At 37.4% G+C, this 71,463-nt stretch overlaps 6 protein-coding genes across 7 annotated transcripts; 3 read left to right on the top strand and 3 right to left on the bottom strand.

Annotated features, from left to right (window-relative positions):
- Window positions 1–10,641: 10,641 nt before the first annotated feature.
- On the top strand, window positions 10,642–25,204 carry LOC104600364 (glutamate synthase 1 [NADH], chloroplastic). The gene is made up of 22 exons (XM_010263268.3): window positions 10,642–11,751; window positions 11,843–11,962; window positions 12,107–12,220; window positions 13,570–13,722; window positions 14,008–14,108; window positions 14,226–14,322; window positions 14,774–14,883; window positions 15,473–15,576; window positions 16,043–16,222; window positions 16,301–16,641; window positions 16,736–16,806; window positions 16,896–17,365; window positions 17,516–18,385; window positions 18,807–18,961; window positions 19,252–19,413; window positions 19,590–21,185; window positions 21,879–22,094; window positions 22,214–22,482; window positions 22,735–23,040; window positions 23,201–23,468; window positions 24,132–24,389; window positions 24,530–25,204. The coding sequence occupies exons 1-22, from the start codon at window positions 11,365–11,367 to the stop codon at window positions 24,803–24,805; spliced, it is 6,624 nt and encodes a 2,207-aa protein (XP_010261570.1). The 5' UTR covers window positions 10,642–11,364; the 3' UTR covers window positions 24,806–25,204.
- A 1,258-nt stretch (window positions 25,205–26,462) lies between these two features.
- Window positions 26,463–30,617, bottom strand: LOC104600365 (uncharacterized). 2 transcript variants are annotated; one of them, XR_002022813.2, is made up of 5 exons: window positions 30,347–30,617; window positions 29,290–29,478; window positions 28,171–28,337; window positions 27,395–27,447; window positions 26,463–26,766 (listed from the first exon to the last, which is right to left on the bottom strand). XR_002022813.2 is itself a non-coding variant. In XM_088895419.1 (4 exons), the coding sequence occupies exons 1-3, from the start codon at window positions 30,414–30,416 to the stop codon at window positions 27,430–27,432; spliced, it is 255 nt and encodes an 84-aa protein (XP_088751545.1). In that variant the 5' UTR covers window positions 30,417–30,598; the 3' UTR covers window positions 26,463–26,766; window positions 27,395–27,429. The 2 variants fall into 2 exon arrangements, 1 of the variants encoding a protein (XP_088751545.1); XM_088895419.1 differs by lacking the exon at window positions 29,290–29,478 and having other exon boundaries at window positions 30,347–30,598.
- Window positions 30,618–33,958: 3,341 nt separating this feature from the next.
- LOC104600432 (uncharacterized) lies at window positions 33,959–34,267 on the bottom strand. The gene has a single exon (XM_010263354.1). It carries the CDS (start codon window positions 34,265–34,267, stop codon window positions 33,959–33,961), a length of 309 nt encoding a protein of 102 aa, XP_010261656.1.
- A 9,328-nt stretch (window positions 34,268–43,595) lies between these two features.
- Window positions 43,596–49,059, top strand: LOC104600366 (putative RING-H2 finger protein ATL21A). The gene is made up of 2 exons (XM_010263271.3): window positions 43,596–44,666; window positions 48,199–49,059. Exons 1-2 carry the CDS (start codon window positions 43,766–43,768, stop codon window positions 48,657–48,659), a joined length of 1,362 nt encoding a protein of 453 aa, XP_010261573.2. The 5' UTR covers window positions 43,596–43,765; the 3' UTR covers window positions 48,660–49,059.
- Window positions 49,060–52,679: 3,620 nt separating this feature from the next.
- LOC104600433 (putative RING-H2 finger protein ATL21A) lies at window positions 52,680–57,240 on the top strand. Its single transcript, XM_010263355.3, has 2 exons — window positions 52,680–53,517; window positions 55,933–57,240. Exons 1-2 carry the CDS (start codon window positions 52,848–52,850, stop codon window positions 56,376–56,378), a joined length of 1,116 nt encoding a protein of 371 aa, XP_010261657.2. The 5' UTR covers window positions 52,680–52,847; the 3' UTR covers window positions 56,379–57,240.
- Window positions 57,241–60,864: 3,624 nt separating this feature from the next.
- LOC104600367 (Ubiquitin-like superfamily protein) lies at window positions 60,865–65,686 on the bottom strand. The gene is made up of 3 exons (XM_010263272.3): window positions 64,902–65,686; window positions 64,219–64,783; window positions 60,865–61,253 (listed from the first exon to the last, which is right to left on the bottom strand). Exons 1-3 carry the CDS (start codon window positions 65,522–65,524, stop codon window positions 61,107–61,109), a joined length of 1,335 nt encoding a protein of 444 aa, XP_010261574.1. The 5' UTR covers window positions 65,525–65,686; the 3' UTR covers window positions 60,865–61,106.
- Between the last annotated feature and the right edge of the window lie 5,777 nt (window positions 65,687–71,463).

Genomic DNA, 71,463 nt, shown 5'->3' with positions numbered 1-71,463 from the left:
TAATGATGATTCAAGTGGTCAAATCATCGATTCATTCTACCTGAAGAACAATTTTTTTTTGTTATTTTTTATTTTAATGATTTTTTATTTTTTATTTTTAATTTTTAAATTGGAATAAGTCATCCATTTGAGCTGGATGATCAAACTGCTGATCCAGAAATCAGTGGCCAAAGCGATTTTAGTTTTGAATTGGTTTTTTAAACATTGCAAAATAGTATCAATTTGTTTAAAAAAATCAATCGGTCTTTAAAATAAAAATACAAATAATCAAAAACACATGTAATTTAACCAAGAATTTTTGGTTTTTTAAAATGAAATCAGAAATATATTCTTGAATTTCCATCAGTTTAAAATGACATCTTTTCGTCGTCATAAATTATTTAATTTTTATACTATAAAAGTTGTTTTTCAATATATATTTTTTCTGAAATAAAACTAACTTAATAATTCTACTTTTCAAAACAAAAACATAATTTAAGAACATATTTTGTGTTTTCTTGTGGATGTGACAATTTTAAAAACAAAGAAATAATAATTAATAATTCAAAATCTAATACATAAGGATGTTTTCTAACCCACATTACAGAAAAAGCAATTTTCCTTTTTCATGAAGAGGGTTTTCTTGTTGTTACACATTTCTATATTTGTGCTTTTCAAAAAATAGGCTTAAGCTTGGACGAGTACAAAAAGTAGTTTGGCCGATTTTCTTGAGAAAACACCTCAAGAAGATGACCACGCTGATGAACAGACTAACACCACCTACAAGTTCCACCACCAAATTTGGATGAGAAAACTTCAGCCCTTTGTTTGCATTTTTAGTTAAAAAAAATTGAAGACAAATATTCTTTTATCCACACATGTTTGGTAATTTGTCATGCATAAAAGTTCTCCAATTGAGCCTGGATCTACTTCATTGCGTATGATTCAATGTTTTGAAAACCAGACCGGCTGGACCATCAGACCAGTTAACTTGGGAATCAGTCATGACTCCGGGTCCAGTTTAGGATCCAAAACCATTTAACCGGGTTTTGGATCAGATGGTTGGACCATTTGACCAAGGAACCAGTGTTTAATGCTGTGTTTGGTTTGAAGGGAAAGGTAAGGAAAGCTATACAAGCTTTGTAAAAGTTTCCTTACCTTTCCCTTCTTTTCCCTACCTTTTCCTTCAAACCAAACATAGCTTAAAGAGATTTTGTTTCCGATCTGATTTTCAAAATCACGGTATGATTTGCTATATAACTAATCACAAGCGAACACACCAATGTTTCCTATATAAGTTCCCTAAACTGGCATGTGGTACTATAAAACAATCGCTGTAAATGCCTTATGATGGATCAACAACCAAAATCAAGGGTAGTTTTGGGCCTTTTGGCTAGGGGTGGAGTTTGGATCTGCTCCTCACACCAACTTTACAACATGTTTCGGCTGCACATTGAAAACATCTTCTATACTTGTATTTATTATTGATAGAAAGATATTCCCAATACAAGATGGGATGAGGCTGTGAAATCAGTTGAGGAGTATTCTGTGAGGAATAAATCCCAATTCCTAGGGGTGGCTTTCCAGCCCAAGCCCCCTAACCGGAAGCCTGGCCTAAGCCCGGGCTATGCCTCTTATTATTTTCGCTAGGTCCAACCTGGCTCATGATCACCCCTGGTTCTGGCTAGGGGTGCAACTTGGTCAGACTCGGAATGAGGATCTGTTAAAATTTGGATGGACTTGGTTGATGATGTGCAAATTCTTCAAATCAAATATAACTTGCACCCTAATTTTGATTTAATTTTTGAAATTGTGATCATTTTCAATACCAAAAGTCTTTCACGAAATGCAAAGCTGAGTTCAGCAATGAAGGTTTTGATTTCAATTTGTGGAATTAGGCATTATCATGCAAGAGAGTATTTGTTGTTGCAATCTCATACCAGGGACTCATTGCTAAAAAGTGAAAGGGGAATTACTCAAACTTCTTTTATACATTTTTTTGAAACCGGCTGAAACTTCCTAGGCTTCAACATTATCAGATATTGGTTACATGGTCTAATAAAATAACACAACATTACTTTAAAAAGTCATTAAACCAAAGGCGCCCCTTACAATGCAAATTTAAGTTTTAATGAGACCAAAATGTCCGTATCTTGCCTAGGTCCAATAAGTAGTAATTGTCAAGGACTTTCGAACTATGGAGGGGAGTGTAGATCAATTTCAACAACAGAAAAGGATAATCTAGAATTAGGGTTGGAGATCAATTTCTATGAAGAGACTATTTTCTATGAAGATAAAAAAGATCATTCAGGAGGCTTGATTTTCCATAAATTCATAATGGATATGACACCTAACGGAATGAAATAGCGAAATAGGCTTGATAACAGACCACATTGATTACCACCTAAAGTTTGTAATTCGCTAGTATTTAAATTCCAGTGGTCCTCATGTTACATTACTAGTCCTCTTCTAGGGGAGTGCTATTCAAACTCCAGTGGTCCTACTCCTACCCAAGCAATCAGTGCATATAGTGATATAACTGTAGAAAAAAAAAAGGGTGATTTAATGGAACACCCCTTATAGTTTTACGGGTTTCATTAAATTTACCCTATAATGTTTATTTTAATACTAAAACATTCCTATAGTTTGCAACCTATTTACTTAGTTAATCTTTCACCAACAAGTGTTTATTTTGTCATCTAAAAATAATATGATCACCTGAACTGAGTGGACATGTTCTAAGGGTTTGGGCCTATTATTATTTATTTCAAACTTACCTCAAATATTTTTTCTTACAAAAAATAAAATTGACCAAATAGAGCCAAATAGAATAGTCATTTGTATCTTATTAGGGGTAAAAAAAGTTATTTTCATTTTTTTTCTTTTGATTAAATTTATTCAAATGGACATCAGGGTCAAAACCATCATTTTCCACTGTCATTTAATGTAAGGTCAGTTAAATAAATCAATTACAAATTATAAAGGTATTTTAATAAGGGTAAGTTTGGTAAATCAATGAAACTATATGGGGTGTATTAATAAATGACCCAAAAAAAAGTTCAACACCATATACATTCTTATTGACCAAAGTGTCCCTGATGTATTATTTTTCTCATAAATGTATTAACAAACATACCTACATGAGTGGTGCAAAACTGGAATTTGGATTAGCTAAATGCTTTGGCTGTTCAACTGCCTGTCGAATCAATGAGGAGGTTCCACGCCAGTATTAAATTCATAGGCCCTACTATGAAAGATGCGGGCCCCATGTATTTTATTATTGGCATGGAACCTTATCATTGATTCTATAGTTTGTTAAACAATCAATGAATTTAGTTAAACACTGTTCGCAAAACTGGAAATCTAGTTTCTTTACCAAATTTCCCTAATTCTAGATTTGGTAAAAAACAGAAAAAAAAAATTCCTGGATATCCCGTGCTTGCTGCCAAAGTTGGAATTCCTCGCATACCCAATAAATATTAGAATTCCCCTTTGTGTGGTATATAGGGTTTGCTGAAATCTGATCCTGTGCAGAGAAATGTAGAAGAAGCATTCCTAGTGGTTGTAATGTATGATTCGGCGGCTCTTACCAATAAAAAAAAGGCATGATTCGGTGGCCATGCGGTTGGACTAGGCGACAAATTCCAACAGTCTTCTTTAGTGTAAGTTGAAGTTAATTCTATTAGACTGTTTGGTTTTGAAGGAAAAAATTAAGAAAAAGGAAGGAAAAGATAGAGAAACCTGTACAAGGTTTGTAAAGGTTTTCTTAACCTTTCCTTTCCACTCTCTTCTTTTTCCTTTCAAACCAAACATAGCCTTAATATATCTTAAATGGGAAGTTAAGAAAAGTTCAAACCTACACACGTTACCCTTGGAATGACTATCATCTTAACCAAAACTAAGGTTGTATTTGGTATCATTTCCATTTATACTAATAATGTTTGGTGTTTATCAATATAAATTTTGAGAAATTATCTTATCACATCACATCACATCAGATAACTGCTTCTACTAAAAATGTTTGGGGTATGCGTTGGATTGTTGTTAACAGTTATAATAGAAACATCCAATTTAGCGCTTTATGAATAAGTGGCAATGATACTAAATTTTAACATTTAATAGCAAAGATGGAGTTTTTTTATATAAAAAGTGACTTGTTTTATAAAAAAATTGTATTATAAATTCCAAATATTTCTAATATAAGCAACAATGATACCAAACACAAACTAAGACCCATGGGCATAGATCCTTATGTGCCATTGGGATAAGTTTGGCATGAGCCGCATGGCCAATCAATGGTGTCTCCAAAGCTAACCAAAGCAAAGTAGGCACTAGACGCAAAAATGATACACATAAGGTGTAGTAGTTAACTGAAAGCAAAATCCATGTCAACACTATGAGAATACGACATTCATGATCACTAGGAGAAGAGAGTAGGAGGGATACGGATTACAGAATACACTAATTGCCAAAAGCTGGTAAACCATTCAATTGTTACCTAATGGCACTAAGTACTCAAGTTTCAAACCCGATTTTCTGCCCACTACTCTCTACCCACACTCTACGTAACGTGAATTACGACACACACAATCTTCTTGAATTGTTGTGAGATGTGTGGCTGTAGTCTACCCACTATTCTTTACCTCCCGATCCACGAAAACTATGTTTTTTTGTAAACGGGATCTCTTATTCTTAGGCTCTTAGGGTTAAAAAGGCACGTCTGCTCAGTTTCAAGAGTGGATGGATATGATACTAAGAAACTTTTGCTCAGTTTTAAGAGTGGATGGATATGATACCAGAAGAACTTTGACCAATTAAATCCAGTACAATAACATTATCATTTGTTCTTTTGGTAAACAAAATGATTCATTAACCAGCGGAAAGGAACACCATCAAGAGCTACAAGGACCTAACAACCAACAAACAACATGAAAAGAGAAGAAAGAAAAAATAAATAAAAAAAAAACAAAAACAAAACGAAAACTTCACAACATAACTTGAAACCTAACTAAAAGTAATACGGACTTCAGAAAACACTAGAAAGAGAAAAAAGGGACTGATTCCAACGACTTAAAAGTCTTCTTCCAATGCGCCTCACAAGCAATTAAGGCGGTAGTATAAGCGAATTGGGATCTGCTCCTCACACAAAGCGCCTCACAAATGCTCGGTGGGATGTATCTGTGAGGTCGGTGTGAGGCGTCATGTGTAGAGGTGTAAATCGAGCCGTGCCACCTGCGGCCTGGCACAACCTGATACAAACTTGGATCGACCCGGCATGGCATGGTACGACAGTCCGCGGGCCATGTCACGTCCGACACAATCATGTGGGTTGTGCAGGGCCTGGGGTTTTAGGTCCACGGGTCTGCACGACACGACTCAACTGAGCGGGCCATGCCACCCATGGCCTATGGGGTGACATAGCCTAGACCGCAGCCTACACAAAATTCATATAAAATTAAAATGTTAAGTTTTTTTTTCATTTTTTTTAAAATAAATAGTTTTGGCCCGATGCACGACCCGACCAAGCCCAAGGCTTGGCCCATGGATCAGCCTAGTTCGCGGTCTGGCACGGTATGGGCCCACATTGTGTGCCATGCCAAGCCGACCCCCAAATTTTTCACCAGGGAGGGCGGCATGACCCACAGGCCAGCACGACATGACCCACTTTACACCTCTAGCCATGTGTAAGGAGCATAGCATGAACAACTTCATTTGAATATCTGGAAAAATATCAAAGTTAGAAAGAAAAAAAAAGAAAAGAATGTTCTCTCTTATGATGTGGTGAAATTCTTCAATTTTTTTACATATTAGTGCCGGGAATTGTGGATGGGTCAGAATAGACAGAACCTGTGGTTCCATAGGTTTAATTGAACCAATTAGGCTCTAGAAATATGTGTGTGGTCCAGCTTGAGGTCAACCCTAATTCGACCCAACCACCATTATCCCTAAGTCCCTAACCAAAGCCATTAATAAAAAATATGTCAGGTTTGGTTTGGGCTGTATTCCCAAGAAACACAACTAATCCAACCCCAAATGCCCAAAATTAAAACAGGTTTATATTTTTTAAGCCTCACAGTAAATCAAAGTCCAAACGTAAACGTAGTACAATCAAGTTTGATATTTTACCGAATTGGATTAGCGTTGACCCATCCTAAATCGAATGCACGGTCTTTTTTTTTTTTTTTCCTTTTGACATTAAATAACTTGCCTTTTGCCCTCATGGGCTGTATTTCAATTTTACTTAACATGGTGCGCTACTTATTTTCCAGCAACATAAATAGTTATTGTCAAAAGTGGTGTAATACTAACAGCGCTCGAAACCACATCTAGCGCAGTTTACTTGTTAAAGAATCTAGCTCTAAAAGAAATTTAAGAATCTAGTTTCAAGATATTTTCAACGTGAAACATGAGCCATGAATGAGAACCGCTTCAAGATATAAAATACTTTTTGTGCGTACTTCACCATTATTTTGATCGGACAAGTACGGATACACACATACAGAATTCTGAATTCCAACCCCCCCTACTAGTAGCCCTAGATGCATTTTCTTATACTTTTGTCATTATACACAGTGGACCCCACGAAAATTGACTCTTCTGTCTCTCTTCTCTCTCATCATGTACATGCCTATGACTGTGAATCACTCGTTGTGTCTTCTTTGTCCTCAACCGCAAAGGAAGACGATTGATCTGGACTCTCTCTCCTCCCAAGCAATTACGACAAAACGTCTTCTGAATAGACGATTGATCTGGACACACACTCTCTCTCTTCCCAAACTACTACCACTCGACTCGACATGACGTCTTCCTGATTAGATATGGGCACCGATACAATCATTCATTTAGTATAGCTGGATTCTGCCACGTGGTCGCCAATTGTACTCGGCTGGATAGGAATGGCATCTGACGCAGATACGGTTAGGTGGGTACTGATCTTATACGGTGTCCCGCTTGAGACCTTCACATTAGGAACCAATTCGACGGTTCACACGTAACATCTCACTGATCTGGATTCTGGAATCTAGAGACCAATGAGTACATGAAATGAAACGACGCTGTGTACTCAATCTGAGCCATTCACTTGGCTTATAATTGCAATATCCAATCGCCATCTGATTTCCACGCAAATGAGAGTGATCCAACTTAACGATCCAATGTGCTGCTAACCATCGGGTCATTTTCTGGCAAAAGCCGGTTTGGATAGTAGATGCATCTCTATCTTGTTATGGACAAAATAGGCAGTATAATGAGGAAAACGACAAATAAAATGTCTCGACTCTTGACCCGACGGTGAATGACGCCTGTAAGTAGATTTATATTGCCACGTGTCACGGTAGTCTATTAGACAACGAAACCCATGTCGCTGTACCTCATACTTCTGCATGCTCTGTGAAAGAAGGGAAAAGGCGTAATTCGTCACCGTGGTTTTGTTTTCAATGTAATGGTGATCGGTCATGTTTTGAAAATAGATAAGAACGTCTAAAGAAATGCATACCTACATATATGTTTGTCTAATTTGGAACCAATTTTGCTTTTGAATCTTAGGCTGTATTTTGTTGCAGTGCAAATTTATTTATACTAATATAAATATAAATTCTTATTTAATTTAGTTTACTTTGTTCTGTTTTATGTCTTAATTTATTTCATTTATATTACAATCAAACAAAATAAGCTAAAACTTAAAATAAAAATGGGTCAGAATTTACACTCAAATCATTTGTATTGTTATGATTTTGCATCAATGCAAATTCATTTGCATTGCAACCAAATACAGTTGAAAAATGCAACTAGTTGCACGAAATAAATCAGGAGAGGATCCCACTTTGTTTTCAGGGCAAAGTATTCAAAGAGTTGCACAAAAGTCGTTGTTTATTAGCATTTGCTAAGGTCAAAATGTAAAGGGTCTTAATTGATGCCAAAGCACAATTTCCGCCCAACTAGATAATTGGAATTAGAATGGACCCTTCAGATTCTGATTCCCGGCCCCTATTTTCATGCATCAAACAGATCCTAATAGTATTATAACAGGATGTATAGAATATAAATTTTTACAAAACCATCAATATGTTATCATTTATCTAAACCAAACTATTAAGTAAAAAATTAAAGAAAATAATTTATTTGTGTGCTCCTTCAAGGTGATGGAGAAAATAGTAGAAGTTATTTAATTTGAATATTGCTTAAATTAATGTGGAGATTGTTGAATTTTCACAAATTTGCCTTGAAATTCAATGTATGTGCAATCATTTTTTATTTTGACTTGTTTTTATTTGGCCGTGTAATACAATTATGAATCTGTTTAAGAGAAATGACATGGTTGAGATGGGACCATATCAACCATTATCCAATGAATTATTTGGGGAAAAAAGTCCAACAGACCTAGAGATCTTCACATTATTAGACATTGTAGTTGTGGCCCCAAAAGTTGTGTATATTCTCCTCATCGACTTTTGTTGACGCCTTGACGGGCAAGTTTTGACTTTCAATTTGAAAATCACCTGTCGTCTATCCAAATTAATAAGCTTTTTACTGTTTTCTCATTGAAAAAAAATAAAAAAAGTTTTCAATAAAGAAAGTCTTAATACTTGATTTTAGTGACTTGGCTGATGTGGACTGAGAGATAAATACGTGGATAAACTAACAGCACAAAATGAATCCTAAATTGTACTCTCTTTTGTCTTTACTAAAGAACCCATCGGACAGCTCTTTAATATATACCAATAATGATGTAATCTGTGCAACTATATTGGTTTTGTGTCGGCCCAAGGAGGGAGAGAGAGAGAAAATTTATTAGGGAGAATAATTATCTAAATTTTCTATTATTTCACTTCTATACGGAGGTCCCTTTGAGAATTGAGGTCAGAATAGATTATTGGCTTGGCTCTCTCTTTCCTCAAAATAAAAAGGACGTGTTTTTTTTTTTTTTGGTATAAGGCGGTGCGGTGGTTGTATATCACCACTTTTATTTATGACTGTATAAAGTGGATAATTCACTTTTGCCAAAAATTCAAGAGTGGAAGTCTACAATTTGGAAATTATTAATCTGACTTTAACTTTGGTTTGGACTAGGTTTGAGGCATTGGACAACCCAACGTTGTATCTGCATGTATTAATAATTTTATTTCTGTGCGCAATTTCTAATATGCACCGTAACAAAATATTAGTCCCATCTGGTTTGCGGGAATAGGGGTCTAGAATAAGAATTTAAATTAGTTATTCTAATTTCAATTATTTAGTTCGGCGGAATCGAAATCTTATTTTAATTCTTGATGAAATGACATTCTCAATGATCATTCACTCTCTTTTTCTTGAGAATGAAATCTCAATTTAGCTGATACCAATTCTCATTTTGATTCCTATTAAACCAAACCAACTATTCTCTAATTTCGATTTTAACTATAAATCAAATGAACCCTTAATTTATATATTAAAATGGAATAAAAATATAGAGATGTCAGACAACCTTAACCCAACCCGATTCATCCGCCCCGACTTACACCCATTTGCTGTGTGCATATAACTTCGAAGATACCACAATCTCGTGGATACCCGAATATGGAAAGGGACCTTGAAAAAGTGACAGACTGAGAGTATATAAGCTGATGGGGCTATATGCCTGATCAAAAATCACTTTTACCGGAAAAATCTTTTTCTTGCCAAATTAATCCCCTTAAAATTTTGGAAAGTTGAGTAAATTCCAGTTTTGGACTTTTATGATTACACACTCTCTAGAAGCTTCTAATGTAACAGGTAAAAGATAAATAACAGATTTCTTACCCGTTGGCCGCAGGCTGCGTAAAACAGTTGGCCCCCTTCTGCTATTAGTTATTACTTATTACCCAATCCGTTGGCCGCATAAGCATAAAAGTATAAAAATATTTTAGGATTTTATTTCCCATTCTGTTGGCTTCTTTTCGTATGCATGTTAATGAACTCATTCATTCCGTCACCTTTTACATAGTCAAACACTTAACTTCTCAAATTTGTATTTTATTTTTTATTATTTTATTTATAAGCCGGCATAAAATATGATTTAACGAGGTATATTGGCATACCTTCCGGTTAATTATTTATTATTATAATTACTTTGATATTATTAATAATAATAAAGCTATCAAATCTAGGGGCATATTCGTCATGTTGTAAAATGGTGGAGGTTAACTGGTTATGTTGAACTCGTACGTATAGACGACGTACGTTTGCAGCATATCCTCCTTGGTATTTCTTCGGCCAACCCAAAAATAGCACAATATACGAGATTGCTACGTCATCACTCACCACTCACCACTCACCAGGGTTGTGGAGAGAAGCGAATGCGATGGCTAGCTTTGGTAAATTCAGCATTTAAGCCTCGTGTATTTATTTTGCTGGGGCGAGCGAGGCGCGGTCGCGGAGGCTCGGAACCGAGCCTACACTGGTAGGCGGGGCGGCTAGCAAGTAGCAACAGCATGGTCCGGTGGGGGCCCACCATGAGCGGCTGTCGCGTGCCGCATAGCGCAATGATCCACGTGGCATTGACGAAAGAATCCTGGCTGTCATGTTATTAGCAGCAAATGTGTGGGATCCACACCGTTCGCGGTAAGTAGACGAGTTCGAGGGCTGGGATGGAGAGATGGGATGATGGGGGTTGGTGGTGGCCCACCCCTAAATATCCTTATAAATAGCATGTTTCTCTTCGGCCGAGTGAACGGAGAAAATTAGAGAAGAGTTAGTTGTCGGCCGAGTGAAGGAGTCTCTCGCTGCTCGCTCGCGCTCAGTCTGTCTGCTACACAGCCTTTCTTTTTTCTATTATTTAAGATTAAGAAATTTGTTTTCGACTTTTCGTTCCCAACGCTTTGAAAATATTCTGTAAATTTAGCTGAAAATCCGCACCTGCGATCGATCAGCTGGGACCTTTGTGGAGAATCGGAGCTGGAGTTGTATCTGATTTTCGTTAACGATTTGGTTTTTAATCTCGGAGAAATAAGAGAGAGAGCACCGTTTTCTAGTTTTAAAACCATTCAGATCTGTTAAGTTAGCCTGGTGTTTTAAACTGATTTAGATGCAGGTGTGACTTGTGAGCATCTGCTGGTGATCTCTGGGGGTTTTTCCTTTCTGTGTAGTGTTTATCTTGTACTCTGAAGTCTGAAGGTTAAGGAACATCAGTCTGAGACTTGGGGAGTTCCCTATCTCTTTCTCCCATCTCTTGTTGATTGACTTCCTTGTTGATCTCTGATCTTTCTTTCCTTCCTTTTTCTTTTGTTCTTTTTAACCAGAGCCCTTTGAAGCAAAGAAAAAAAAACATCGTGAATAGAGAAACCGATCTGTAAAAGGAAGTCAATTTTTTTAATCCCCTGAAACGAACTCTTCTTTGGAAGTCCCTATAAAGATCTTGATCTTTTAGGCATGGCAGCCATTCCGGGTTCATCCTTCCAACTCCGAAACAAATCGGTCGGCCTGCCTTCTCCTGGCCGCCCATCCTTAAAAAATCAACGGAATTTCGTTCCTTTCAGTAGCCGTGAGAGCAAAGCCTCATGTTGCTCCGCAAGGACACGACATAATGTTGTGGAGAAGAAGTTCTTTGGGACGGGATTGCGTCAATCGGGTCCCGAAAGACTTCATCTATGGCGATCGGACGGCCCTGGACGTTCACCAAAGCTCAGAGTCGTAGTTCGCTCGGCATTGTCTAAGGTGCCGGATAAGCCACTCGGTCTGTATGATCCCTCATTCGACAAAGATTCATGTGGAGTTGGATTTGTAGCTGAGCTGTCCGGTGAAACAAGCAGGAAAACAGTAAGCTTCTATGCTTTAAAAAAAAGTATTCACAATATTAATTGTTTTTGCTTGATTTTTGAAACCTGTTATGTGCGGTCTCTGTTTACAGGTGACGGATGCACTGGAAATGTTGATCCGGATGTCCCATAGAGGTGCTTGTGGTTGCGAAACAAATACCGGTGATGGTGCTGGCATTCTTGTAGCTCTTCCTCACGGCTTCTTCACGGAGGCATGCCATTTTTTTTTTCTTTCCTGTTTTCTCCCTTTGTCCTCAAAATAATGAGACCAATTATTTTGCAGTTGAATCCCATTTGTTTTAGCTCAGTTCTATATCTATTGGTATTGAGTTTGTTGTTTGTTTCTTATTTATCAGGTTGCTAAGCAAGTCGGGTTTGAGTTGCCACCACCAGGCGAGTACGCTGTTGGCATGTTTTTCTTGCCAACATCAGATACTCGCAGGGAAGAAAGCAAAAAAGTATTTACAAAGGTAATTTCTTGCGACTTGTGAACCAATGTCGCAGGATTTTTTTTGCTGCTACTGTGCTATTTCGTTTCGGACGTTTCCATTTTCTTTTTCTCATCTCTATCTCTCATATCCACTTTCTTGGTAAGCCTTGTCCCAAATATAGGGGTCGGCTACATGGATTTTTATAAAATTGTAAGGATGGATATATTAATTTTGGCAAGTCTATATCTAGGTTCGATATGCATTGAAATTCTAATCATGTAACATCAATTTCACATGTTTTGAGTTTCTGGTTTTCCTGTGTGTGTAATTTTGTAAATTTGCTCTCATTAATGTGGATCCATGTTCTCTTCTCTTTATATTTGCAATCAATTATATTGTCTAATAACTTTTGTTTTGGTAGGATTAATGATTTACAGTTGTCCATAACGAAAAACAAAAAAATTATGACAGCATATATGAAACTGCCCTTTTATTTTGTTCTAAATGATGTGATAACATTTATACTTTCTGCTTTTATGTAACTACAAACCTTCTCCCTCCCTGAATCTATTGGTGTGGGTGTCATTGTTCCATGTGGGGTACTTTCTATTTTGAAGCATTTGGCATTTGAATTGTTGCTCCTTGTAGCAATTTTTTGTTCAAACGAATTGTGAATCAGATCTAGATCTTCCATATCCTGTATCCTATTTTGTTTTCCTGACTATTCAACCTGGATTTTTGTAAGAGAATTATATATTGTTGACTATGTCATATTAGCTGAGGACGTTATTATAATATGGCAAGTGGCAGTTCTATTTTTTGAGCATCTAGGAACTTTCTGAGAAGTGAGTACACGATAGAATTCTTTGCAAAATTTATGTAGATTATTAACTTTTCCAGGAGAAAACTGGACTATGAATCCGTAGAGCTTCTTTGGAAAATCTGAAGAAGCTGGTAATTTGAACTCCTGTCCAGGAACAAAGACACTGCTACAAGGTTTGTTCTGAAGTTCATGTTCTAGATGCCTAGACATGATTACTGGTATGTTCATTGATATTGAAATAAGGATGCTACTCTGCATTTCTCAAAATCCGGGACATTAATACAGGTGTCAATTTGCTGTCCAAGTCCAATATGATGACATCATGCTTTTATGTTTAGTTTTTTTTTTTTTCACTTTGGTACTTGGGATATTTTCAATATTCCTAGCCACCATATTCATTGGAGCTTCTAGCATTTATAAAGTTTCTTATGATTTGTTAAATATACTATTATATATCTTAGATGTATCTGTTATACATTCTAGCGTATATTTTCCTCACACAGTACTTTTTTATTCCTATGTTCTTTTTTGGTATGTAATTCTATGTTGTTGACTCTACATGCAGGTTGCAGAGTCATTGGGACATGTTGTTCTTGGGTGGCGTTCTGTTCCTACAGATAATACAGGATTGGGCAAATCTGCTCTGCAGACAGAACCTGTTATTGAACAAGTTTTTCTTACACCAAGTTCTAGGTCAAAAGCTGGTTTTGAGCAACAGGTTGCTATTTCTTTTTTTTTTTTTTCTATCACTTGGTTTGCTTAAAATGTAGCTTTTTACATCTCACGATTGGTATAGTGGAATGAATGCCTTGTCATATCTTTTTCATTTGGTCCAGTTATACTTCCAATTAGTTGGCTCTATTTAGGAGCTTTCTGAACCAAAATTAGTTATTCCTGATATTCCTAATTATCTTAGTGGAACCCTCATTCCAAGCACATCAAGAGGGATAATGTAACATGTATTTGATTGTATGCCTTTTTTTTGCTATGGTTCCATTTGCAGATGTACATATTAAGAAGGGTATCTATGGTGGCCATCAGAGCTGCTTTAAATCTCCAACATGGTGGAGTGAGGGACTTTTATATATGTTCTCTCTCTTCAAGGTACCCCTTAAAGAAACTTGTTTAAAATTTTTAACTGAAATTATAATTTGAGTTTGATGCAGCTTGAAACTTGTTGCTTGATTATTTATGTTCATTCTTCCACTCTGAGTCTCGCAGGACCATTGTCTACAAAGGTCAGCTAAAGCCCGATCAGCTAAAGGATTATTACTATGCAGATCTTGGCGATGAAAGGTTCACAAGCTACATGGCCCTTGTAAGTATATTGCCCATTCTCCTTGTTTCTTTCTTAAAAAGTTCCATACTAAAATAGAAGGCAGCATAGAGAAGTTCTTCTAAGGCATAAAAAAATTGAAATGATTTTTTAAGAATTCCTACTCTCTTGCTTACTGTTTTAAGTTTGGATGCTGGATTGGATGCCATGGATGAGTTGGTGAGAAACCTTTTAATGGAGTAAACCATGAAGTAGTGCTCCTCCACATTGCTAATTCTTGAGGATGAGATTCAATATGGATGTAGAAAGGAAATTTTGTTTTGTTAAGGTAGCTTAGGGTTCTTATTTTGTGTTGTACTGTCACTGCAAATGCATAAAAAGGTATATTGCTTATAGGGTTTCCTTAATAGAATTCATGTTTATTCATCACAAGTCAAGAAAGACATATGCAGAAATATGTGTGACATCATGGGTTTATCTCATATATGTGCAGATCCATTCTCGGTTTTCAACAAACACTTTTCCTAGCTGGGATCGTGCTCAACCCATGCGCATCCTCGGCCACAATGGGGAGATTAACACACTTCGTGGCAACATAAATTGGTATGCTGACTACTTGGTTTATCATAGGTGCCATTGTATTTTTTTTAAGCCATTAACTGATTATTCATTTCTCAAAAACCTGTATAGTGTGTGGAGCTTATGTGTCTGTAGCTGCATAGCTACTTCATGTCCTATCAATCAAAAAATGCAAATACATTGACTACTTAGTATTTAAAAGTTTCTGAATATATAAATCTATTTGTATTTCTTGGTCATTTTCTATGCCTTGCACAATATGAGGAAGCTGGGCATGTTGTGTTTTCATGTGTATATGTTTCTGGTATCATACCAGATACTGTATGTATATGTTTCTGGTAGTGAAGGCATGAAAGATATGAAGGATAGGTCTGTGTTTTATAGGATTTTTTCCATTATTTGATTATGGACCTTACATATCTGTGTTATTTCCATGGGATAATTTGAAACAGAAGGTGAATGGATGTCATTCTTAGGTTTTTATTTTATTTTATTTTTTTTCTGCATATGGATTATGTTCTTTCCCTTGGTTTCAGTATTGCTTATTGAGGTTGGACATCTGACTGCCCATTTGATTTATCCCTAATGATTCTCCTTGTTTTCCTCCATTCAGGATGAAAGCACGCGAGGGTCTATTGAAGTGCAGAGAGCTTGGATTATCAAAAAATGAGATGAAGAAACTTTTACCAATCGTTGATGCCAGTTCATCTGATTCAGGTGAGACTATGAACAATTTTGGTACATGTGTTAACTTTAATTGGGTTGGGATGAGAACATGGGCGAATTTGGTTGAGGTTCCAGCACTTCAAACCCCTAATAATGTGTCAATTAATCACACCAAAGTGTGACATTAGGGCTGCAACAAGTTACACCCATCATGGCTTGAAATCGCCCATCACGATGGACAACTTCTTGCCATTGATATTAGGGTTCGGTGTGTTACGACTTCAACCAAATTACAGTTGTGTCATCTGAACTAATAGGTAATTAAAGCAATCATAAAACACAATAAAAAATACACAAAAGGAATGCTGTAAAGGTAAGGCCAAATTACTAACTGACAGGCAGGTTACTAATGCATGCTCATATACTACATGTGTGTATTTCCCAAGAATATATGGAGGAAGAAGGGCAGTTCTTGTACATAGATAGGTAAGCTTAATTTTCTCTACGTTTCTTGCAGGAGCTTTTGATGGTGTCCTTGAGCTTCTTGTTCGTGCTGGGAGAAGTCTCCCTGAAGCTGTCATGATGATGATACCTGAAGCATGGCAAAACGACCAGAATATGGATCCAGATAGAAAGGCCTTGTATGAATACTTCTCAGCTCTTATGGAGCCATGGGATGGACCTGCCCTTATTTCATGTAAGAGATGTTATGAGATTTGGTACTACACAAATTTCCTTCTCAACTTGTGCTATAACCTATGTAGAAAATTTGCAGTTACTGATGGCCGCTATCTGGGAGCCACATTGGATCGCAATGGACTGCGTCCTGGTCGCTATTATATTACACACAGTGGGAGAGTTATCATGGCAAGTGAAGTTGGTGTTGTAGACATCCCCCCTGAAGATGTCTGCAAGAAGGGAAGGCTAAACCCTGGAATGATGCTTTTAGTAGATTTTGAAAAACATATCGTTGTAGATGATGCAGCTCTGAAGAAGCAGTATTCCCTAGCAAGGCCATATGGGGAATGGCTGAGAAAGAAAATTGAACTGAAGGACATAGTCAACTCTGTTCATGAATCTGATAGGGTTCCACCAGCTATATCTGGGGCAGTTCCAGTGAGTCAACTTACTTATTTCTTGCAGTCTCATCTCTTCTTTATTGTGCTCTGTAGTGAATTCTGATTCTGGTTCAACTATATTATGATCTTAGGCATCTAGCCATGATGACAACATGGAAAACATGGGTATTCATGGTCTATTGGCTCCATTGAAATCTTTTGGGTATCTCCTAAACCCTTTTGGATCATGTGAAAAATTTTATCCACTTGTGCTTTTTCTGTAACCTAAGACACTTTCTTTTCCTTGTGTAGTTACACAGTCGAAGCTTTGGAGATGCTGTTACTTCCCATGGCAAAAGATGGTACTGAGGCTCTTGGCTCAATGGGAAATGATACTCCATTGGCTGTGATGTCAAATAGGGAGAAACTTCCTTTTGAGTATTTTAAGCAGATGTTTGCTCAGGTTACAAACCCACCAATTGATCCAATTCGAGAGAAGATAGTCACTTCAATGGAGTGCATGATTGGTCCAGAAGGGGACCTGACGGAAACCACTGAGGAACAGTGTCATCGCCTCTCACTGAAAGGTCCTCTCTTATCCATGGATGAAATGGAAGCAATAAAAAAGATGAACTACAGGGGTTGGCGAAGCAAGGTTCTTGACATTACTTATCCCAAAAGCCGTGGAATGAAGGGTTTGGAGGAGACCTTGGATAGGATTTGTTCTGAAGCACGTGATGCACTCAAGGAGGGTTATACAACATTGGTACTTTCTGACAGAGGTAATTTTTCGAACTAGATAACTCTCTAATCTTCTAGCTGTGGGAGGACAAGGAAACAGAGTATGTGAAATTTGCATATCTATTACCTTTGAAAAAGAACCACATCAATCAATAATATGACATGACTTTTTGTCATCTGTTACAATGCAGCTTTCTCACCAAATCGTGTTGCCGTAAGCTCTCTGTTAGCTGTTGGTGCTGTGCACCATCATTTAGTCTCAAAGCTTGAGCGTACTCGAATTGGGTTGATAGTAGAATCTGCTGAGCCACGCGAGGTTCATCATTTCTGTACCCTTGTTGGGTTTGGCGCTGATGCAATATGCCCATATTTGGCCATAGAAACCATTTGGAGATTGCAAGTTGATGGGAAAATCCCCCCTAAAGCAAGTGGTGAGTTCCACTCCAAGGAGGAACTGGTCAAGAAGTATTTCAAAGCAAGCACTTATGGGATGATGAAGGTTCTAGCTAAAATGGGGATATCAACATTAGCCTCTTACAAGGGTGCCCAGATATTTGAAGCCTTGGGCCTTTCATCTGAGGTTATCCAGAAGTGTTTCAAAGGGACTCCAAGCAGAGTTGAAGGTGCAACATTTGAAATGCTTGCTCTGGATGCTCTCCAATTACATGAGATGGCATTTCCTACTCGAGCTATGCCTCCTGGAAGTGCAGAGGCTGTTGCGCTGCCTAATCCTGGAGATTACCACTGGAGAAAAGGTGGAGAAATTCATCTCAATGATCCTCTTGCTATAGCAAAGCTGCAGGAGGCTGCTAGATCAAATAGTGTAGCTGCATATAGAGAGTATTCCAAGCGCATACAAGAGCTGAATAAGTCCTGCAACTTGCGTGGGATGCTGAAATTTAAAGAAGCAGAGGTCAAGGTTCCTTTGGATGAAGTGGAACCTGCTAGTGAGATTGTGAAGCGGTTTTGTACTGGGGCCATGAGTTATGGATCGATATCACTTGAGGCTCATACCACCCTGGCGATTGCCATGAACAAACTTGGGGGGAAATCAAATACAGGTAATTGTACTTCATCAAAATGTGAAGTGATAGTTACTGAAGTTTCTATTTGTGCTTCATGGCCTCTCCATGCTTCTACATTATATTAGGTGCCTTAATATTCATAAAAGAAATGAGTTTTAGGGTGACTTAGGATAAGATTCTTCTGATGATTTTCCCCTAGAACATGATTTTAGGCAAACATTTAATCATAATAATCTCTGATCTAATCTATTGACATTGATTACTCATAGCTTACCTTAGTTTTAGTTATAGGTGAATGTGGTGGGACTGTGGCCCGTCTTTTTTCACTGAACTTTTTTGCTAGATGCATCATTTTATCCCTTTTTAGGGGTGAAGTCCTTGGTTTTACTTTTTGATGAACTTTTCAAGCATTTTCTTGAAATCTTTTAATTTATTTCTTCTACAATTTTTACCATAGGTGAAGGAGGTGAGCAACCATCTCGCATGCAGCCTCTTCCTGATGGTTCAAGGAATCCAAAGAGGAGTGCAATCAAGCAGGTTGCCAGTGGGAGATTTGGAGTTTCTAGCTATTATCTTACAAATGCTGATGAACTACAGATAAAAATGGCCCAGGTAATTGTTTAGTATATATCTTTGCTCCAAAATTGCATCCTTACTTTCGTAATTTTGTAGCTGAGGTTCAAAGTTTCCTATTTTGCCCTTATTGTATTGGAACGGAAGTTCCTCTTGTTTATCGGTTTATGTTCATGGGCAGATGTTGCTGAGTCTGCAAAGCCACCTGTAGGTGTCTTTGCATCTTTAACTGATACCTTTGGCATTTGGTGAGGTTATATATGAACTGGAGTTTTACTTTAGTTACAGGTTGGATTTGTTCTGAAATTAGGGGCTGCATTGTCTTGCAGGGCGCCAAGCCAGGTGAAGGTGGTGAACTTCCAGGCCACAAGGTTATTGGAGATATTGCAGTGACTAGGAACTCTACTGCTGGTGTGGGACTTATTAGTCCACCTCCTCATCATGATATCTATTCCATTGAAGACCTTGCTCAATTAATTCATGATCTTAAGGTGTGTTTCTAAAAGCCTGTTAGTGTAGTATAATTCTCTTTTCATAATGGCCATTTAAAATCTTACTATTATTGTTCTTCCTTGAGATAAGACTTTTTCTGTAGTCATCAATTAGTTATGGTAGTCATTAGCATGAACCATCTAACCCATCTTTTTCCTGTCTCCATCTTCTCCAGAACTCTAACCCTGGGGCTCGAATCAGTGTGAAATTGGTGTCTGAAGCTGGTGTAGGAGTAATTGCAAGTGGGGTTGTGAAGGGCCACGCAGACCATGTCTTGATCTCAGGTCATGATGGTGGCACTGGGGCTTCACGTTGGACTGGCATCAAGAATGCTGGATTACCGTGGGAACTTGGTTTAGCTGAGACCCATCAAACTCTAGTTGCCAATGATCTCCGTGGTCGAACCACTCTCCAGACAGATGGACAACTTAAAACTGGAAGAGATGTAGCCATTGCAGCACTTCTTGGTGCAGAGGAGTTTGGTTTCAGTACTGCCCCTCTAATAACAATGGGCTGTATTATGATGCGGAAGTGCCACAAGAACACCTGCCCAGTTGGTATTGCTACCCAAGATCCTGTTCTCCGCGAGAAGTTTGCTGGAGAGCCTGAGCATGTCATAAATTTCTTCTTTATGCTAGCTGAGGAGGTGAGGGAGATCATGTCTAATCTGGGATTCCGAACTGTAAATGAAATGGTTGGTCGTTCAGATATGTTAGAAGTTGATAAAGAAGTGATTAAGAACAATGGGAAGTTGGAGAACATTGATCTCTCTTTACTACTCAGACCAGCTGCTGACATCAGGCCAGAGGCTGCTCAGTACTGCATTCAGAAACAGGATCATGGTTTAGACATGGCCTTAGATAAAAAACTGATATCTTTAACCAAATCTGCCCTAGAAAAAGCTCTTCCTGTGTACATTGAACTGCCAATTCGGAATGTGAATCGTGCTGTTGGAACCACGCTCAGCCACGAAGTCACTAAGCGCTACCACATTGCAGGGCTTCCCGCAGATACCATCCACATCAAGCTCACTGGAAGTGCTGGTCAGAGTTTTGGAGCCTTCCTTTGTCCTGGGATCATGCTTGAGCTTGAAGGTGACAGCAATGACTATGTTGGGAAAGGCTTATCAGGAGGGAAAATTGTAGTTTATCCTCCGAGAAAAAGCCAATTTGATCCAAAGGAAAACATTGTGATAGGTAATGTAGCTCTCTATGGTGCAACAAGTGGGGAGGCATATTTCAATGGGATGGCAGCTGAGAGATTCTGCGTGCGTAATTCAGGTGCCAAAGCAGTTGTTGAAGGAGTGGGTGATCACGGATGTGAATACATGACGGGTGGGACTGTTGTTGTGCTTGGAAAAACTGGGAGGAATTTTGCTGCAGGTATGAGTGGTGGTATAGCGTATGTTCTTGATGTTGATGAGAAGTTCCAATCTCGATGCAATCTTGAATTGGTGGATCTTGAAAAAGTTGAAGATGAAGAGGATATTATGACACTTAGGATGATGATACAGCAACACCAGCGTCACACAAACAGTGAGTTAGCAAGAGAAGTTCTTGCTGACTTTGACAATCTTCTACCTAAATTTATCAAAGTATACCCAAGGGATTATAAGCGGGTTCTTGCAAACATGAAGGCAGAACAAGCTGCGAAAAAAGTTGTTAGAGAGGCCCAGGAACAAGAAGAGGCAGAATTGATGAAGAAAGATGCTTTTGAAGAGCTTAAAAAGTTGGCTTTAGCATCTTCAAATGATAGAGATAAAGTAAACAAGGTGCTTTTTCTTTCCTATTCTCTTTGGAGTTGCTTCTTTTATTTGCTTCTTGTTTTGTATTATAGTATATAGTATATACCATTTGTGTGCCATGGCATTCCAGGAAAAAAGATTGGGGAACAATATTGTTCATACTGAAAATTCCCATATATTTTGGTAATTTAAAAACAATTCACTGTTTTCATTTTATGCATGTGTAATAATACATTGAACTTTGATGTGCTTGAGTTGATCTGTTATGGTCTATGGGTTCAAAAGTGCAGTAACCTAATTAATTTTGGAAGGTATTATTCACTATTTCCCTATTATTGTATCAACTGAATTGATTGAGTACACTGCATATATAACTCTGGGGAATGGATTATCTTGGCATTATTGTTAAAGAGTTCCTTTAGGCATTAATTTATGTTTACATTCATTAGAGGCTCCATGTGAAATTCATGAATTTTTGACTAGGCTTATATATCTATGTTGGTTCTGATTGTTAGTTTTTCAAGAATTGTTCTTTAATCATATATTTATGCCACTTTCAGAGAAAAGGAAGGAGGGTTTTGTTATTTTTAGAAAAACTAGCTTCAATGTTCTTCAAGAATCTGCTGAACCTTTTGATTTATTTACTTATTTAAAGCATGTTTTATGCTTTGGCTTGGTTACTGGTCTGTTTAATGGTCTGAAGGTTTTGAAATTTTACAGGTTGAACAGGTTGTGGCATCAAAGAGGCCAACTAAGGTTGACAATGCTGTCAAGAATGGAGGCTTTATTGCTTATGAGAGGGAGAGCATTTCTTATAGGGATCCTACTGTTAGGGTTAATGACTGGGAAGAGGTAATGGAGGAGTCCAAACTGGGCCCACTTTTAAAGACTCAATCAGCTCGTTGCATGGACTGTGGGACTCCCTTTTGCCATCAGGTAACAAGCACTTGCATATGGCAGAGCTTTGATATATTCATCATCCCCAACTCAACCAGAATACAGTATCTAGTTGTCTCATACAAAATATCTGCTTCTTTCTTGATTGTTATGCACAGGAAAACTCTGGGTGTCCTCTTGGGAATAAGATACCGGAATTCAATGAATTAGTATACCAAAATAGGTGGCGTGAAGCATTGGATCGGCTTCTGGAGACAAACAATTTCCCAGAGTTCACTGGAAGAGTGTGCCCTGCACCTTGCGAGGGATCTTGTGTACTTGGTATTATTGAGAACCCTGTATCAATCAAAAGCATAGAGTGTGCCATCATAGATAAGGCCTTCAACGAAGGATGGATGGTGCCTCGACCACCCCCTAAGAGAACTGGGTATGTCTGCTTTTTGAATCTTTAAATTTTGGGATATTTTGTTCTTGATAGATTGAATATCCTACTACACAGATAAATTCTTAATTTCATCACATTTAATTTGATTGCACTCAATCTTACAATTGTTTAAGAAGATAGACAACCTTTTCTCCTAGGATTTCATGATTATATCCTTTTTTTAGAGGCTATTTTTCTATATTGAAAGGATAAGAAGAAACAATAACTTAGTTCTTCCCGTGTTCCTCAATGCAGGAAGAGAGTTGCCATTGTAGGTAGTGGACCAGCTGGATTGGCTGCTGCTGACCAGTTAAATAAAATGGGCCATCTGGTGACAGTGTTCGAGCGTGCTGACCGTATTGGAGGGCTAATGATGTATGGTGTTCCCAACATGAAGGCCGACAAGGTGGATATTGTTCAAAGGCGGGTCAATCTTATGGCTGAAGAAGGCGTCAATTTTGTGGTAAATGCTAATGTTGGCACAGATCCCTTGTACTCCCTTGACCGACTTCGTGCAGAGAATGATGCCATTGTTTTGGCCTTAGGAGCTACAAAACCAAGGTAATCAAGGCAAGAAATCATAATTTTAACCATCACATGATGATTGCCAGACTAATGTATAAATTGGAAAACCAGTGTCATGTATGAATGCTGAATGCTAGTTCTCTAATGTGCATTGTGATGATAAAACCGAGATCTTAAGATCATTATGGTTTTGCAGGGATCTCCCTGTTCCAGGACGGGAACTGAAAGGAGTACATTTTGCCATGGAGTTTCTTCATGCCAACACCAAAAGCTTACTTGATAGTAATCTCCAAGATGGGAACTATATATCCGCCAAGGGGAAGAAAGTGGTTGTCATTGGAGGTGGTGATACTGGTACAGACTGCATAGGAACATCTATCCGTCATGGTTGCACCAGCATTGTAAATCTTGAACTTCTCCCTCAGCCACCCAAGACCAGGGCCCCTGGCAACCCTTGGCCACAGGTTTGACATTTCCTAAAATTATCACCAGAACAGTTCTTTCATTTTTTTTCTCTAAATTTCTCATAAGATACCAAAATCAATCTATTAGAAGGGGGATTCGTAATACAAGGAGGCCATCAAGCCTGAAGCCTTAGATTAGAGTTCTTTGTATGGGTAATTTGATAGGGTACCCCCACTCATTCTGACGTACGAGTGGTATAACTTACAGACCTAAGCGTTGTTGTCACTAGTAGCATATAGATGCCAAAATGCCACCAAAGCAAATAGACAGACCTAAATTGGATCTTGACCCTACGAATCCCTGACAAGCACGGTCTGTACAAGCAAGCATCAAAATTCAGCTGGATAACATTTATAAATCCTCTGATGCGTTCGCTTAAAATTATCATCCAATAATTGTCTGTGTTTGCTACTTATCCATGAAGGCCTCGGAGGAATCTTCCATAAAATGAAAACTCTCGGAATGGTTTCTTCTTCTCTTTTGCATGCCATTAGCGTTTAATTTGCCAAATGAGTACTAGTTGAGGTTTTAAGTCCCAATGGTCAAGGTTAAAAGTCTGTTAATGTGATTATTACTGTTTGACATGCTGTCTATTACTCAAGACTGGAATTTGTTTATTTTGATATCTGCCTAACTCTTTCCGTACCGTCCTTGTTTTGCAGTGGCCTCGCATATTCCGTGTGGATTACGGTCACCAGGAAGCAGCTACCAAATTTGGGAAAGATCCGAGGTCTTATGAGGTATTGACGAAGCGGTTTGTGGGCGACGAGAATGGAACAGTGAAAGGACTTGAGGTGGTGCGAGTTCAGTGGGAAAAGGATGCTAATGGAAAGTTTCAGTTCAAGGAAATTGAGGGCTCTGAGGAGATGATTGAAGCTGACCTGGTTTTCCTGGCGATGGGCTTCCTTGGTCCCGAGTCGGTGAGTGCTGTCTCCTCCCCTGCATTATGATATTTATCTCTTATTGGATTTATCATGATTTGAAATAAAAGCAATTCATGGCCAAATTGCCTTCATGAAATAAGACATCGAACTCAACCGAACCGTTTATTTATTTCCAGACAATTGCGGACCGGCTAGGCTTGGAGCGAGACAACCGATCGAATTTGAAAGCAGAGTATGGAAAATTTTCAACTAATATGGAAGGGGTATTTGCAACTGGGGATTGCAGACGAGGGCAATCACTGGTAGTCTGGGCAATCTCGGAGGGCCGTCAAGCTGCTTCCCAGGTTGACAAGTACTTGACAAGAGAAGGAAAGCATAGCACCACCAGCGGTAGCCAGTGTGATTCTGCTAAGCAGCAGCAAGACAAAAATCAATTTACTGCGAGGACATAGGCAACTTGCTCCCCCCCTATCCCTTTTTTTTTGTTCAATCTCATTTTTCTGCTATAGTGAAGTAGAAAGAAGCTTTGGTTATACAGAGCCGGCCCTGTAAAATGGGCCCATGTGCCAACAAGTGGCACTCTTCCGGTTTTGAGATGCCAAGATTGAAAATAACAGGCAATGGGTGGCTTGGCTTATTAGGAGGGAGGGCTGGTGCAAGTTGTGGTGGTCTTATGGTGTCTAATTTTTGTGGAAAAGTCTTTAGTGGCGGTCAAAGGAATAATCAATAATGTACAGTTTGCTTCATTTCGCCCATAATGTGTCAAACGCCTTTTTATTTGAATGATTTATACGTGTGGTAAGCTGGTTATGCTTTTCGTGAATTGTTTATAAAAGGTTTCTTGACAAGGATGTGCCAGTCGTTACTACTTACTCGTTAGGAATGATTTGATCTCTCTTCTTTCTGTAACGTTCAATTCAGAAACAAGTGGCAGGCTTGGCTGTTTTAACGCATATCTGATACTCCATAATCCATATATAGTGGCCTAGTGCTTATTGCCATGTTATTAGGACGATGGAGCCACGATGAACGATTCACAATGCATCAAACCTGGAAACTAGTTGTTATGAATGGGTTCAGATGAGAGAAGAAACAATTTTGCAATTCCATGCAAGGCTGTAAATGGAATGTTTTTTCATCTGTTTATGATTTGATCGAATATGGTTCTGCCCCTATCCAATCTTATATAACATTTGCTTATTTATAAATATTCAATTCAAATCTGACCCTCGATTAGAAAATTAATATAACCCCTCTTACATTCCTATCGCAGAAATGTATTATGACATGCCATTTGTTTATTTGATTAAATTTGTAATAGTAAAATAAAAAAACGTATCTCTATCACATCGAGAAAGAGTAGGGGTGCAAACCATATCTGATTGCCTGAATTTGAAACCAAACCCGAGTCCAGTGAAAGATGATCTGTCAGATCAACCGGTTTTTGACCCGGAAACAGATTGAATTCAGATCTGAGAAGTAAAGATAACCAAGGTCACGTTTGGTTATCTTTACTTCTATCTTTTGTTACTTATTCTGTGTTCCATTTTTGTCATGATATCATGTCCTTGCCCCATGATGTTAGGCATCTGTTGGCTGCAAGGTTCAAAGTATTGACACGTATCGACCTGTATCGGTTGATATGTATCATATCGGGAGCACTCTAATATGCCCCTACAGAGGGTGTATCAGTGTTTTAACCGGTTCACAGGGTGGAAGAACCTTAAACCAGTCCCTCTGAACCGATTTTGAAAAAAAAATTTAAAAAAAGTATCAATACTGCCCGATACGCCCCTACCGGCATATCGATATTTAGAACTTGGTTGGCTGTAAGTTAAATATTTTGCACAAGTACTGTTTTTTCCTTGAATTCCAATGTATCAGTGTTCTACTGTTCTTGCACTCCATAAACAAGTTTAGGCATTATTGCTCTGGTTTTTCTTATTTTTTTAAGACAATATCCGGTTTTCCTTAAGTTTCCAATAGTAACAACTCAGTTCATATTTATAGCTTTTGTACATGTCTCCAAAATTTTCCCTCCAATTGGAATTGTTTGACATGGATCCAGCAATTTATTTAAAATAGGATCTTTTGCTTTGATGGGCCATCTTTCTAAAACACAAAGTAGATTCTATTGCATGTGGCATTTTGGGCCAAGTTCTGAATATGCAGAGAGAAACTACGAGTGTCAAAATAAAAAAATATATACATTTCATTTGAGTACATTTATGAGGGTGACCAGGGTTCAAATTTGAAAGCAGCCTCTGTGCAGGGGTGAGAGGCTCAGTACATCTGTCCATCCCCAGACCCTGTATTGGCGAGACACAACATTTAAGCCCCATTAATCATTATTATTTCCACCAAATAACATTACATTCAGGTTAAGGTGTAGCACGTCCTTCCAAGAGACACCCTGGCATGAACACAAAAGGACAAATCAATATATGATTCTGAGAGTATCAGTTGGGTCACACTTAACATTAATTATTTATATATATATTACTTAGTCATTCGAACCTTAGATAAAGCAATTTTGATGCATTTCTAGGATTTACATGAGCTTTCCTAATGTATTCGAGTGTACCCTAATCATTCCACTACATCCATGTATATCCTAAGCGTATTGTGACATGTATCATAAAATTGCCATTCCAATTCGATACCAACATTTTGATCCTTGGGACCAACTGAGGGTGATCCAGAAGATGAAATTTAAACATTTCTAATCTGATCAATTATTGCCTGTCCAAATCTGACCAAGTACTATATTTTCAATGTAGTTCCAATAAATAAAAGAGTTAGAATTTTGTGTGTGGTTTCAAATGTGGATCAGATATTAGTAGTAACTCCGTGCATGGTTTCAATTTGCTTCCTTTTTCTTTATTTAATTTTTTGATCAATAATCCTTTTTCCTTATTTACTTTTATTGAAGTTCATTAATACATTAATCACTTGCTTGAAAATCATGAAAATACAAAATTCTGAAAATGTTTGTAATTTCACAACAGGAAAATGTAATGAAGTATAGATATCCAACTTACCACTATCCTTTTTGGGGACATCTCAGTTACAGGTATCAGAAGCATCCACCCAACTGCAAAGAATTAACCAAAAAAAAAGGTTGATATTCAGCAACAAGTCAAGCAAACAGAGCAATCAAATCATGATATTGACCTACTTCTCTGAGCATGGTACACATGCAAAGGGGACCTAGGTGAACCTCTGCTGAATGAATGGTTCTAACCCTATGGTAGATAGATTCTGTTCAAGATCATTGTTTAGATTGTCTTGTAAAGTAGTGATCAAATAAATAACTACATCGAACAAATTAAGAAATCGAAGAAAATCATGGATGAGGTACTCCAGCTGTTCAGAGGTTAGATTACAGTTTCCATGTTAGTTTTTATATACAACACAAACAGCTGCCTCTTAAAAAGGGTTGTAGAGAGATGGTATATGTTTATATCACACAGTCAACCTAGACTGTTAACCTGGCATGCAATTATTTGGATTGACAATGTACATAACCATGTCCTGGTCCATCATGGACTATCTCTGCCATGGCCCCATGAATAACAGCCTCTGACATTTACATTTTTATTGTTTCAGATATCAACAGGCAATAAAGGGGATTGTGCCAAATAAACCAAGGCATTTGCCCATTTGGTTTGATACTTTGACATTAGGAGATGGAAATATGGCAACCAAATATAAATATTTTGGCTGCAATGTTAAATGACATGTGCCTTCCAATTAAAAAATTAAGCTATCATATAACAATTCATCAACTATTAATTAGCAAGGAGGTGTTACAAACCAAAACAGCCTCAATCTCCCTGTCAGACACTGGTGTACGCTTTGGCTGAAGGGAAGCCTTCCCTCCTACAGCAGTGTTAGTAGGAGAAGCTGGAACTTCTGACCTTGAAAAGAAAGTCTGATGGGTATTGCTTCCGGTTGACTCCGCTTTTGGTTGGGATGCAGAACCTATGTATGCATTGCCTTAATGGTTAGATGAATGATAATTATTGATTACCTTGATAGGTAAACGAATGGGGAATCATTAGATATAATTAGATTTGAACGAACCGAAAATAACTTAATACTAAAAACAATAAACAGAGAAGATAGTGCCTGGATAAAGAATAGGAGTAGTGTACTCAAAAACATGGAAATTGCCTCTGCTGAAGGTTATTTGTATAACTACTATTTGCAGTTTGAATTTTTTTTGGCTAAAGAAAATTGAATGTTTATTCAATTAAATTAGGTTTTTATCAATAAAAAAAAAAATCAATTAGCACAGCTTGTTTTGTTACCTGAGGTCATATAATCCATAACAAGTTGGTATTCACAACAGAGAGGAGGTATCAGGGTCACCCAACTGAAGGCCGGACCAACATAGATTATTTATTTATTTTTTTTTTGTGGATACTTTATTAATTTTAATAATCAATAGAACAGTCTTACTAAAGAATCAAAAGAGATACGAAGAAAGGTACATTATTAATTCATTCCGTATTTGGTATAACTGTGAACTAATTACTCAATGAAAGCACAAATAAATAATATACTTATATAGTTTGGTAAGCAGGGAAGTTTCTATAAGTGATTGCTAATGATGTTTGACAAAGAAAAGAAATGTGATAATTAATAATTTGCAAAAGAGATGTATGTGTAATAAAAATAAATTTTAGATGTAGTGTCCTTGTTATATGGCTAACAATGATTTAAAAATCTGCAAAGTATCTAGCTCCTAATGCTGGTTTGGTGTCATACAATGCATATATGTTAATTATAGACTATATACAAGTAGTTTTAGCACCTAAATATGGTAATTTCCTAAATATTACATTTTAATGAAATGTCATTTTATGAGAATTATATATACCCAAACATGAAGCAGGAGGTGGCTTTTCTCCCAAAAGCCAGAGCACCATACCTAGGATCCGTAAACAAGTAACTGATGGGTCATTTACGTCACATGGATTCTACTAAATCAAAAATTTGTTACTCCAGCTACCAACTAGAGTCTGCTGCAACACTTTCAATTCTTTTGCTATTACTATCTTTGCTTGCACAGTGAGAACTAATATCTTCAGCATAGCATGGGCTCAGCCGTTTCTGTTGCCTGTAGAACATCCAGATAATACATAAATTCATCCCAATATATCCACAATAATCCTTATTATTGTGTAAAAATTGCATTTTTTTTTAATTCCTAGGTCGACTAAAGATACTACCTGCCAAATCTATCACCTAATCTGGTAAGATGTTGCAATACATCATGGGATGAAAACCAGGAATGTGAGTATTTATCCATGCACCATTGCGCCAATCATAGGCATCTGATCGGCTGGGTATTTAAGAATTTCCATTCCATTTGGGTGAACATAAAAGAAATAAAATGATTCCACAGAAATGCTATCCTACAGTGTTTGATTGCACGTGAAATGGCCATGGAATGATGGAAAACAAACAATTTTCATTAAATATTTCAAAGAAGTTGATATTCCTTCTAATTTTCTGTAGGACATTTTCCGAGCAGACCAGAAAGTCGGTCCTCTAGACTCAAATCTTGCCACACCGCACGCTTCACAATCATTCAAGTTTATTTTAGAAGTTAAACCAAACATCTGGAAAATTAAGAAATGATTCGTTTTCCTATTGAGTATCATTTTCCCAAGAAATCGTTCATTTTCCTGTGTTTTACGTGCAACAAAATACAGCCTTAGAGAAAATAACGTAAAGAAAAGGCATAAGCCCTGAAAATATTCATCTACCAAACATAATATCTTCGATCAACTTGACGCACTTTGTAAAACCCTAGATTTTCTTTAACCAGATGATAAGACAAATCACCAGTAAACATCCCATTTAGGTTTCAAGAATAATCAAAACTAAATATGTATAGAAAGAAATATCATTCCCAGATCAACACGTATAGAGAGATTACAGAAGTTAAATCAACGAAAAAAATTGAATGCTCTGGGACAGACCTGAGGGCTTTGGATGCTTTTGTGGAAACTTAATGCGTGGAATTCGCTTCATCACCTGTGCTCCGGCCATCTCTCTCTCCAAGAAGAAGGTTCATTCGGTCATGCAGAGAAAGGGTGTTCTTGGTTCTAGCACTTGAGAGAGGCAGAGCTCGTCCAACACGGTATCATGATCAATGTTCCTTAGTCTAAGATGGAGCAAAGCCGAATTCCTAGGTTGGGTTGGGCTGGGCCCAAAGGCCCCAAGGCCCAAACAATGCAAGCCCTTGTGACCCCCAAATGGTTAATAACAGTATTGTCAGACTCGGCCGGATCGGACTTATTTTGGGACAATTCCCGTTTAATACCCTGTACTTTGGGTCTAGTGTCACTTTGGTCCCCAAACTTTAAAATGTGATAATTCAATACTCAAATTTTTAAACTGTATCAATCCAATACTTGTCGTTAATCAATCATTAAGTGACATTTGAAAAGATACAAATGCCCTTTGAGGGTCATCTAATTTTCTTTATCAACCATCGGCATGTTGATAAAAATGAACAGTCTTAAATCCTTGCCTCTTATATTAAATATAGTTAGGGTTAAGTCTCAGTGGGGCATCTTGATAACCCCAACATTCTTGATTAGAAGAGGCAAAGATTTGGGTATGTTCATTTTTTGTTAATATTTAGATGTTGATAAAAAGAATTAGATGACATTTGAAGGATATTTATGTTTTTTCATATGACACTTAACAGCTGGTTAATAGGCCGGTTAATGACAGGTATTAGATTGGCACGTTTTAAAAGTTTGAATACTAAATTTTTGCGTTTTAAAGTTCGGAAACCAAAGTGGCACAGGGTACTAATATAAAATTTTTCTTTTTTTTTATAGAAAAAAAGATGTACTACACAAAATGGGGGTAACATGACCCCAGAAGTCCTTCAAACAAATAAAATAAAGGTCTTTAGGAAGATTACAAAAATTAAAAGAAACATAACCATTAGGAGAAGACAGCGCCATGTGAGCAAGCCAATCGCCACCTGATTCACCTCTCTAAACACATGTCTGTAATCACACCTTACCATTCATCATTTCCTTCATCTACAAGCATCCCGAAATGATGTTCATAAAATTCTATGGAGGAGAGATCAGACCTTTTTGAGACAGCAAATAACAATCTTCGAGTCCCCCTCAAATGGTGCATCTCAATTCTCTCTAATGGGTCTTTCTATAATTCCATGGAATGCCATTTCATGGATTCCAATTCCATGCTACACGTCACATTCTTGTTTCTTCCCATTCAACCTCATCCATCAGGACTCATATTCAACACGGATTCGCGTTTTTTAGTCGTTGTTTCTTTCAAATCAGTACTTCAATTGATTTGTTTACTTTGTTAACATGCGATTGTTTAATTCTGTAATTTCCTTCTTCAATTGACTAATGGAATCGCGAATTCTATTGCAAATGTTAAAATGATTTTTAATGTATATACTAAGGATACTTTTTTATTTCAAAATATATTTTGGAGACAAAACTAATAACCCCTAACTTATTATACATAAGACCATGATCGGACTTTGTCATGGTGCGTCAGGTGGCTAGTTTTTTCTCATGTTGGACATGGTAACAAGAAAGAAAGTTTATTAAGGTTATGTTTGGTTTGAAGGAAAAGTAGGGAAAGGAAGCAGGGAAACCTATACAAGGTTGTAAGGGTTTTCCTACCTTTCCCTTCCTTTCCTTACCTTTTCCTTCAAACTAAACAAGGTCTAAAATAATCTCATCTATATTTCATGATTAATTTGTCTGGATTAGGTTGTTCATAAGAAGACCCAACCCGACCAAACCGATTTGACTGGGTTTTCTTCACCACTGGTCAGTTTCGGGTTATAAAAAATCATAAACCGATGATATGGTTCGGTTTCGGTACCGACCCGACCCGAACCGACTTAGTAGTTAGTTACTAGTTAGTAGTTACAACCTATTTAGTTCTTCACTATTGAGTTCATCAGGAGGTATGTTATAAACATTAAAGATGATCCAAGACCCATCACTCCATCGGTGAATAAAAAAAGAGTACATGAATAAATGTTTGCCTTAAATTTCAGTATTTCACCACTACTTTTCTATAGTAGCAGAGAGCGTCTTCTTAGCTTTTGTTGGATCCGACCGGATTTGATAGTTTGATCCATCCATTATATAGTTTCCTACATATTGAAATCTTACTCCAACAAATAGTACTCTCAAACTCTGCTCCCTCCACAAAATCTGGATCCATAGATGGGCTACAAAACATGAAGGAAATGCCGGTTTCCTTGGGGAATGTAGAGCTAGAAATGAACAGCAATTGAGTCACCACTACGTAGAGTCGAAACCGACCCAAATCGACCCAAACCGACTCAAACCGATCAGGTCAGTTTTGCTTAACACAGGGTCGATTTCGGTTTCAATTTCAGGTAACCCGACCAGGTCAGGTCGGTTGGAAAAACATCAGTATACGACCTAACCCGACCCATGAACAGCCCTAGTCTGGATTAATGTTTTAAGACTCGGCGTGGACCGGCTGGTCGAACCATAAAAATGGGAACCAATAACCTTTTTGGGTCCTAGTTAATTAAATAACAGTTTTGATGGGTTGGATGGGCAAACCTCCCGATTAACCGATAAAATCAGGACCCAGAGAGCATTCTGGTTGTTATTCCGGTCCGAGTCTTAAAACCATGGTTTTCAAAGCCGGACCGGACCAGACAGTTGGACCAAAAAAATCAGTAACGGTCAGGTGGCTAATTTCATTTTACCCCGTAACTATTATTTTGCCAAAAACCATTGATTTAGTCAGCAAATTACTAACAGTTTTGACCATTTTTTATTAGAACGGACCATCCGTTCAATTTGAACAACCGGACCATTCAACCCCAGAACGAGACCCTGATCGATCGGTGTCCTGATTCGATTTTAAAAACCTTGCTTAAAACAAAACACGATGTAACATCGTTAGGTAAGGCTGATAAGCATTAAGCAATCCATACAAATAAAATAAACGTAATTTGTTCATGTATAGACAGATTCTTTGACAACAATCGGTCAATTGTTCATCTTTCCTTTTTCGTGGAAAGTGATAATTACGAGTTTACGACAACCCATCAACAAAATGAACAAACAATGAGTGTGAATATCCGCTCTTCCCTCTTATTATTAATATGCTGTGTTTGGTTTGAAAGAAAGGAAAGGAAATGAGATGTAGAAAAATCTTTACAGGCCTTATATAAGTTTCTTTTCCTTTCAAACCAAACACAACCTTAATTGTTTATGCGAGTTTGCACTGCAGAGGAGAGCTGTGAGTGTGTGTGTATTGTGCATTCTTCACCACAGAAACATGCATCAATAGGCAATCATCCAAATTAATCCTGCTACTGAAGAATGGGTATGAGTGATGAGAAGCTTGATCATACATACACAAAGTAAAGGAATAGAGTAGTGAGAATCATTTGAAGAAGAAAAGCAAAATTTTAGTCTTTTAGACAGAAGTTTAATTCATGTTACTAAGTATAAGTACAGATGGGAAACTCAAAGAGAAGGAAAAGAAGGAGCATTAAGATGGACAGAACAGAGAAGGAAATTAGTATCAAAGACTCATTTATCCATCTCATATACCTCAGGGTCCTCCATGATGCTTTCTAAAGAAGGTTTCCACCCTTCAACCTTTCCTCCTCTGCCATTCTCTATTTCTCCCAGAATATATTCTAATTTCTTCCCTCCTTTCTCCTTCAACTGAAGCATCAACCACTCCAGCTCCTCTCTTGTCAATACTAGTTTCACCCTAAAACCACTCTTTCCAAAATCTTCCTTAGCTTCACCACCTACCTTCAGTTCTTCATCTTCTTGATGTTCTTTCTTCTCTCCTTGTTGACCATGCTTCCATGTCTCCAGACAATTGCCCATTATATTGATCGATATCCCAGTGTAGGAAAACCACCTTTTCCTCTCAAAAGTATTTAGCGGTCGAGGCAGACAATACAGAGACCGCGCTTATGAAAGATAAGAAGCAGACTCAGAACAGAAAACCACTTCAAGTAGTAAGTGGCTCCACAGAGGTCTCACCTTGTGACCATTGCGTGAGAAGGAGACTGAGTGCAAATGGGTATATATCAAGAGAAAAAAGAAATCTGTAATTAAAAAAATGAAGATTTCTGTTGGTTGAGTAGTTAATTATTAGATTATGGAAGATCCAAAGCGGAAAAAAGAAAGTACTTTTCCTTCCTTTGATATTAATAATTGAACTTTAATAGCAACCCCATTGTTTTAATCCAGTTTTTTAGCGTTAGGCTCTTGACTGTATTGTCTGCAAACTGCAGACTGAAGGAGTGATTCCAGGAGGAAGGGAAAAGAGACAACACCCATGTCGTTATCGTTACGACTGTTGGAAAATGACTCTACCATTAATCAAGCTTTTTCATTCTCTGCCAAATGTGAGCGAAACGTAAAGCGATCAAGGCCCAAATCTCGGCGCTTTTGTTAGTGTCCTCCTACCTTGATGCCGGACAGGACCGGAGAGGACCAGACACTGCGAAAGGAAATGAGTGATGGACAGCCAGCTCAGGCTCAGCTATGCATATGAAGGCGGCGAGTATGAGGTGAAGTGACTCGCTTTGGGAGTTGGTGTTTGAGAAAGGAAAATCCAACCTCGTCGGTCCGTCCCAACTCTTTTTTGTCGTCTCCGTCTGAATCCGATTGCCCTTCGGCCCAAATCTCCGTCCGTCCGTGTCTACCGGGCGTTTTGACGTTTTGTGCAGATATTTATTTCCACGTCTTTATAATATATATTATCATGCTGTTAATGGTTCCCAAAATTCTAATTTTTCCACTCTATCTTGTACTGTTGAAGCCCGGATTCCCTTTAGTTGACTCCAATTCCAAACTGTATCAAGATTGCTTTCTTGTACTTGCAATGAAGCTGTAGTAAGACAGTAAGAGCAGTGTTTTTGGACCCTCTTTGACACAGAGAGTCGGACAGTCCGACCGTTCAGCCTCCTAATCATTCAGGCATACGGTTCTATTTCATTTCATCCTTAATCTGTTTTTTTTTTTTTTTTTTGTAAAAAATCAGTAGACTGTATCTTCACGAGATTTTCCTACTCTTTGTAGTTTTTTGCTTTAAATGAAATCCCAACGGGACCCATCCTACAGAAGATGACAGAAAAGGGTGATCACCCTTCACATGATCGATTACTATTAGCATCCTTTAAAAAACTACCTACAGTTGCTTTTATTTTCACGCAAATTGTAAAAAGGAGTGGAAAGCAAGGTTCAAAGATTTTCCTTCCCTTTTGTAATACAAGAAGTCAAAAGAAGAAGCCGAAAAACAGGAAAGCAAATCACCAATTAATGATGGTTATTTGTTCGATTATGATACCAAAAACCAATTAAATGATTAATTAATGACAGTTTTTTTTTTTTTTTCCTTTTGAATTGGGAATCAAATTTTGTGCTGAAGATATTAGAACAACTAATATCATGTAAATAGATTCATATCCTCCGTTACCAATTATGTAAAGGGTAAATGCATGGAGTCCAGATCTCCGGACCACCAGAATTCTGCCCACGCTTACCCATAATACACTACCCCCGTGAATTGATGCCAGAAGCTATGATATTGAAAGAACTTTGACCAATCAATCCCAAAGTATAAAGTATTTTGATGAATATCATCTCAATTGGTTATCAGTTGATTGGTTATAAGTTTTTTCAATATCATAATCAAACACTTAATTTATATTGGCATTTGAAGCAAAACTGATGTAATTATGTTATTGATGATATCCCATCATCATGTTTAACATTTTTTAGGGGGAGTACATGTGGTGACAGTGGGCTGTGTATATAGTGCTCCCATTGGGTAAGTGGGAACAAATCATTCAAGATGGTCTATAGCGCAGACCTCAAACAAAAGATAGTCTTTTCAAAACAATGACCCTTTACCTGTGAATAAGTGTGAGATATGCGGCTAAATATTATAGTTCTAGGTCTATGATCTTGTTCTGATTAATAATCAATTTGGAACTGAGACTGAGACTACTCTACCAAGTCCTAGGCATTTAATACAGGGGAAAGCCTGCTCTTCTACAGGTTTGAATCTGCACACTGAGGATGCCAAGTAACTATCTGAACTGCTACTAGGTATTGGCATCAGCATACTTAATGATAAGAAGTTTTTGGGTATTAAACAATGAGGATTGAGGATTTAACCATTAACCTGACAATTGGTATAACTGTATAACCTTCAATGAGTGTCTAAAATTTAAATGAAAGTTTAGAATAATAAAAAAAATCAAGTAAATTAAAACATCACCGTCGAAGCTAAGGCTGTAATTTGATATGATTTGATTATTACTTTAGACGCCTGATCTGATTTTGAATCGGATCCAACCAAACCCATATCCAATTTTAGAGGTGTACATCGGGTTGTACTGCCCATGATCTGGCATGATTTTGAGCTAGTCCGGCCTAGCCCGATGGTTCACAGGCTTTGTCGTGCTGCCCATAGCTCGTGGGCTAGCATGGCCATGGCCCAGCCCGCAGTGAACGCGTGGCCCACCCGAAGAACTAGCTGTTGGAGACACCCCCCCCCCTAATGGCTAGTTTCAACTTTTGGGAGGGGTTATACAAATACGTCCCAACAGCTATAAACAACTACATGGGTGGGTGTTTATGTATTTTGGATTTGGGGGAGATAAAATGATAATAATGCCCCCAATAACTATATAATAGCTAGTTTAGGTAAAGTGATCAAAGACTTTATAATAATAAAAAAAAAATATTTAGTTCTTGCCAGCATGGAACATGATCTACTAACCCCTCCAATCTCTAAGTGCCATCGGAATCTTATTTTAGTGCAGATACTAGAGTGCTGGACAATAAGAAAAGCTGCATAAATGATAAAAGTTTGCATATGTGCATTGCCTCAAAGATACGCTGAGAATATATTACAACACAAAGGAGGGCATGACATTGCACCTAATGTTTCATTTGAAATAGATGATGAAAATCAAGGAGATGATTAGATGAAGATGCATGTGGAGGTGGAACTTAAAGAAAAATGATGAAATTAATATTTTTTATTTTTTTGCATACTCAATATTTCAATTATTGTAAAATTTTTCAATTATGTATTTTTTCAATTTTATTTAAATTAGTTGTTATTTTTTCAACAATGTAGTTTTTTTTATTTTCAATTTATAAATTAATGTATTATATTTTTTATATTTTATTCCATTTTCTACATTTCATTCATCCATTGACCATTTGTATTGTTCAAATTCAAAAAATAAAATTCTTATTTGTTTCCAATTTGTTATCCATTTTGTATTTTATTGAGTAATAAGTATTTTTTTCATTTCTTTGTTAGATTTTTTATTTTTCCAATTTGTTCCCAAAGATCAAAGAAATTAAAGAAAATGAAGTATTTCAGTTTTAGTGTTTACTTAACAAAAAAAAATCAAAATGTCAAAAAACGAAAAAAAAAAAACAATTTGGCTCAATTCGGCCCATAACCCAACCTGACACGGGCCAAGCCCACGGCATGGCCCACAACCTGCCCGACCCAGGTCCACGGCATGAAACAGGCTCGAGCTGTGCCAGGCTGACCCCACGAAATATCACAGGGGAGGAAAGCACGGCACGCACGCGGTCGTGCCATGCCAGCCCAATAGGACCCGATTTACACCTCTGAACCAATTCAATTAGTTAAACCTTAAATCTAGATTCAGCTTAAAATCCATAGATGTAAGGATCTCAAATGATAACATAAAGCACGGGATCTGCTGGCAGCAAAAAGCCTACTAAGATCTTGTAATTATATGTTAAATTCATTGGGAGATGTTCCTCATGTGCAACTCGACGACTTGCTCTCAACATCTATGCATACTTTTTTCTTTCAAGAAATTATGTGTATAATTTTCTAGTTAGTTAAAGGTTTTCATGTACTATGTGTTGCATGCATTTTTCAGCAATCTGAGACCCATGTAATATGTGTTGCACGCATTTTTTTTCATCTTTGGCTGGGAGCTAGAGGTTCAAGCATCCAACTCAAATAGGTCAACCTATGATATCAGAATTAAATTAAAAAAATTAAAAACAAATAGTAATACAAAAAATTATAAAAACATACAAAATTTTGATAGAAAAAATTATGCACATTTATAATATTATATATTCATCATAATAAACCAAAATGTGTGATAAACAATAATTATTTCTATCAATGATAGAAATAGAATATAAAATTTAAAAATTCAAAAAACAAATAGAAAATGGTGTTGTTTTTCTATCTAAGTAACAAGTCAGTGGTTAAACCTCCAAGTTAAATAAGTCAACCTAGTATGTCATAATAAAATAATAAAAATTTAAAATAGACAAAAATTGTATAAAATTTACTTGCATTTCTAATAATATATATTCATCACATTAAACCAAAGAAGTATGATAAATAAGAATTATTTGTATTAACGATGGAGATAGAATACAAAATCTAAACATACCGAAATCAAAACCATTTTCACATCCAAGTGTTAAATTCAATGGTTCAATCATCTAGGTTAAATGGGTCAATACATAATGTCATAATTAAAAAATGGAAATTTGAAAGTTAGATAGAAATACAAAAAAGCTATAGAAATTTGTAGAAAAAATTTAAGTACATCTCTAATATATATAAAGAGAATTAATGCCCAATCAATGACCCATTGGCTGGGTCAAACAGATCAGTCATACAACCAATCAAATTATTAGGTTGTTGACCAAGTCAATTTTTTTTCCAATAAAAAAATTTGGATTAAAACAAGTCAGGTTTGGTGAAGATTGGGTTGCAACTTGGATTGGCCCCACTTAGAATTTTACACTGTTTTAGGCTCTGATCTTTGGGCTGGGCCCATTGAAATTTTGACAAAGGCCCAACCAAAGGCCACCTAAGTAGACCTGTTCATGGGCCAGGCCGGGCTGGGTTCGGGCCGAGCTTTGACTCTTTATTGACAAAAAAATGTTAGGCCTGAGCCCGAGCCCGGCCCGACCAACGGGCCTACAACTTGGGCCCGAGCCCGAAGCCCGACCTAATAAAAGAAAGTCAAAATTTTCCCTATTCAAATAGACATTATCTATTTTAATTCAGATGTTTTTTCCCCCTATTTAAATGAACAATGGACCTACAAGTGAATCAACAACCTTCTCAAATCAAAAAATTTATTCAAATGGACATCACATAGGGTTTTTATTTAGGTTTAACTATAGGTCGGGCCAGACCGGGCCGGGCCGGGCCAGGCCGGGCCGGCCCGTCGGACCACCCAGCCCATGAACAGGTCTACACCAAAGTTGCACCCCTAAGTGAAGATTAGGGCTTGGGCCTTTAGGCCAGGCCCATTTAAATTTTCATAAAAGCCCAACCCGAACCTGCCAAAGTTACACCCCTAGGTGAGGAACTGAGGATTATGATTGTGGATTAAATGGCTTGGGTTGAGTTAGGGATGACATCAACCCAACCTAACCCATCCCAAATTGCACTCCTAATTACTCTCTCCAACACAGATATCTCAAAGAGAATACCCATCCTTCTGCTGTATTAGAGTGAGGACCAAATTTCCGCTGTCCTTAGAAGAAAGTCAGAAATAAGCATTGCATAATTTGATAGGAATCCGTAATCGACCCCATATAATTGGGATAAGGCTTAGGATGAGCTACTCAAGCTTGTAAAATTTAAAAAGAAATTATAAGAAAAAATAACACCAAGCAGAAAAAAATAGCAGTTGACAGCGATCATTTAGGCATTGAAGACCTATTCTAAATTAAGGAAAGCCAAAGATGAAATTCCAACATTTTGTTCAATTTTTCTCCACTCTCTCTAAAGCTCTAGTTCTCTTGGAACTTATGCCCAGACCATTTAGATCTGCAATCTAATTAAACTGCCTTCCACATGACTCTAATACTTCACAGCCCAAAATTCCCAGTGGAACTCAAATTACTTGAGTTTTTTTTTTTTTTAACTTTCGGGAGAAAGCCTGAAATTTCTTAGACTTCAGATCAGAACCTCAATTAAACATAACCAGTTCATCCTAAACACTTCAAAACCCTGCACCATTTAAAAATTTCCAGATAAATTCCTTTTAATTTTCAAACACCAGAAAGTTGCCCAATTGTTTTTTTCAATAAATCCCACTTTAGAGTCTTTTAGGGCTTTTAAACTAGCTTCACTGAAAGTTGCCTTTTAGGGGTTTTCAAACACCAGAAAGTTTCAAACACTTCAAAACTAGCTTCACTGAAAAATTATTTCATAGTTGGGTTTTAGCCTTTTAGGGGTTCTCACCAAATCTAATTTGTAGGCTTTTCGTATAGAGCCTGCCTTGCAAATACAGAAGTCACAGCATGAAAGTCCTCCCAAACAAGCATTCAATCAAAGCTGAGACTTTAGGGGTTTTCACCAAATCTAATTTGTAGGCTTTTCATGCAGAGCCTGCCTTGCAAATACAGAAGTCACAGCATGAAAGTCCTCCCAAACAAACATTCAATCAAAGCTGAGACTTTAGGGGTTTCACCAAATCTAATTTGTAGGCTTTTCATGCAGAGCCTGCCTTGCAAATACAGAAGTCACAGCATGAAAGTCCTCCCAAACAAGCATTCAATCAAAGCTAAGACTCTCGCAAACGGACCTTAGCTCTCCCAAATGGGCGAGAACAAACTTTGGCTTTTTGAGAACTTCCTCCATATGATATGTTACCCTATTCAGTCGCTTATTTGTACTTTTAGCTAAAAGAAAAGAATACTGGTTGAAAATATTCATTTACCCCACCCACACCCGAGTTCACTTTTGCTATGTCATTGAGTGAAAATGGAGACTTTTGGCTAGACCTGTTCATGGGCTGGCTCAGCTTAGCCTGTTCTAAGTTGGGTTTGGACAAGATATCAGGCCTGCGGGCTCAGGTTTGGGCTTAAAATATTGGGCCTGACCTTCTTTTTGGGCTGGGTTTGAGCTTTCTCAAAAAAGCCCAACCCGAGCCCTACTTGATAACGTATTTATATAATAAGAAATATTTTTTTATAATAATAATAATAATATATATATATAATGTTTTTCTTTATTATTCTTATCTTTTTCAACTAATAGTGAGATCATTATTTTTTAGGTTTTGTGGACTTTTAATATAAATAAAACAGTTTTTTATTGAACAAAAAAATAAAAAATAAATCTTTTTTTCCAATTTTCTGATCGGCTCGGGCTTAGGCATGGGTATATTTTGTTAATACAGAGACAAAGTCCGACTCAAACCGGCCCAGCCCAGACCAGCCCATGAACAGGTCTATTCATGGCCTTCAATGTATTGCTATGGGCAGCAAACCAAGAAGTCATTTCATCTAATTTAAGGGCAAGCGATAGCAATGCATCAAGTGCTTGGATCTCCTACCTACAAACTCTTTCTAAATCCTTACCCACAAGACACTACGGTGTGTAAAGAGAACATCTTCCATTCCAATTTTGGGTTGGTAGGGATGTGGAAAGAGTTTGGATCTCCTGCCCACGTTTATTACAGCCACACATAGAGAATATCTCATCCTTTGCATAGTATTATACAGGGGGAGATATTCCCAATTCACGGGGGGTGGTGTATTGTGGGTAGGCGTGGGCAGGAGATCCGCCTCCATGTGGAAAGGGTTTGTGAATTGTGATGTGCAGTGATGTTGACCAATTCATGGGTTGCCCGTTGGGCCCAACTATTCACTATTTTGGATTTGGGCTTCAGGTAGGGGTCCATTCAAATTTTTGCCCAAGCCAAACCTGAGCTCGGCCCATGAAATACAGGTCTAGAGTGATATAACTAGGGATGGCAAATATTCCTATTTCCCTATACCCAGGGGGATCTGCTTGAGGATTGGGGGTAGAGACGGGAAAAGTTCCATCCCCGTTGTCAGGGACAGAGAGCACTCCCCAGTCCCCACCCTGCAGGGTCCCCAACTTGTTGGCAGGGATGGGGAGAGAACTTATCCCCACCATGTGGGGACCCCCAGCCTACTATGTGTATAATTTTAAATTGTAAATATTCATCCTTGTTGGCAGGGATGGGGAGAGCACTCCCCACCTTGTGGGGATCCCCGGCCTGCTATGTGTATAATTTCAAATTATAGATATTCATCTTGTTGGCAGGGATGAGGAGTATTTCCCACCCTATAGGGTCCCCAGCCCGTTATGTGTATAATTTCAAATTGTAGATATTTAGATTTTCAATAAGTGGGTTTAAAGTCTTAAGGTCTTCAAAACTTGGATTTATGTTGAATAGTTATGTTTTTATTATGAATTAATGGATTTGTATTTATATTTTTAAAAATATGATTGCATATATGCGAATGTATTTGAATATATTGATATCTATTTTAATAAGATTATAAATTATAACTATTTTATTTTTAAATTTATTTAAAATGAATTTGAAATAAAAATGAAATGAATTTTGACATGATAAAGAAATAGTCTCCTAAGAGACAGGGATGGTAAAGAGACAGGAATAGGTTTTTTTTGGGAGGGGGGAGATTGAATTTTGACATCTTTTGATTTATTTAGGGCTGTTAATGGGTCGGATCAGACCTGATGGAACCTGACCAATTAGGGCAGTTCTGGTTTCAGAACTTGTCCCAATGGATCGGTTCTGGTTCTTAAAAAAATCCCCGATTATTATTGGGTCGGAGCCAAGTCCATCTTGTCCCAAACCAATTTGGACCCCGCCCAACCCATGTATATATATATATATATATATATATATATATATATATATATATATATATATCTTTTTAGCAGACTTTTTTATTATATTTTTTAACAGTGGTATTATTAGCATATCAAAATGGGGTCCATCGGATTGGACCCAATTATCTCAAGAACCGATCGATTCAATTCTGAGTCTGCGAGTTACAGACCCGAGTCGATTCCGGGTCCACGAATTCTCCTATAGCCCTAGAGGTTCCGGGACCGGTTCTATCAGGTTCCGGCCCAGAACCGACCTGTTGACAGCCCTAGATTTATTGGTTGTTTTATCCCTGTGCTACAAAATCATCGTAGTGAAAGCTGTTTGACCCACACCCATGATAATTTGTCATGCACAGGAACCTAAAAACAACATAGGCTGTTAGCTATTTTTTCCTCCAAACAGCAAAAGTTTTTCGATCCCACAGAATACAGATGAACATGTCCAAAACCGTAAAAGAATTACCACCCAGAAGTTACAGAATCCTGACCTACAAATATCCCAATCCAATGGTGTTCGCTGATCAAGCGAGGCATCTAGCTGCATACGGTTGCCGGTTGCGGTGGCTCTTTTCATCACCTGAAGGATCAACATCACGGTCATTGTAGTTGTTGAACACCCACTTTATTTTCCATTTAAAATTGCCCTAACAATTTGATTGATGGAATTCTCCTACCTATTTTACTATTCAGCTCAAAGCAATGAACATGATAAACGATATTTGCAGTCTATCAGCTCAGACTTTCTACGCCTGAGCGTGTCAATTACTTGCTTCGATTGTTTATATTCATTTGAGTTAGGAGCAGGACACAGTCACACCCACCCCAATACAAAAGAATTTCGTCGGATGGGTGCCACCGCCATACAAGTTGTCGCCCTCTTCTTCTGTCTCTTCTTTTCCTCAGCTACAGCAGCAGCAAGAGCCAATGAATTATGCTCAAGTTCGATGTGCGGCGACAATGGGTTAACCGTTCGGTTCCCCTTCAGAATAAAAGCTATGCAGCGGCAGCAGCACTGTGGTTATCCGGGGTTCGATCTTAGTTGCAGTAGTAATCTAGGCAAGACGATTCTGAAGCTGCCATTCTCGGGAGGATTCTGGGTAAAGAAAATCGATTATGTTAGACAGGAGATACGAATCGGGGATCCTGGGAATTGCCTCCCCAGAAGGCTATTACATCTGAACCTTTCGGGGTCTCCTTTCAAGGGTGAATTCTACCAGACCTACCAGTTCTTCAACTGCTCGTCAGACTTTCCAGGATTCCAGTTCGATTATATTCCTTGTCTCAGTAGCTCCACCCACATGGTGTTCGCTACCTCTTACATTCCATTCGCTGGATATGTGCCCGCCACATGCGACTTGATTTCAACCGTTTCGATTCCAGTTGTATGGCAAGAAGATTATGAAAGCAACTTCGGGCGGTTTCCATTGTTTGAATTAAGCAACGAGCTCCAGCTAACATGGGACTCGCCCAACTGCGGAGATTGCGAAGCGAGAGATGGCAAGTGCGGATTCATGACAAATTCCACCCTTGAAACTGGATGTTTCGATGTTCCTCGACGCGGTAAGTTTCTTTCTTTCTTTCTTAATTCATCCCTTTTGTTTTCCCAATTCCCAGTAATCTGCTTAAAGTGGATAGGTGAAACTCAGGATGGATTTTCTTCTGAAAATCGACACAGTAGTGCTGACGGACCAGTCCCACTCTTCTTCTAATTAAAAAGATACAAGATAATTCGTGGTGATCATTGATTGGTTTATACCCATATTCATTACCACGGAGCAGATATGTGAATGATAAAACTAAAAGAGAAAAAAAGATGAAAGAAAGGAAATAAAAAAATCAGAATAGAGATGCTTGGAATACAAGACTGGGAAATTGGTCGGTTGTCTGCGTGCTTTCATGTCAACGTCCTCGGTCCACCCATTCAAGGAATACGTCATATCTAATATTCAATTGGTTAGGTTAAAATCATTGTTGGTTTAAATAGAAGAGAGCTAGCAATGTTTGGATTGCTGTTTTTGAGGGTCCGTTTGATTTCGTAGCGGGAATTGGAATTGGAATTAGAATTCAAATACTTGGAATGAAATCAGAATGGTCTATTCTTATAGTTTGTTTGGTCCAGATAAAAATGAGAATGAGAATTAGAATCAGCAGAAATAGGATTTTATTTTCAAGAGAGAGGACAGGGAATAGCCATTCCCTCAAATGGGGGAATGCCATTCTAGTATGAGAATGGAATTTCAATTCCATTCAACCAAAAGATTGTAATCAGAATAGCCTATTCCTATTTTGGATTCCATACCCCTATTCCCGCAAATTAAGCGGGGCCTGAATCTTTTGATCAAATTAGATTCATGAAATCATTTTGATAATACCCAGTTGAACCGGCCAGGTCAATAACGGGTTAAGTAACTTCCCAATTGAAAAGAAATTAGAAAAGGGATTTTAGGTTGATGGAGAGAGAGAAAGAGAGAGAGAGACACACACACACCACACCGAAATTGTGGTTATCCCTCATCGTGAATACAGTCCTTGGATCGGTTTAATTCTCCCATCAAAATAATGATAAGGACACCACAATGGTAAACACATCCATATGCAAGTGGTCAGGTTGGATTGTAAACCAATCATTCCAAACCTAAATAGGGTCGTCCAGAGATCTCATTATAACATTTTATCTTTTTTCTTTTATTCATTCATCATTTACACAACAGGGTTAGTCTATTTTCAACCCATGACCCCCTCCCAACCCTGGTTCAGACGGAATTCAATCCGAAGTGTCTGCTATAGTCAATAGTCAATAGGAGACTTTACCAACCAATTAATTGGTATCTTGCTTTTTTCTTTTTATCTTAATGTCTTTTAAATTTATTATTTGGTTAATGGTTAGTAAGCTTCGATATGATCCAAAAAAATAAAGAAAAAAGAGTTAGCTTGGATTTGGTGATTATTTTAATATCAACAGCAAATTAAAACAATCTGTTAGGCAGAAAATATTGTTAGGTGGAGCTAAGATGTCTTAATATGTACAGAACTTTGACCAATAGGATATATATAGAGAGAGAGAGATAGATAGTTGCTACAAGTTGAGTGCGAACAGATGAACTGTCAATTTAAGCAAGTCAACCACCAATTTGGTTTGGCAACTTTTCTAGTGGGTAGAAATGCACATCCCTCATCGTCCTTCCAATCTCCCAACTGTGAGAAGGACTTTACTTGGGCTTCCATTCGACTTAACATCTACTGTGAGCCTGTGACCATCCAAAGTATTCTTTTGCTGCCTTTAGAAGTGTAAATCGGGCCATGTCACTCATGGCTTGGTATAGTCCGAAATGAATTTAGACAGATCCGGCATGAGGGTCTGTGGGTCATGTTAGGCCTGGGGTTTTAGGTTCATGGGCCGGTACGGTCCAATCCGACCAAGCGGGCTGTGCTGCTTACAGTCCATGACACGGCCCATATATATTATATATATTTTATAAATATTTATATAATACTATATAAATTACAATTATATAATAATATATTAATGAAATAAATAATTTTTTTTAATTTTATTATGCTAATTTATTTAATTATTATTATTATATATAAAAGCAATTGTATGCACAAAATTTATATAAAATTAAAACTTTAAGTTTTTTATCAAATTTTTTAAATAAATAACTTTGACCTAATGCACGGCCCGACTTGGCCCAAGACTCGACCCACAGGCCAACCCGACTCACAACATAGCACAAGTCTGCACAAACCTAACCCGTGGGCTATATCGGGCCGACCCCCAAATTTTTCACTGGCGAGGACGGGACTTTCACAGCCCACTTTACACCTCTAGCCGCCCTAAATGAAATGCAGCCTAAGGACTATTATGATATTATCTTTAAGTCCCATAAATGTTTCTAAATTCTCTTAAACTTAACACTAATTTTGAAATAAGCCTTAAAAAAAAAACTCTGATTTTAAATCCCCGACACGCTTATTTATATTTTATATCAGGTCAATATCAATGACCATAACATATGCTTAACTTTTAATGACAAAATTAACCTTGACCAATTAGTCTACCCTATCAACGAGATTGCATTTCCTGTGACCATGATTGCAGAGACCCCTCAATAAAATGCAAATGCACATGTGTTCGAAAGAAAAAATAAAATATCACATCAACTAGTGTTTGATTTGAAACATGGCGTGTTCTTATTTCATTGAGGGGTCACATGCAATCACAACTGCAGAAAATCTTCTCCTTATAAACCAATTTTTCCCATATGACAAAAGTACCCTCGGTTTACTTCTCTTCCCCATTATTGTCTATTTCATATTTTAATTCATTCCACAATCCATCAAAACTCCATTTTGAGTGAATGGATGGATCTATATTGTGGAATTTTGGTTCAAGAAAATGGAATTAAATAATGCGAAATCATTATAATCTTGCAAATACTGTTAGTTTTTTACTTCCAGCAAATGACCAAATGCCTGAGAGCGAAATTTTAGAGAAAGTCAGAAACATGGAGGGTGGTGCTTCAGATGATAACCCAAAATAAAAGGCAATGAATGAATATGTGATTTCCCGGCTGATTAATGGACATATGAAGCTTCTCAGGAATCAGGACAAGGACAACTATAGGTTAATATTACTTCGGTACTTTTATTTGCTGAGTCCGGATCTCCTGCCCCACAGCATATAATTTGGACACATGTAGGTAGGGTGTTGTCCACAGAATATTAAAAATCGATCAAACTGGCATCGGTTTTGGGCCTTATAAATATAAAACCCGAGTGTTCAATTTGGTTTCGGTTTATAAGCTTGTAAATTGAAAATGAACCAACCTGAACCGATGGTTACAATCTTCTAAATTCTAACTAGTGTAATAAATTGGACACAGTTGCCAATGTTTTGCTTTTTCTATCTATTCAGAATTTCAGATGTGGGCAGAGATTCGGACTCCTTCAATTATGGACAAAATTAGACTTATTCATGGATTGGGCCGCGCTATAGCTTAATAAGAATGGGCCCAACCCGGAGCAGTATAAAAAGATCCTGGGCCTAGAATATTTGAACAAGAACCTAATTAACTTTTGGGGTGTTTAGGTATTACAAGGAACGTCCGGTACGCCATAACAATAGGAGTGGGCATACCGGCGTTCATGTGCGCAATTGGGGTCGGATGCTACATCTGCAGCAAGTTGAGGTCATACAGTGGGAGGCGAAACATGGACAGCGAATTGACTACATCAGTTGTCACACCACAGGCGCTGACCTCCACCACTGTAGTGAATGTGAAGGGGCTTGACGGAGCCACCATAGAGTCCTACCCAAAGCTGGTCCTGGGCGAGAGCAGGCGGCTGCCGACGCCCGACGATAACACATGCGCGATATGTCTGTCGGAGTACCGGCCGAAGGAGACGCTGCGTAGCATACCTGAGTGTAAGCACTGCTTTCATGCTGATTGCGTCGATGAGTGGCTGAGGATCAACGCCGCTTGTCCCCTTTGTCGAAATACGCCAGGCCCATTACCACCTCCTGATGATGCTACGGGATCCCACATTTAATTTCACTATTATTTAATTTATTACCTTCAAACTTCCATCTCCATTATTTGTTATGTTTATGTGCTTGTGTATAGCCTCTTCTCTTGCTGTGATTTTTAAGGCCTCTCTTTCAATTTTGTATTTTGTATTTTACATTACAGGTTTTCTTGTCTTTCAATTTTACAGAAATAATGCTAGCCTTTGTGGTATAAGGTATTTGTAATCCTCTATGTTTAGAGAGAGGAACAAGAATATCGAGATATTTGATTGTGTCCAGATTACTTTTGGCACACTAGCCATATGTTGTACATCAAGACCAAAGGAGGTTGACATAGACCCTCATAATTGTAGAAACTTGATGGCTGTGGAACTAATGATAAGGTTATTAATCATTAATAAATTCATGAGCCCCGTTGTAAAAGTGCAGAGTCCATGTATTTAAATAATGGCATGAAATCTTACCATTTGGTGAGTTTTTATTTCTTCTGCACTCCAAATGTAAAATTCTGAAAATTATCAAATATCTATTTTGACTCCATATATGAGAGTTTTTATTTATATTTTGGAGGATATCATTAAAAAACAAAATGTTGTATGATTGTACTTTAAGAAATAAGAGATAAGAGAAAACGAACAACTATTTTTCTTTTAAAGTTTAAAAACTTCATTTTAAAAGATAAGAATTAAGAAAAAATGAACAGGACCTAAATCTTACTCGTTTAATTTGGCATAGAGTCAAACCAGGCCTCAAATACTCACCTCGACCTAAAATTTTCAGCCTAAACCTAACTGGCATAAGCCCATACATCATAGATATGTACATTTTAGACCTGGTTAAGCCTAGAAAGAATGCTCTATTTCTTTATGGCGAGATTGCATTACTCATCTATCTTTTTAGGGGAAAAAGTGGTTTAAAGGTCAGGGAGACGCACCCCAAAAGTTTGTGGTGCATTAGAGGATTGGCATGATCACATGACCCACGGTAATGTGGGGCCAATACTGAGACATTCTTTAGATAATTTAATAAAAATATGTGCTGAAATGATCTCTTGAATACTTATTATTCTTCTAAGTCCTAAACACTCGTTATAATCATGACATCTCATTTTATTTTATTTTCTAAAATATTATTTAGCTTTATTTTAGGGTAGAAAGAGCTGAAACAGAAAAACTTTGGCTGTTGGGGACTCTTTTGACCCAAAAGTTAAACATGACATGAATGAACTAATGTGTCGAGTTCAAGAACATTCTCAACAGCCTAGGCTGTTGCCCCCAACAGCTAAAGTTTTCTGACAGACTATTAGGTAGACCGTGTCTCAAGAAACCATTTTTTTCCTCTTCTCATTTTATAGAGGTCTCTTTCATAACCTACTTTATAAATCATCAGTGTTTTTAATACGTCAATCGTTCAAATCATTACGGGTTAAGATTTCAGGTTCGATTCAATCAAGACTCATTATACAGTCAAAAACTATTGATTTAAAGAACCGTTTAATCCGGATGGTTCAATCATTGATCCATTCGACTTGGTCACTAGGTCACGAGTTGTACATTTAATGTATGAAAACTTTCGAAGACTATAATTTCACTATTTTTGCAAAAAAAAAAAACTCTTTTTTTGCCTCAAATTGCATATTTTAATATTTTTATAAATAAAAAGATAAAAACTAAATTAAATATAAAAATACATATAACATATCTTACATTATTTATTGATAAAATATATTTATATGATAATGTAGCACGATCTGAACCGTTCAACCCAATCGGTTGAACCGGTGACGTAGAGACAAGAACGATTCGACCACCTTATCGATTTTTAAAACATTATACAAATCGTATTCACATCGTGGCAATCTTTCCATGTGCCACGTGGTGTGGTAGAAAAAGTACATGACAGAATGAGATTAATGTCACCATTGAAATATCTATGGGTGATCATTGAGTTGTTCGAGAACTAATGTACATGGTTCTGGGCGGTTCAACTGTCACTAGTTCCATCCCCGATTTTCAAACAGTACCGTTTGAATAATTATAAACTTTGGGAAGGTGTGGGTCAGCACCTCTAAGGGGGCGGGAAAATAATAGTTGTATCACGGCATTCAATTCTACCGGATTTTCACAAAATATAATGAAATTTGATTTTATTTTGGGCTAAAATATTTAATTAGATGATTTTTTTTTAATTTGCCTAAAACTTTGCTATGTATTTTAAATAATTATTTTGAGAAAATATATTTCCAGTACATTAAATTTCCTATTAGCCTAGTCAATGTGAAAAAATGTACCACCTGATTGGTTATGATACCAACTGGGGGTTGGTAGGTGGTGGCCTAGTTGGTAGGATTGCTGCTTGAGACCAATGTATTTAAAACCGAATTGGACCAGATGGTTGGATGGGAAAAATGGGAATCGATTGTCTAATTAGTTATGTTTTATCCTAAAATTACTATTTGGCCAAAACTTATTGATTTGACCGTTGATTCAGGTGGTCAAACCATTAAATCATTCAACCTAAGAACAGTCTTTGATCGTTTTTGAGTTTGTTTATTTTTGTTAAGTGGACTGTCCGTTCGAACTGGATAATCGGACGTTTGATCCAGAACGATTCCCTATCTGGTTCAATTTAGACCTCAAATCAAATCTTATTGCCCTCAAAGGGTTAGGGGATTAAAGGGGATGAGAATGTTTTACCCCATTATAAAAGTATGATATTGAAGGAATTTTGATTAATCAAAATTTCATAAATTTTAATGAATACCATCTTATTTTATTGATTACCACTTTTAAAAAGTGATACCGGTTGATTGGTTATAATTTTTTTGTTCAAGTCTTACGATTGAATAGGTGGGATTTATGGTCCAGTCGGTCTTGACCCAACCCATTGCACTGCAACATGAAAATACTTTGTACATATTGACTTGGTTGGCTGAATTGGTGTTCTACATATAGGAGGGTTGGGTCGAGTTTTGATATAGTTGACCTCATATATATTATGCCTGTTATATATCCATTTGACTTGTTTCAATATTATTCACAAAACGAGCCCTTATGTTGCTTAAGATAACATTAAGCTATCAATTAGTTCACCTCTCCCTAAAGTTTGCAAGCAAAAATAAGTAAATATATAAAAAGATAAATGTTAATAGGGTATTATACCATTTGGGAAGAGGGAGAATAATTTCTTTTTACTTTTTTTTCTTTATGATATCCAATTTTTATATTCCTCTCTTCTCTTTTATCTCATTTCTATTTTTTCTTTATGATATCCAATTTCCTTTTAACTTTTCTTTCTCCCCTTTTAGATTCTCTCTTCTTTTGGTTATATAACTTATTCCTCTTTTATCTCTTTTCTCTCTCTAAAATGAATTTCAACTTTTATATTTGAGTTGAACCAATTAGCCAGGTAAAGACATTCGACATTATAAGAAAAATCCAAAGCTTTTGATCTTATTTTTTCTAAATAAAAATTGGTTTACATAATTTTAAATACTCAAATGCAATGGGTGGATTAGAATGGTTTGCAACCCATAACCCATTAACATACAATTAGTATTGGTGAAAAATGGGTGTGGATTTTGATATTCAAGTACTCAACCCACCCCATGCACACAACTTATAAATAGTAGTTTTATGAACAACACTGTGGTTGTTAATGGACTCTGAAAATCTGTTACCAATTGGACATTTGACCCGATCATTCCAGATTTGAATGTTAGAACTTGAATATAATTAATAATCAAATTGAATGTACTTAAATTTAACCTAATCTGATCTTATTTAAATCCAAATTTAATTAAAGTTTTATCATTTTATGTATATATAGTGCAATTTATGCACACATAAGTTAAAAGTTATTACATTTTTATTTTTTATTCAAGAACAATTAAGACCAATATGAATTAAATCCGAATCTTGGGTACAACCCAAGTATGAAATATTAGGCTTCGGATCGGATTTAGATCCAAGGATTTGAAAATCAAATTTCGGATCCGATCCGATTACAGCCATGGACGGCACTTATCACCAACTCACCTTACCTATAACCCTAGACCTTTTGTAACAACGCATGTATAATTATTTGGTATTACAAGCAAACGTATAATTTAATTTAACCTAATGAAGCCTCGCACCTACTGGTAGCCAGTCTTCTGTATTATTTATAAAGCTATAGGCGGAAAATAATCAATTCTTTTTCTTTTCGAGCAGATGGTTATCTTAGAGCTCATTCCCTTCTTCTTCTTCCTCCTCCTCTTCTCTGCCGTCGACGGCGAATGCCCAAGTTCCGTGTGCAACAAACATGAGCCGATTATTCGATTTCCTTTCAGATTGACAGGTGCCCAGGCCAAGAACTGTGGGTATCCAGGGCTCGATCTTAGTTGCGACATGGGTAGGACAATTCTCAAGCTGCCGTCTTCATCAAGACAGTTTTTCGTGAGGAACATCAACTATTTCATGCAGCAGATTCAAATATACGACCCGTCGGATTGCCTGCCGGAACGGCTGATGAACCTCAGTCTTTCCGGTTCCCCTTTCGTGGGTATCCACTATCAAAACTATACTTTCATGAATTGCCCGTCGGAGTTCACTACATCTCGGTTCACACCCATCCCTTGCCTGAGTAACTCTACGCGCAGCGTTTTGGCCATCACGCCTAACAGCCTTGCTAGCATGATGAACAGTACGCCATGCGAGACTATCACGACCGTCTCGGTTCCGGTTTCCGGAGGGTATCAGTATGAATCTGGGTTTTCATCTAGCCTCGACGGTGACCTTCTTCTGACGTGGGTTAAACCTAACTGTGGAGATTGTGAAGTTCGGGGAGGAGTTTGCTCATTCACGAACAACTCCAGTCTTGATGTCGGATGCTTCGATAAAGGTAAGCTTGATCATTTCTTTTCAGTTTCCACCCTATAACTCCCTCACGAGCTTCCCCTCAACTTTCTATCTGCTTCTCTCTTGTTTTCCATCAAATCCAAAAACAGCTCCAACCATGGATTATTCATAGTGGGGTTTTGTTTATTAGAAGAGAAAATGTTTTGAAGACAGAGAAAAACGAAAAAGAAAGGTTAATGGATCACACAAATGGATTCATGTGGTTTCCACGTCAACATCTATTGACGTGGCAATTTTCGGCCATATGACCCTCCGCCACAGTGGCAAAGAGATCCACTTTTATGCCCTATCTTTTAACAGAATTATTAATATTAAGGTTCAAGATATAAATAGAAGTACATAACTAGGGCGCCGCATATTGCTATATATACACCAGAGGTAAGAACATTTTGGATGTGCCCACTTCATGCCACGTGGCAAAATAATACACATCAATTAGAACTTCTTTTATAAGTGATCACGCCCGTTTTGGGGTGTATAAAAAATCGGTAAATGACACACCAAGTTCGGGTTTCCTTCTTTCTACACGTTACCAGCATTGTCATTCCGAGTTTCTAATGAATCAGCATTTTCGGTTGAGTGGGTCAATAAGGTTTTTTATTTGGATATATAGTGTGTCATTCAGGACAGAGCCATAGTAATTGATTATTATGAAACCAGTATATGTTATGGGTGATGTTGGCTGGCTTGGTGTGGGTCAACGCCAATAAATAAGTAGAGGTAGAAACTAAAAACTATCCAGTATCGCCACAGCTTTCAAGTTTTCAACATAATATATAGCAGCATATCTCAAGTACTTCGTATCAATGATCACATATAAGAACAGAACAAAACATGTTTGAGATGTGTGACTGTAAATTATGTTGAAAGCTATATGGGTAAGTTAGGGTTGCAACTTCCAATTCGAATTGTCCAATTTGAAGAATTTCAACTTCATCGGCTTGAGTTAGGGTTGGGGAGTTCACATCTCCGCTTCATGAGGAGTCGCTCCACAGCACATTCCCATCGTATATTGAGAACATCTCTCAATAATAATATCAGTCTCGATGATGTGCTGTATGGCATTGTGGGGGGGAAATGTAATCTCAGGATTGGGCCTATTAAAAATTTTACAAATTTTCAACCCAACCCAACCCAAGTTGCATCCGTAGGTGACATCTTGGGGGTGGTAGATCCGCTTTCCTTTGAATTAGAAGTGTATATTAATTTATAATTGGGGACATCCCATTATTCCCTTTAAAGTACATTGAATTTGGCTTAAATTAGTAAAATATTTCAATTCAGTTTGTTCAGTTTGAACAATCCCAGAAGTCAGCTTGTGGGTACGATTATAGAAAGTCAACTTGGAAACCATAATCCAAGAGGCCCCCGAAGACCCGAAAGGTCCATTTTTGTAGGTATATAAAGTTAAATTCCAAATTATATGAAAATTAAAATAAATAAAAAATTCCAAAAATATGTTTTATTTTAATAGTATATACTTCTCCATAAATGCATTCAAGAGCCTATATTTTTTTTTTCATCTTTTTGAGTCAAATACACTCTCTTGTACATGTATCAAATTTCAACTCCCACATCCATGTCCATGCATCCAACAGTGGTAATGAATGAAGCACAACACTTTTCGCACTTGGCTTTTCAATGCGTTCTTAGTTGCGGAAATCTTGACCATCTGTCGTCCCCACAAACTTTCTCCGCATGATAGAGAGTCTATGCATTATGCCTTCGGCATTTTTACTGTTGCATATGTCATGAAAGGAGAGACATGGATTGGAAATATAAACAGGAAACTTCTTAGAAGTTGCGCACTAAAATTATTCACAGTATGGACATGGATGTGGGAGTTGAAATTCAATAGATGTCCAATAGTCTAACATCAACTCTTAAACAACAAGTTCATAGAAAATTATATCTCTAGTTCTCTACTATATAAAACGGTTATTTGTCTTAATTTTAATGCAGGTCATAAATATTAAATTTAATTATATAATATTAATTTATATATTTACCTTTTATTAACATATACATCAATGCATGTGCCCTTACACTAGTATTATTATTAACATCGACCCTTGTTACCAAAGTAATGTTTGATATGAAAAATAGCATTCATCCTATATGCTGCTCATTAATGTCAAATAAACCAAGAGAGAGAAAAGGATAAAAAAAAAAAAAAAATGTACTAAAAAATTCCATTGAGTGTTGGACCGACTGTAGGCATGTTAGAAGAGTGCATGCAACACTGACCCTTGCCTATCATTTTATATGAGCTGAGAAATGTTTTGTTATGGTTGTGCCGTGCAAACGCAAAGCTTCGTTGCAATCCAAACTAAGCTTGTAGCTCATATTTCATATTAGTTAGTCCTACTAAATGAAGGTACCATGTATTTGTATATAGGCAGTGCAAACCAATCGCCAAAGGGTCTCCAAGTGTTCAAAGGAATCGTACTGGGCATTGTCATACCTTTCATCATGTTCTCCATCTGTATAGCAAGCTACGTGTGCGCCGCAAGCAAGTGTAGCGATTCCAGATACAATGAACCCCAGCCGCAGCATGGCGCTGTAGTCTCTCCACAACCCACGGTTGTGGTGATGGGTCTAGACGAGCCCACCATCCAATCTTACAACAAGTTGGTGCTGGGAGAGAGCAGGCGCCTGCCTGGACCCAACCACCGTGTTTGCTCCATATGTCTGTCGGAGTATCAGCCCAAGGAGACATTGAGATGCATACCCGAGTGTCAGCACTGCTTTCACGCCGATTGCATTGACGAATGGCTCCGGATGAACGCTTCATGCCCTCTTTGTCGGAATTCTCCTCCTCCCCCTCATCTCATTCTCACCTAATTTCCACTTCTTTTAAATCGCTTAGTTTTTCACTTTTTCTTGGGTAGTTGTTTGTATACCAAGTCTAATTGTTTAATTCTTTTGTTTTTCTCCTCTTTTCCCTGTGAAATTGTAGACTTGTTTGTAATCTGTAGATAATATTAGTGATTTTGTGAGAACTGCTAACTGCCTAGCCCATTTACATGGAAAGGAAAGGCCTGCTTAACTGTTTTGTCTCTTTATTTGTTCGTTCTCATTTTGCGACACCAATAACTCATTGCTTCCGCACCTGACAAATTATAAGGATATTTGAATCTTGCAAAGATTTCTTTTTCTTTGCCTTTTTTAAAAGAAAATTGAAACTGCAATCCCATTATCCCAATTCGATAGAATCAGAGTAGAGTCTATTGCTGCATATTTTTTATCTTTTAAAACGCAACATTATTCCCAAAAAGGTCTGATATAAATCCACGATGAATAAATTTGGCATAACGAGCGACTACATACATATTCTTCCTTCTTGGGTCCTCTCTGACATTAATGCAAAAAAAAAAAAAAAAACACCTCTGGGGCTATGTTCTTATAGCTCCTTTATTGCCAGCCAAATACAGAACTGCAAATTGCTGGCTCAAATTTTTAAGCACAAAGTTCACAATCTTTAAAGTAAGGTTTTCATCAAGAAGAATTTGTGAGGCAACATTGAAATTAGGGGTGGCCACGAGCCGAGCTTCTCAAGAGCTATTCAAGCTCGGCTCATGAAAAGCTCAGCTTGGCTCGGTTTAAACTGAGCTTCGAGCCAAGCTCAAGCCTGATATATAGGCTCATTTGCTAATTAAGCCAAGCTCGAGACCAATGAAGCTCGACTCGCGAGGCTCGTGAGGTTCGCGAGCCTTATATAATAAATAAATATTTTTTTATTATATACATACATACATATATATATAAATAGTTTTTATTTTATATAATAATATTTTATATATAATATTTTAATTTTATATGTATAATAGTAAATAATTTTTATAATTCTTATTTTTTTGTATGTAAAATAAAAACATTTTTATATGTATATTTTTTTATTTTTATATGTAAAATAATAAATAATTTTTATAATTCTTAATTTTTTGTATGTAAAATAAAAAATATATATATTTTTATATGTATTTTTTATTTAAAAAAAAACTTGGCTTGCAACCGAGCTCAAACTCAAATTTCTAGCTCAAGTCGAGCTCAAGCTCGAGCCTAACACCAACGAGTCAAGCTCAAATAGCCAAGTATTCGGCTTAGCTCGAATCCACCCCTAATTGAAATATAGAAATACACGTCATATCCTCAGCGGATAGCCACTAACATGGAAACCTCATTTTAACCAACTCATCATCACATTCAATCTATAAGCCTTTCTCATCAACTATATGGGGTGGGGACTACATGAATCTTGTTGTATGTCCAGTTCAGTAACATGTCTTGTGGGTCCTTAAATCATTTTCTAGCCCCATGTCCTTTTTGGCAATGCCCAAACCATCTACTCTACTTTCACTTATTTTATCACCTATTCAATAACACTTTATTTCTGACCCTTCCCCTTTAGTTTTCCCATAAATCCACCTCAGCATTCATATTCATACCCCACCCATTCTTTTGGCATATAGTTTCTTGATTGCCCAACACTGAGATCCATAACAAATAAATTTTCCTTCTTGGATAAAAATGAACTCTATAGATCCTTGAAGCACATTGCCCATATAAATGCATGTTTTGTTGACAGTTTGGGTTCAGGGTATTTTCATCATTTTATAATTCAGATTCTAGTCAGGGGCAGTTGGATGCACACCTATTCAGATTTAGGGAGTTTGCTTGAAGTTAGTTTTGTCCTTAAGGAGTTGTTTGTGTAAAAAAACATTCTAGGGTTTATGTTGTAAATACTTCCGGCTTCTCTTATAAGGGCTGAAGGGGGCTGTTTCTGTAAGGGTCTTTTTGGTGCTTGCTCTCTTGTTTGAGCTGTAACTCAACCCCAGCTAAGGTTTTCAAGTATTGGGAACTTGAATTTTGAGGAATCAACCCATTTTGGCACCTTTCAATCCATCTATAACTCCGTGTCCACACAGGAGACCAGCTTACTGCCATTGTTACTGTAGCATAACTATTTCAAGAGTTGTACTTTAAGTTCATGTCTGAAATCCCTAAAAATCCAACTTGATTTGTTGTTTCAACTTCTTATTTCTTGTGATACTTGAAGTGCTACATGTAATTTTGTTTTTCTGTCCACATCAGCCTATGTGGTCTTTCTTCAACAAACTCAACATTTTATATTATACCATCAATGCCAGGACAAATTCTTCCTAGGTAGTGATATCCTTGATGTATTCATTTCATTGCACAACAAAGATATATAGCTGCTTCACCAGGTTTGTTCTTTGAAAGTCTTATGATCTTCCTCGTTCTCGACAAGAAATAACTCCAAGCAAGTTAGGTCCCTAAAACATCCTTAATTGCATTCAGAACAGTGAGGCACTTTAGCATTCATCATCATTGCATGGCTGTGCTTGGTTGCAGTGCAATTTTATTTGCACTAGTACAAATGAATAGGAGTGCAAAAGAAAAAAAGATGCAAATTCTCGTTTTATTTTGTTTTTGGTTTACTTTATTCTGCTTCATGTCTTAATTTACTTCATTTGTAATGCAATCAAACAAAATAAGCTAAACTTAAAATAAAATAGGTCAGAATTTACACTCAAATTATTTGCACTGCCACAGCTCCGCATCAGTGCAAATTTATTTGCATTGCAACCAAACACAGCCTATAAGACATATAAAAAAGGGTATCCCAATGCACGAAGCTCCTGCCAATGGGTGAACGCTGGTCACCCAGGTTACAGCCTAACTCGGGAATGATATCTGCCTAAAGGCCCTAAACACGAGATGCCAAAATCATGCTAAAGCGTACATGTTTTAGCCAAAGAGGGCGGTGATAATGGGAGTAGAGACACGCCCTTGATTGCAGGCAAGATCCAACCAGATTCTATCATCCATAAATTGACCATCAGCCAGAAAATTGAACATAAAATCTATCTTTTATTAGGGGGAGAGGAGAAGAGGATAATTAGACAGCCTCCGATTAGATCATTGCGATGGGGGACTTGACAATTTTATAGTTGGGATATTTGAAGAGGTTGGCCATGGGAAATTGATAAAGCTAAAGAGGAGCCAAAGACAGGTTTTGAGATTAAGAACTTTAAAACCAACCTAAATGAGAGGTAGGGTCATAAGACAAGGACCTAAGCAAAACCGTTTAGGTTTACTTCAGTATTTAAATCGCTCTAGGATTTTTCAAACCAGGGTTGTCAATGCCAATTCAATTCATGGAATATTAGAGTCATGAAAATGAGAGAATCATCCACAGGCCAGGCCGCAGATTGGGGGTTGGGGGGGGGTTAAGGCCTTATTGCAATGAACATAGTACTCTCTCATTGCTGTTTCGATGGTGCTTCTGCTTCACTTTTTATGGAGTTGGGTGTAAAGATCGTTTTTTTTTCTGGATAAGTGTGTAATGATCATGGTTTGTCAAAGCTCAGACAAGGAGCCACAATGTGATGGACCCTATTTAATACTTCACTGACAAAATAGTGCTTCTGCCTTATTGGGGTTTTGGTGGTGGTGGGGGGTGGGTGGGGGGGTTAAGGCCTTATTGCAATGAACATAGTACTCTCTCATTGCTGTTTCGATGGTGCTTCTGCCTCACTTTTTATGGAGTTGGGTGTAAAGATCGTTTTTTTTTTTATGGATAAGTGTGTAATGATCATGGTTTGTCAAAGCTCGGACAAGGAGCCACAATGTGATGGACCCTATTTAATACTTCACTGACAAAATTAAACAAAATAACATCTTTTGTTTTCTAAGCAGTTAGAGCCTAATTGTAACAATAACTTTAGACCCAACTTAGTTGGGACTAGATCTTTTTTTTTTGTCAAGTGTGGGGACTTGATCTAGGTGTCATCATTTGGCATATTCACAAGTGCATTTATTTAAGGGCTGAAAGGCATGGATGCAAAGAAAAAAGGACAACTAATAACAGCAGAACAAGAAACATGCAATTCTGAGGTGTTTAGCCCTTTCCTTTTAAGTTAAGGGGTCCATGGCCTTGGACTTCTTGGCAATGACATAAAAATAGTAGACAGACAGTCATTTCAAATGATAAATATATTACCCAAACTAATCTCATGACACACAAATTGATCTATGTAAACCAGTAACAAATGAAAGCTTCATTCAATTTCAAGGAGATTATAACATATTCCATGACTTGATCCATGATTTTCTTAAGACTTCAAAATACATATACTTGCTTTAATGTAGACCTCATTATGATTAGAAGGAAACAAGTTCCTCTACAACACACACACAAGTCAGAGAAAAACATACTGAATAAGGTTTTAGAGTTAGAAAGCAACTCCTCAGGCAGCAATTCAACAGAGAGAAAACTAAATCATAGCGGAACAGCAAAAAAATGTTTAAAACTAATTTCATGACTGAATTGATTTATGCAAGCCAACAACAAACTAATGCTCCATAGTCCATTCATTTTCAAGCATGTAGATAACATGACTTGTAACATATTACATGACCTTATCCATGATTTTCTGAAGACTTCAAAAATACACATGCATGCTTTACTTAGATCTCATAATTTGGTTAGAAGGAAACATGTTCCTCTACATAAGAAACAAGTCAGAAAAAGCATACTGAATAAGGTCACTTTTTAGCAAGCAATTTCTTGGGAAGCATTTCAAGAGGTGTTGTTTTGAGTAGGAAAAGCCTAGCTGCACGCTCCTGTAAGGTGCCCCCGCATTTCAGTCCACGTGTCTGCAATTCTGTTTTTAACCTTTCCATGCCAAGAACCTATAACAACAAGTGATATCAGTCTTGGTAGTAGCAAAACAGCTACAAGCAACAAAATACAAGAATCGAGAATGAAGTATCCTAAAACAAGTTTGATCCTATTACTGAATGGGGGAAAGGGTGTTCAGTGTTCCTCCGTCATTCCACTATTCCAGTTCAGCAAGATGAAGTATCAAATAAGTCCATTGATTCTTCTAAATGAGTGATATGATCGAATAAACATGTCAGATACATATATTTTTTTGGGAATATTTCAGAAACACATTTTTCACTGGATTTGGTTGCTGCATGGTATTTCCTTTCCCTTTCTTTCTCTTGCATGACATTATAGGATTTTTGAACTGACACTACAAAGTTCCACTGGTCAACTGTGTCATTATGTTGATTTGTGTTCCTATCAATAAATAAATGATACAAGTAGAATTTATTGTACTACAATTCATTATTATTTTAGAAGGTCATGACAATGATAAATTTCCCAACGAACTGATTTTATATGCCTCTGCAGATACAATAAATGAAAATACAGAAAACTGCAAACAAGAATTTTCCTGAATTTGAGACAATGATCACATTTCAAGATTCCATCAAGTATTGAAGTAGAACATAAGAGGCTAAACCTACAAGAAAGATCATCATCATCTAAGACTTGTCCTAACTATATGGGGTCCCTACATGAATCCTGTTAGCCATTCTGTTTAATGCACCAACCTACAAGGAAGTCAGTTATATACCTACTCCCATTCCTATTTAAGTAACTAAAATGCATGCAGGAAATAAGCAACCTAAAGAGGTAAACATGATGTTCTACACCATACAATCTGTGCTATTCTTATAACTAGACTCTCCGAGCTGGGCCTAAAAGTCAAGTCAAATGGGGGAATATCCTCCTCTCCAAATTTGTCCAAAAACTATACTTGCATCATCACCTTGCCCAATACAATCATATAACTGCAAACCCCAGCCATCTATAAACTGAGGGTATGACATATTTCTCCTACTATAAGATAGGAAAGCCATATACAAATAAGCTCAAGCTAGGGGTGGCAATTCATGTTCTCGTATCGTGTTTGTGTCGTGTAGAGGAAGGGGCATTTGGATATATCATGTATGGGTCGATACGAACACAACACGATTAATTAATCATGTCAAATTTTCAAACACGAACACAACCTATTTATTACATGTGTAACACGACACGACCCACATAACCCAAATTAATACGATTAAGGATTAACCAGTTTAATTCTTTACTAAATGTCACATATAAACCAAATTAATATAAAATCAACACAATTAACCCGTTTAAGTTAAACAGTAAATAGATGTAAATAATAAAATAAACATTCAATCACTCATTATATAAACAAATTCATAGAGACCATTCAATGTCATACTTACCTAACATAATAGTATTTCATCCAAATACCATTCAGTCCACCTCTACAAGGCTAAATGTTGGACCCCTCCACCAGATATACGAAGCTTGTTTGCCACTTCTTTCCTTAGATGGCCTAAGAAAAGGGGTAGGGTTATGTGGAGGTGTGTGAGGGCTGCCATTTGCTGGACTTTATGGGAAGAAATGAACTCTAAGACTTTTTCTGATAAGGAAAGTAACAAAGAAGGTATCATTGAGGTAATAATGGTTAGGGTGGTGCATTGGCTGAAATATTTGGATATGCTTGCTTGTGTCTCTACAGATATGCTGCTGAATAGCTGGCTAGAAGTGACAAATTCTGCTCCGTTTTCATCAGTTGCCTCTGTGGTCCCCAATAGGCCCAAGGTGCATAAAACTGAGTTTTGATGGCAGTAGTGAAGGTAATCCTGGGCCCTCAGGTGTTGGTGGTGGGGTGTTCAGAGATGAGAATGGAAAGGTGATTGCATTGTTTTCAGGCCCCATTGGGAGTGGTGACTCTCTCAGAGCTGAGATATGTTCCTTAATGGAAGGTTTAAGAAAGATAAAGGAGCTGAATATTCATAGACTAATTGTTGAAGGAGACTCAAAGCTGATTTTAAGCTGGTTACAGAAGGACAATGGACTGTCGAAATATGCAAATGAGAGAAGGGAGGCTAAATGGCTAACTAGGGGGTTGGAGGTTCAGATTCCATGGTTTTAAGCTGGTTACAGAATGACAATGGACTGTGGAAATATGCAAATGAGAGAAGGGAGGCTAAATGGCTAACTAGGGGGTTGGAGGTTCAGATTCAATGGGTGAAGAGGACTGCAAATGCTTTTGCTGGGCTATATTGTAATCATATTTTCTTTTTCCTTTCTCGGGAGAGTTAAGCCTCTTTACCTCTTCCCGGGATGTTGTAATATTATTGTCCTTTAATAAAATGAATTCTTTTATTGATCAAAAAATAGTATTCATCCAAATATGCATACATGATCTAATACTTGAAACTCTAGGTCATATACAGGTCATTTTCAAGTTAAGTGGGTCAACCCAAAATTGACATGTTTATTAATCGTGTTAAACATGTAGACACAAACACAATTAAGGTAAACCCAAACCCGTGTTAAACAGGTAGACTAACGCAATTAAGGTAAACCCAAACCCACTAACTTCATGCCGTGTTCACATGTCGTGTCAAATATTGGAAAAGTTGGACTCAGCAAGTTTGCTGGGGCCGATATGATCCCAAACTGCCATGTTATAAAGCTCTCATTTCTCGCACTGCTTAGAGATGTAAACAGGTATTACAGGGACTTTGGCAATGCAAGTTCCTCTTGGTTTTGAGACAAGAAAACAAAATAGGTGTCTCCTTTAAAAACAAAACTATATCTCATTAACGTTAATGCATACAGAAAGATAATGATTTTAAAGGTGGAAACATTTGATTACTAAAAATGTGCTTTATGGTTTAAAGAAAGTCTAGAATGATCAAAAATTGAAATAAGCAATAATATAATAGAATGGGCAAGAAAAACAAATAAACAGCAGGGGCATTTCCGTGAGCATACCTCCATCTCTGCTGCTGACTGATAGTTGTCAAAATTCAGTGGCTTCTCCAACTCAGTGGTTTCCCCTGTTTCATGAACTTCATGCTTTGGCTCAACAAAATCATTTGAGTCGGTGACGTTGGGTGCTTTTTCAGAATCTTCAGTAACTCCTGAATGAGAGGGGTTGGTATTGAGCATTTCTTCCCGACTAACAAGTGTAGGTTCAAGAGAACCGCCGTCTTCAGCAAGGGCATCAATGCTCTTAACGACCTTATCTTCACGCACACCCAATTCAGGTTGAATAAAATCATTTGGTTCGGAATGAACAACACCTGCCGAACTTTCGCCCAAGTCAAACCCTTCTTTCTTTGCAACATCATTTTCTTCATCCAAATTGCTCCGTGGAGAGGTCCCGCCAGAGGACTGCCCATCAGAAACCGATCCTGAACTTCCCTCACCATCTTTATTTTGCCTTTCATGACACCCATCATCCAGAACAACAGATTTCTCTTCTTCCTCGCTTTCAATCTCATCCTCGTCCTCTTCGTCATCGCTATCGCTTTCATCCACATTTCTCTTTCCCGTCCTAATAAAATCAAGCAGTTCACTATCAAATTAGGAGTAAACTAAAACCCTAGAAATGACAGGAAAGGGAGAAGCTAAGGAAAAAAAATAAATTAACCCAAACAAAATTGAAATTTTACCATATCTTCAACCGTTTCGATGCCGACTCCGTTGCGAGCAAGTCCTTTCGCTTTGAATTTTCGTAAAGACGGAAGGATTCCCTTACAGATGCTTCGATCTCTTCCATACATTTGGCCGAATCTTCCCTGTATTTCTCGATATACTTCTCCGAATCCCCCGAACCCGATTTCTTCACTGCCTTTGCCTTCTTCTTGAGGAAATCCTCGGCGATCTTCTCGAGTTTGCGCTCCTCAACCTCAGCTTTCCACTCCTCTAACTTCTTCTCGGCATTAACGTGACGAAGCCTCCGGCCACTCATATCCCTGCAGGCATCGAAGTTGTTGGTCTTCTTCTGGCCGGCTTTAGTGGCAGCGCCTCGAAGGAGGGAACCGAACCCTCCTTTGCCACCGAGAAGACGAAGAAGGAGATGAATAGTAGGGAAATTTCCATCGAGAGAGGCTGTAAGTAAGGTATCTTCGCTGATGTTTCGAACGCCGGAGCATAATCGTTGGTGTTGTGGAGGGATGTTGGTAACCTTGTGGAGATGCGTCTTAATGATATCGCCTGAGATGGTTGGGGAAGGAAATTCTAGATAGCAAGATCTGCCATCAAGAAGCCTGACGAATAGGTGAAAGACCGCCATTGATGAAGGAGCTCTCTTTCCCTAATCCCTGTGAATCGTATCGACTATCAAATATTAACGATGGTAACAATGAAAGAAAGAAAGGAATAGATAACCGAGTATTAGTGTTATGCGAGGGGGGGAATAGACCAGATCTAAGAACCTAACCCGTCCAAGCCTCCAAAAGGTCGAGGGACCCGACAGATTATATATCTAGGAGGCGCTCGCTACGCGTTAGATGGATGGGGAATGCAGGGGGGATACGTAGGGGGTTGGATCGCGAACGGGATCTGCTCTTCACACATGCACGCCTCACAGGCACATCTACCGTACATTGAAAACATCTCCCGTTTTATAAGTACGGGAGATGCGATACCGGATCTGCTCTTCACCTTGGCGCCTCACAGACGCATCCTATCATTCATCGGGAGCATCTCCCGTTCTTATTAGTTATTATTGACGGGAGATATTACTAATGCACGGTGGATGTGCATGTGAAACGCTCATTTGTGAGGAGCAGATCCCATCTCCTAATGCATGATAGGATGTGCGTGTGCGATCAGTTTGTGAGGCGCCCTATGTGCAGTTGCGGTCTCATTGGATCGTACCACCGGAGCAAACATGATTAATATGATACCGGAAAACAGGTGATCAATCAGATAATGTTTATCAAAATTGGTGAATTGATTGGCCAAAGTTATAAATATTAAAAATATCAAATACCTCTACTCTATACACCAATGCTCGCCTGTAAATTGGCATCAATTCCGACCTGGCAGCTACCCCAAATGTACTTTGGGTCTAAAAATTCTGACCTTGAACCACCATTCTCCCAAGGAAAAATTGCCTCTAATTTTAAAATGCGACAATCTAGTACCTAAAACTTTATTTTTTGGTAATACGATATCTGCTATTAACGAACCATCAATCGGTGCATAGAAAGACGTAAATACCCATTATATTTTTGATAATCAAGTTTTATTCATTTTCGAAATTACTAAAATAACCTTCACTACAATAACCTTTCTCTATGAGTGGGAACCATTCTTCACTATTCTAACATTCCAAAGAGACCAGTTTCTCTCCACCCATGCTAATAAGCGGAATACACCGCCGGAAAAGCTAAGATCAATGGGAAAACATCACCAGAGAGCATCATACAAAGATATTCACCATTTTATTAGGAAAATATCATCGGAACAGAGTGTATTTGCTACCATTAGAAGTGTTTTTAATCCCATCATCATCGGAGAAGATGAACGACGTCAGAGAAGACAAACAAGGTTTTTTTTTTTTTTGCTATTTTGTTTCTATCCATTTTCTATGAGGTAGCATCACTTTGGTCAATTGGAATACTTGAAAAGGCAATTCTTCGCCAACATTTGAAGAGAAAGGGCTTCTATGGGCTTCAAGTCAAACCAATTCAAGAACTATCAGCAGATCAAAACAAGAAAATGATGTAGAGTACGACATATTCCAAGTTGGCAAGAAGCAAGCTGAAGAGCATGTTGGGAGATCTATTGTACGGGTCTAGACCTGTTCATGGGCCAAGACGGGTTGGGCTTTCACTCGCTGTCGCCGACTACCACTACTAGCCTAGTTCGTCGCCACCAGATAATGATAAAAACGACGAGATCGCTGAAGCATGTCACTGCTAGCTTATGCTCGAAACTGACTTGCTGGAGATTGCTAGTTCGTTTGTGGCATTGGTGCCTGAGTTTGCCGAAGAAGGTAAAGTAAAAAAAAAAAAAAAAGGTTTCCATGCCGCTGCTAGCTTATGCTCGACGTCAGCTTGCTAGAGATTGCTAGTTCGTTGATGGCGCTGATTGGTTCATTGAGCTATAGAAAGACTAAGACTCTGAGAGTGAAAACTGAGAAGTATCCATGAGAAGAGGGAAAGGATTAGTCAGTTAGGGACTTAGGGTTTAGAAATTATAAAAAAATAATTATATATTTTATATTATATAAAAAACCGGGCCAGGTCGAGCTCAGGCCATGTTTTTTTGACAAATCCCGAGCCTGGCCCAAAAAGTAATCGAGCTGGGCTTTTAGGCCCAAGGTCAAGTCCGCAGGCTAAAAAACATGACCAAGCCCGTTTGGGGCCGAGCCGGGCCGTCGGGCTACCTTGCCCATGAACAGGTCTATACAGGTCCAAGCCATGTTCCAATCAAAGCGAGCACAACAAGAATATAGGACGATGAAAATGACCTATGATCAAGTAGTGGTAAATAGTTTTCTACTAAAAACCCTAAAGTTGCAATTTAGGTATGTAGGTTAGATAACTAACTAAACCCTAGTTTGTGCAACTAGAATACAAAGGTCTTCTTGATCCTGAAGTTGAAAACCAAAGCTGAAGGAATAGGAGTTGCTCCAAGGATATGAAGGTCCTCCGTCAGTTAGCAATGAAGGAGGACAAGGAGTGACAGCAAGAACTTACTTTAACATTATCACAAAGCAACTACAAATGGAGATCGGAGATCAGAGATGAAAGAGCCTCCTTTTTCGATCTTCCAACCTAGGACTAAAAGATCCATCCAAGTAGAGATGAAAGAGTTGTCCGCACTCTCAACAATGGAGATTGGAAATCCTCCTTCACTGGTTTTCCAACCCAGGACTAAAGATGAAAGAGCCTTTTTCCCTTCTTTTATTTATTTAAAGATAAAGGGTAAATGGTCTGAAAATTATCAATAAGGTTAATTTTGGCATTTTTAATTATTTAATCCGCATATGGTGTCACGTGATGGTGCTAGTTGGCAGTCCGTTAATGGTAGGTATTGGATTATTACATTTCGAAAGTTTGGATACTGGATTGTTGCATTTTAAAGTTCAGGAACCAAATTGTCATTCGAGCCAAAGTATAGGGTACCAATCAAGAATTTTGAGCCTAATGCCACTTCGGTCCCTAAATTTTAAAACAGGACAATTCAATACTTGAACTTTCAAAACGTGTCAATCCAATACCTGTCGTTAACTAGTCCATCAACCAATCATTAAGTGGTTTTTGAAAAGACACAAATGCCCTTTGTCATCTAATTCTCTATATCAACCATCCAAACATTGATAAAAAATGAATAGTTCCAACTTTCTTGAATAGAAGAGACAAGGATTTGGGGCTGATCATTTTTTATCAACATTTGGATGGTTAATAAAGAGAATTGGATGACACTCGAAGAGTATTTGTGTATTTTCAAATGCCACTTAATGGCTGGTTAACAAACTAGTTAACGGCAAATATTGGATTGGCACATTTTGAAAGTTCAGGGACCAAAATGGCACTAGGCCCAAAGTACATATTAATCATATTAATCATGTGGAACTTTCTAACACCGTTGCATCTAAACCACTTTTGTTGGAACCCTCTAATAATATTAGAGGCACAAAAATGTCAAAATTATCCTTAAGCGATTGATATGAAGGATAAATTGATATAAACAACAAAAAAAAAAGATTGAAAAGATTTGGACTAGCGATTCATATGAAAAGAAAATTGGAAAATAAACATTTTAGTAAAAAATAACTACATGGGTATTTTGGACATTGCCATGCTTCTTTTTAGGCCTTGTTTGTTTTGCGTTATCCAAAGGAATGTATTTTTTCCTAGGCAAGTGATTCCTAGGGAAACATTACCAAAGTAATTATAGAGAGCGTTTCAGCTTGGCCAACAATTACCAAAATAAGACAAAATAAACAAGGCAATTGGCATTTTCGGCAGATGGGTAATTTACCTACCCTTTAGGAGTGTATTAGTTACTCAAATAGCCAATATTTTCTAGAAAAAAATTATCATGAACTCCATTGTAGCAGCCGCGGAACATAGGATTATTGCATTTCCATGGGACCCACCTACTTACTCCCCCAATTTTTACTACAAAATGAATGAGGCCTTAAAGGACTCTAACAAAGGTCCCAAACCCCATTCTAACAAAGGTCAATTTGCAATTACCAAACTTCAAAGGAGGTTTCAATAATTTATCCAAGCGAAAAATTTGCGGGCCATTCAAATACAAGCCTTGTCAAATTCGAGACTTTTAAGTGTGAAGTTTTATTTAGGTTGTACATCATTTATAAATTCTTCCATCCCATAATTTTTTATCAATTTATATAATTGGAAACATTGACAAGTGGAGGAATATATCACAATAAAGGGGATATTATAGCACAAATGGGTTTGAGACACTACACTACTAAGAACTACTGTTGGTTGCATTTTTTTTCTTTTTTTTTCCTTTTTTGACAAGAACTATCGGTTGCATATTGGAATCATCTTTATATCTATTTTGGAATGTTCTTGTATTTCAAAAATAACTGTAAAAATGTCTCATGTCACCCATAGTTACAGAAATAAAAATAAAGTAAAATAGACAATAATAAAAATATATATTTTAATGCCTATACTATATTGTTATATTCCTTTATTTTCTATCTTAATTTATTATCTTATGTTATTTTTCTATTTTTGTCTATTTACTTCTGTTTTCCTGTTATTTCAAATCAGCATTTAGCTTAACAGATGTTGCATAGTAGAGGGGGTGTCTTTAATAATACGCAAATATAAGGTAGTAAATATATGAAAATATTAGGGGTGTCTTAGTAAATAACCTTAAAAATATTAACATTTATCAATAACCTTTTGGCGTCATAGAACTTGCCTAAAAGAAATATCAATGACTGAATTCTGTATTGAAAGGACCTATCCACCATTGTCATAAATCTACTAGATCACGGAATTTATTAAGAGAAAGCTAAATAATAGAAAGAGTCATATACTAAAATATCACTTATAGTTTCATGGATTTATTAAAATCTACCCTATAGTTAGCATTTTACTAAAACACCAATGGATTTAATCAATCTTCCGTTAAATGATAGTAGAAATTGACAGTGTTGACCCTAATGTTCATTTTAATAATTTTAATCAAAAGAAAATAAATATAAAAATATAAATACCATTTTCCCTTAATAAGACACAGACAACCACTCTATTGGCTATATTTGGTCAACTTTGTTTTTCATACAAAAAAAAAGTGTTAAGTGTATTTTTGGAATAAAAAATCATGGGCCTAATGGCAAAACAAACACTCCTTAATGAAATGTTGATTAAGTAAATAAGTTGTAAAATATATGGGATGTTTTAGTAAAATGAAAACTATAAGCTAGGTTTAAGTAAATATGTAAAACTATAAGGTGTGTAGGAATGGCAACAGGGTGGGGATCCTTGTCCCTCACCCTGACTTTGAAATAACCCCCACCCCCAATCCCCGACGGGGAATTGGTTCCCCGTAGGGACCCGAAACCTCAAAATGTTTTCAGATAATAGTATTTTTTTTAAATAAATTTATTTAAAAGAAATAAAAATTTTAAATTATAAATAATATTTTAAATATATTTTGATTATATATAATATAAATAATATAATAGTATATTTAATATAAATAACATTAAATATATATATATATAATCGGGGTCGAAGTCGGGGTGGGGCGGGGACCTCAATCCCCATCCCCGACCTCGACCCCAACCTCAACAGGGGATTCCTATTAATCCCCATCCCTGCTTCTGCCCTGCCAAAACAATCCTCATCCCCAGCCCCATCTGGTCGGGGAAGTCGAGTCCCCGTCGAGGATGGGGAAAATTGTCATCCCTAAATGAGTGTTCTAATAAATGACCCTAATAGAAACACATAAGAGTATACAATTGTTTTATATTTTCAACTTTTTAAATAATTAATAATTATTCATATTTTATATACTACTTTTTATATAATTTTTATAACACAAAAATAACAATAATTAATTTCAATTAGGTTTATTAATCAAACCGATGAAACCGACCAACCCGATTAACTCGACCCGAATTGGTCGGTTTTCTAGTATTTTAGGTTGTCTTTGGTTCAAAAATTTCCCAATTCGACCAAGTTTGATTAGTTTCACTTTGGCCATTTGTAAACCGACCAAAATTGA

The sequence above is a fragment of the Nelumbo nucifera genome, chromosome 1, assembly GCF_055504915.1.
Source record: "Nelumbo nucifera cultivar China Antique chromosome 1, China Antique-T2T, whole genome shotgun sequence".
NCBI lineage: Eukaryota > Viridiplantae > Streptophyta > Magnoliopsida > Proteales > Nelumbonaceae > Nelumbo > Nelumbo nucifera.
Note: the sequence above shows the minus strand (reverse complement) of the source record. Positions and strands in the feature narration are given on the sequence as shown.

What these genes read in the sequence shown, in the direction of transcription:
- LOC104600367 (XM_010263272.3), bottom strand. Translation starts at nt 65,524, where the DNA reads ATGGCGGTCTTTCACCTATTCGTCAGGCTTCTTGATGGCAGATCTTGC. An exon ending in TCGAAACGGTTGAAGATATG is followed by an intron (nt 64,784 to 64,901) that starts GTAAAATTTCAA and finishes TGATTTTATTAG; the next exon opens with GACGGGAAAGAGAAATGTGG. An exon ending in AGTCAGCAGCAGAGATGGAG is followed by an intron (nt 61,254 to 64,218) that starts GTATGCTCACGG and finishes TTGTTGTTATAG; the next exon opens with GTTCTTGGCATGGAAAGGTT.
- LOC104600433 (XM_010263355.3), top strand. Translation starts at nt 52,848, where the DNA reads ATGGTTATCTTAGAGCTCATTCCCTTCTTCTTCTTCCTCCTCCTCTTC. An exon ending in TGTCGGATGCTTCGATAAAG is followed by an intron (nt 53,518 to 55,932) that starts GTAAGCTTGATC and finishes ATTTGTATATAG; the next exon opens with GCAGTGCAAACCAATCGCCA.
- LOC104600432 (XM_010263354.1), bottom strand. Translation starts at nt 34,267, where the DNA reads ATGGGCAATTGTCTGGAGACATGGAAGCATGGTCAACAAGGAGAGAAG.
- LOC104600365 (XM_088895419.1), bottom strand. Translation starts at nt 30,416, where the DNA reads ATGGCCGGAGCACAGGTGATGAAGCGAATTCCACGCATTAAGTTTCCA. An exon ending in AAAGCATCCAAAGCCCTCAG is followed by an intron (nt 28,338 to 30,346) that starts GTCTGTCCCAGA and finishes ATGCATACATAG; the next exon opens with GTTCTGCATCCCAACCAAAA.
- LOC104600364 (XM_010263268.3), top strand. Translation starts at nt 11,365, where the DNA reads ATGGCAGCCATTCCGGGTTCATCCTTCCAACTCCGAAACAAATCGGTC. An exon ending in TCACAAGCTACATGGCCCTT is followed by an intron (nt 14,323 to 14,773) that starts GTAAGTATATTG and finishes ATATATGTGCAG; the next exon opens with ATCCATTCTCGGTTTTCAAC. An exon ending in CTGGCAACCCTTGGCCACAG is followed by an intron (nt 23,469 to 24,131) that starts GTTTGACATTTC and finishes CTTGTTTTGCAG; the next exon opens with TGGCCTCGCATATTCCGTGT.
- LOC104600366 (XM_010263271.3), top strand. Translation starts at nt 43,766, where the DNA reads ATGGAATTCTCCTACCTATTTTACTATTCAGCTCAAAGCAATGAACAT. An exon ending in TTTCGATGTTCCTCGACGCG is followed by an intron (nt 44,667 to 48,198) that starts GTAAGTTTCTTT and finishes TGGGGTGTTTAG; the next exon opens with GTATTACAAGGAACGTCCGG.